Genomic DNA, 72,089 nt, shown 5'->3' on the forward strand with positions numbered 1-72,089 from the left:
GTAATAGTATATTTCTTATTTTCATATTTCTTTCGTTCAAAAGACTTGGGAGAAGTTTATTTGTGATTTTGTGATGTTTTGATTGCTTTTACTTCTTAAGTTGGGCTTGCAACCGCGGTTGAGGTTAACATTGTATGCTATCAATTATAATACAACATCCCTTTATGTTTCTCTGGTTGGTGGGCACTACTTGTTTACCTTGTTGGATCATTTTAAATAATAAATTGATTTTCTTACTCTTAGTTTGCAACTTTGCACATTAGCATGATAATTGCATTCTTTTTGTAGCCAAATTGCATTATACTAGCAATATCTCCAGCCAATCAAGACATAGCAACTTCTGATGCTATTAACCTTTCCAGGGAAGTGGATCCCAGGTATTTTTCCTTCTCTTGTTCACATGTAGCCTTTACTTGTGTCACTGTCTGTTACTGAGAATTTTTTTGCACTCTGCTAGGTGAACAAACATTTGAGGTGTTGACAAAATTGGACATAATGGATAAAGGAACCAATGCATTGGAAGTAATCTCTCTCTTTCTCTCTTAACGTTTTCTTCCCCTAACGATTTATATCCTGTACGTGTTTTAGTTAGAAGCATGCCTCTCATTGGATAGTTGCTTAGTCCTATATTGCATTTATTTCTTCAAGGTCTTAGAAGGAAGATCTTACCGCTTGCAACATCCTTGGGTTGGTATTGTGAATCGATCCCAAGCAGATATCAATAAAAACGTTGATATGATTGTGGCTAGACGCAAGGAGCGTGAGTGCTTTGCCAACAGTGCTGACTATGGGCACTTAGCCAATAAAATGAGTTCAGAGTACCTTGCAAAACTTCAATCACAGGCTGGCCTTTGCAGAAAATATTTTCTTTTCTGTCTTTAAAAAGAGTATTGTTTTAATTATAAGCTTCTTTGTAGCACTTGGAGTCAGTAATCAGGGCACGGATACCTAGTATAACATCTTTGATAAACAAAACCATTGACAAACTTGAATCAGAGATGGATCATCTTGGGAGACCTATTGCTTCTGATGCTGGGGTGAGCAGTTTCCTTTTGTTATGATTGAAAAGTGCACAGTTCCTTTTTAAAAATGTATTTTCCTTTGAATTTCTATTGAAGCACAACTTTTGCTTTAGGCTCAATTATACACCATACTGGAACTTTGCCGAGCAATTGATCGGATATTCAAGGGGCATTTAGACGGCGGGTAATCTACGAACTTTGTTTTCTTTTACACTTCTACTTGGATATTGCTTACTAAATATTGTTTGATTTTTTGAGATTATATCTTAAGATTGTAATTTAACTATCTCTACCCCTGCTTTTTATCCCTTTAATGAGTAAATTCATTTGAGAATGTTAGTTGAGGGATAAGCATGTTAGCATCGAACTAGTTCTATCCTACAAAACTACTGTATACAGCTGTATGGGACTGTGAATTAGTAGTGTACTTCCAGATGGTTAATCATTTTGAAATGATTGTTTTGAAGCCAATCAGTCTCCTTGGTTACTTAATGTGCTTCTCCTTTAATCATCTTTGGCGATCAGGAGGAGACAGGACATATAATGCCTTTGACAATCAGCTGCCTGCTGCTTTACGGAAGCTCCCATTTGACCGGCATCTTGCTATTCAGAATGTAAGGAGAGTGGCATATCAGAGGCTGATGGTTTTCAGCCTCGCTTAATTGCCCTGGAGCAAGGTTATCAGCGATTGATCGAGGGGTCTCTTAATTACTTTAGAGGCCCTGCTGAAGCTTCAGTTGATGCTGTAAGCAGTCCTGGTTGTAATTTTTGTCTAGTTGCCATCAATTAAAAGACTAATGCTTTCTCTTTATGTTTTTGATGCAGGTTCACTCTGTCTTGAAAGAACTTGTGAGAAAATCAATGGCTGAAACTCAAGTAAATATTAGGGATTACTTTTTCACCAAGCTAAAACAGTCTATAATAATACTAATACTTTTGGGATAATTTAAAACAGGAACTGAAGCGTTTTCCAGCTCTCCAATCTGAAATAGCTGCAGCTGCAAATGAGGCATTAGAAAGTTTCCGTGAAGAGAGTCAGAAGTGTACTATTCGGCTTATCGACATGGAAGCTTCTTACCTTACTGTAGATTTCTTCCGGAGACTTCCACAAGATATTGAGAAAACTGGAAATGGAAATACTGCTCCTCCACCTGTGGATCGTTATTCAGAGGGCCACTTCAGGAGGACTGCTTCAAACGTGTCATCCTACATAGGATTGGTGGCAGATACTCTCAGGAACACCATTCCTAATGCTGTTGTTTATTGTCAGGTCAGAGAAGCAAAGCATTCGTTGCTAAACCATTTCTATGTGCAAATAGGGAAGAAAGAGGTAATTTCTCCCTCTCTCCCCCACCTTCCCTCCTATTTATTTACCTATCTGTTAATATTGTGTGTGGTTTGACATTATTGGTAACTAAGACACAAAACTGAACCAGTGGGAAATTTCTAGTAAGGGTTGAGCCAGTTGTGCAAGAGCAGAAAATTACGAAGTACATTTTTTTTCCTTTCTTTACATATTCTTGGGGATTGAATCCCAAGTATGAGATTGACTTTGTTTTTTGGCTGTCTTCTGTGCAATATTGGTTCTGGCTGACCAAGCTGAATTTCCATACTGTTTTTTTCCCCTTCTGTCCTGAATGACAAACCAAACCAAACCAAACCATACTAATCAATGGGATGTATTTTCAGGGTAAGTAGCTATTAGAATTGTTAGATGAGGACCCTGCATTAATGGAGAGGAGACAGCAATGTTTCAAAAAGCTTGAACTGTACAAAGCCGCGAGAGATGAAATTGATTTTGTTTCATGGGCACGATGAGCTTGGTGCCCTTTATCTTTAATCTCCTTGTATTATAGCTAAATAGAGATTCATTACGTTATTTTATTTTCTTACTTTAGTAATTGTTTAGTGATTTTGTTTTTTATATTATTAATTGTAGGATACTGTTGGTCTTGATCATTTGTTTGTTTGGAGGTTGATTGTATGTAAATCTACGTAAACATTTTCTACGGTGATTTTTGTGTATGATTTTTCATTTTGTACCCTCAAACTCGCCGCGTGTCACCTGTAACTGACACTCTGGTTTCTTGTTCTTTTGGTCAAAATTTTGGCTGCTTAGTACTGGAACAGAGCAAGAGAGCGAGGGAAAATATTTATTGTCTTTTTTTTTAATTATGCTCACGTATATTCCTATTAAACGATGTTTGGCACATGGTCAAATATTAGATATTGGCATTTTTTTTGTGGGAATTTAAATTTTGATGTAACAAAGGGTCTAGCTTTTTCTGTTTTATCCAACCCAAGTTGACAATGTTTATACATCATAAATCATTATTGTTGACTTTTCTCTGTTTTTGTAAAAAAATTTCTATATTTATTTATTAAATTTTGACGGGGTATTTTAAAAATTACAATGTAAAGAAAAACAAGAGAAAATGACAAAAAAATATTCCTAAAATATTCAAAGGACAATTAAGTTTTGTAAACTGTGAGGGTTATTTTTTTGTCCGTGGACACTTGACATTTTTGTGTTTTTTTTTGTGTTTTTGTTTTTTTGAAATGAAATTATGCTCTTGTTAAGCTTTTTTAAGGAATGACTTGGTTTTTGAGAAAATGATTAGAATGGAATAATAAATTACAAGTTGCTTATTATACATATTATATTATGGATGTTTATAACTTATACATCTTATGATTTTTTTTTTATCCTTAATGTCTTGAACCAACAACCTTCCTAAGTGTTATGTCCTAATAAATGATTTAGAAGGAGTTTCTTATAATTAATATGTTATAACATTTAAAAGGTATATAATGTACCATTATATGCTCCTTTCGTTTCTATTTGTTGGAGAAAAAAACTATATAACGCAGTTTAAGAAAATCGATTAACTATATTGTGTTTGAAAACTAAATAATTATATTACAATACCCTTTATTAATTATGTTAATCAAACCTTCATTAATTATTTCTTATGACTAGGAATGATAAAATTATTAGTGATAATTTAAGAAGTTTGTGATAAATTTTTATTGAAAAATATGATTTTGTTTATATGAAAAAAAAAGCTAAAAGTGATAATTTTTTCTATAAATAAAAACAGAGGTAGTACCTTTTTTTTTTTGGTAAAATTAGAGTAAGACTTTAATGGTTGAAGACTTGAAGGCCTAGACATAGGGGTCATGTTCAAAGCGCCACATGCCAAAAGAGAAAGAGCTATACTAATCCAAGCTCCTCAGTTCAAGGTAATGTCTTCTTTTCCTTTGCCTTTATTGGAGCCTTCACCTGTAAAATATAACTATAAGGGTGAGTTGATGACTCAGTAACCAAATAATTTAATCTATTCACAAATATATTGGAATAACATATGAATGTGTAAAGTGGAAAGTAAAAACATTTATTGGATGCATACAAACACATGATTATTATATATCAATCCATTCAAGGCATAATCAACATTCTCCACCTTATATCCTCTTTATTTCCTCTAACTGAATCTATGGTCTAATAACACAATATGACTAAGTCCATGTGACTGGACTGGCCTAAGCTTACCAATCATGGGAGGCAAACTCGTCCAAAGGCACCTTCACCCATTTTGGACCATAGATTATGGCCCCTTTCTCAAATATTTGGGGTTTTGTATACCCAACCTATCTCTAAGATAGTACTAGGACTTCCAAATGATAAAGATTGAGCACCAAGGCTTCCACGGAGTCAGTGTATCATATGAAATTCATATAATATCCCTTAACAACTCTAGGGTGAACTCTCACACTCTCACAATGATCATGCTCATACAATGTCAACAATACAAATCATTCACAAGAAATGATCATGCAATACATATTAGCATTTCATATTCTTATTTGATTTCATAATTGTACAATTACACATAAAAAGGGTTTTATGCATAGAATAATACTTTAATTCAATACCACTTCACATGAGTTTTCTAAAACATCAAGTCATGCATAGTTCAAAATTTCCATAATAGAATATAAATATATTTTCACAAACCCATAACCACTCAAATACACAAGTAAAAAGATTAAATTATCTAGTTATTTTAAACCTTTTGTCCACAATAGCTTCTAGCTCAATAGGGCTTGATTAATATTTAATCTATAAGATTAAACACTAAGAATCAATTATAACTCTAATTCAACCCCATTTTTGCCTAATTTAGGTACTTACTATACTCAAATTCTCTCTTTAGTAAAATTAACATTACTAACACACTCTAATAATTTCATTTATCACCCAAACACTTAGATAATATTAAGTCTTCACCCACGTTACCCTCAATACTCTAATTTTCACTTAAAGTTTTTCCAAACCCTAACCAAAAATCCCAAATCACTACAAATTCTTAAAACTAGGTTTAAAAACTTAATTTAATTCTCCAAGGCCTTAACAAAGCTAGCGAGTACAGCCAAACCCAAGAGAAAACCAAAATCAATACCCATTCTACCCAAATTAATAGAAATTTGCATAGGAAGGAGGGAGGACGAATAGGAAGCTTACCTAAGTGTTAAACTAATATAGATTGCTTCCAATATGGTCATAAAATGAAGCCTTAGCTACTTAAGAGCTCTCCCTTATCGCCTCTCTCATGTTCTCTTGTCTTCCTCTTTAAGATTAGATGCAACTCACATCTGATTTAACACATAAATTGATTGTGCACCGCGACCCATAGCATAGCAAGCCTATATGCTATTTGAGCCACCCTCTCAAGCTCGATTGGCTAGAATTCCATCCTAGCTCATTTTCAAAACTGTCCAGAGGTCTAATATCCTCATTAGAAATTTGAAAAGTAGCATTAATTTATTAATCACTTAAATTTTTACCAATTTACCCTTTTTAATACTTAAAATTCACAATTTGAAATTAAGGATATTACATTTTTCCTTCCTTTACATGAATGCATGACATAATGTCTATAAATTCTCAACATATCTTGTAATGTACAATTGGTCTAATGGAAATGGTTTAACTTAAAATGTACAAGTTGCGTATGATGAAAGAACAACAAATATCTATGAATGCATAACATAATGTCCATAAATTATCAAGACAATGTCTTGTAAGGTTAAATGAAAATGGTTTAACTTGAAATGTACAAGTTTCACAGAATGAAAGAAAAACAAATGTCCATGAATGTATCATATAATGTCCATAAATTCTCAACAAAATGTCCAAGGACAAATTTGTATTTTTTTTATTAAAACATATTTCCATTAAAGGCTGTAAGGCTTGTGTAAGGTCACCCTTTCTTAGCTGCTTTTAACTCTAAAATTCAAGGTAATCATGAGAATAATTCAAAAAAATTACCAATTTTATAAAATTTACAAAAATGAGATCTCAAGTTTTCACAATTTTAAACACTCCAATATACTTATATTTTTTAAAAATTAGAGTCATACAACTTTACTGAAGCATAGGAATCTAATTTGCATTGTAGCATTTTCAAAGAAAGTTGGAAAAACATTATTTTAGCAAAACAGCATAGGTGTGTCGCGGCATGTTATAGACACACCCTGGTTCATCTACCTCTATGACATGTGCCGTGGTGCATTGCACAAATTTGACAGCAACTTGTTATCAAATGATAACTCTTGGGGCAAACTTCCAACCTGCCCTCTTTCTTTATCCAATGTCCAATTGAGGTGAATTAGATGTCTATGGAAAGCTTTCTTTGAGATCTAGCTAGTGGCACTAGTCTCACAATCAAATTGTTTTTCAATCAAAAGTTAGGCACTCATTTTTAAACTCACTTCTTTTCACAATAATACACAATGTGGGTGTCCATCACACAATTCAAGTGCAAGAGCTCACATTAACCCTTAAACTATACTCATAGATTCGTGCAACACACCACAATCAATCATTCACATGTATATCATATTTTCAATGCTAAATCCCTTGATCACAAAAGCATAAGGGGGAGCCAAATCCTTATTAGCCATCACATAATACATAATGCCCATTCATGTACACATATAGGGCGCAAAATACATATTTAAATCATTTCACAATTAGTGCAAGTAGACAAAATAAATCACATGATAACCTACTTGAAAAATTATCAACAAAATATACATGAGTATAACTTCAAGTCTTACTATTAGGATCACAGCTAAATCTTATGCCTTGGTCATTTCCCTTGATCCTGTTTTGATGAGTTAGTTCTTGTAATATTTTAAAAAGAGAAATAAGTATAACCACTCAGTAAGTAAGGTCAATCTAACCTATACAAAATGCATGACAATTAATTATATATGCAAATAAAAATTTTACTATTTTCATAAGTTTATTAGCCTTTCAAAAGTTGCTACAACTATAATATTAATAACCATATGGCCGAGCACCAACATATAACAAAATTCACATCAATTATAAGTATCAAAACATATATGGGGTCACAATACTAACCAATCATGCACTCTTATCAAATGCAAATGTCACTTAGTTGATAGTTTGGTGACTAATGACTAAGATAATAGAGGATAGTCTAAGATGTTTTATAATAATTGTTTTATGAATTACATTTAGCTATTTTATGGATGGTATGCTTATCCATATCTCTTACAAGCTTTAATATTAATTGACATGTATTTGCATAGAATAGATATACCTTAATTATTAAGTGGTTGTACTCACTCTTCTCTCTTAACATTTTATATGCATTAGCTCGAGACAAGATAAGGAAAAGGCTCCAAAGGCATAAGATAGTGTTATTGGATGTAGGCCTTTAGTCATATTATTTTGATATGTAAAATTAAGTATTGATATTGCCAACTAGGAGTATTGTTTTTTTATTATACTTGCACCATTGCATTAAGTGAGATTTGATAGTATTTTGGGCCCTGAGTTGTATGTATTATGATTGGGTTGACTTAGATAAAGCCAAAATACTGGTGCAAGTATAATAATAGTTATGTGAATGCTTATGCAATGAAAATATTTGATTATCTTGACTATTGAAATGCAATTGGCCCCATTTTTGTTTTTAAAATTAAGGGTTTGATGGTTGAAAATATGATATCTATGTATCTTTGATGTTGTGGTGATGTTTTGGTGTATTGCACAGGTATTATAAAGTCTATTAAACATGATCTATAAGTGGTTGTAAGCTTTTGGCACTTGGTTAAAGTTCTGAACACCGAAGTTGTTGTTGAAAGTGCAATAATGTGTGAAATTGCATTTTGAGTGTCTAATTGTTGATTGAGATATAATTTTGGATTGAAATGGTACCATTAGTTAGAGCTTTGAATGAGCTTTTATAGACACCTAGACCACCTCAATCAGACTTTAGATAGGGAATTGGGGCATGTTAGAAGTTAAGCCCTATGCTGTTAAATGATAGCTCTTGCTATCAAATTTTGTACAATGCATTACGGTATAAGGCACAACAAGGACAAGCAGTGGTGTGTTTCAACATGCTGTGATGTACTCCTTTGTTTTGCCTTTCTTGATATTTTTAACTCACTTTCAATTATTTAAGTATAAATTAGTATCTCATGCTTCCGCTAGACATTTAGACTTTGATTTGTATTTGTTCTTTTTGTCTTAACCTTGTTTTAAGGATTGAAAATCTTGGGATCCTATTTTCATATCTTTTGAGGCTTACTTTTATTTGTAGATAACATTGCTATAATAGAAAGTTTTGATAATTCATTTGAATTGATTTCATGATTATCTTAGTGGTTTTAGCTATGTAATTGAGGAAATAAGGGTGTGATTAGACATATATAAGGGAGAATATTATATATCTAAGGTGTTATTACACATCTAAGGGAAAGTATTATAAATATTATATTGTGGATATTCATAAAGCATACCTTTAGGATTATTTTATCCTTATTTTCTTAAACCAATAATTTTCCTAACATTCATGTTACAATGAATAACTTGGAAGGAGTTTCTTGTAGTTAATATCCTATAACTTTAAAGGTTACATAATACACCGTTAGATGCCTATTTGTTTTTTTTATAATACTAGGATATGACTTTAATGGCTAAAAATTATAAATAAAGGTTATGTCTAAAATATATATACCCAAGTGAATAAGAAATTCCCCTCCACTGTTTTCTTTCCCTCCTTTTATCTTGCATTGTTCTTCTCTACTTTTTATATGTTGGTTATATTTATAGCATTGCTTAATATATATAGTTTCTAACCAATATATATTGGCAAAAATAATTGTCATTTTTACCCAATTTTGTTCTAGGGTATAAAATAATGGAAGTTTGAGGGATTATATAAATCATTTAAATTTGTAATTTAAAATTTACAAACATATTTAGTTACAAATATATTTATTTAAAAATTTAATTGAATTTTTCAATCAAATTTTTATGTCTACTTCAACTAAAAGACACTTAAACATTTGTCCTAATTTGCCAAAAGCATTAAGAAAAATTGAAAAAAAAAAAATAAAAGAAAGAAAATAAAACTCTTTAATTCTTTTATTTTGCTTTACGAAATGAAATTCATTTAAGTTTTAACTGGAAAAATGATAACATAATTTAATAATTTACTAGAGCAAAAGGTAAATTAATAAATAAAATCTATTTTAATATAAATTTAAATTAAAAATGAGTTTTTAAAATATTTTTAGAATATTCTTAATGAATTTAACATATTGGACTAAACGGTATGTTTTCAAAATAGAGAGAGGTCTATATAATTACAACAAACTAATAGGGTGATTAGAATATTTTACTCTTAAATCAAATATAAATAATTCATTACACTGATTTGTCTGTCAACAAGTGTAGAAAAAATAATTTTTATTTAAAAAATAACATACTACACTACTTCTTTTTTCAAAACTAGTGTAATGGATACTTTTTAAACCGGTTTGTTTTTTGAGTGTAAAGGTGACTCATCCAAAAAATTTATTTATTGAATTGTCATTGATCACCTTTCTACAAAGATTAAAAATAGGTGTAAAAATTATATTTTATAATAATGCATTAATTTTGTAAATGCAAAACTAAATGCACATTTAAAAGGTGGCCAGGTCACCAGACTAGAAAAGACACATATCCTAAAATGGAGCTTTAACTATCTAATTTGCAATCAAATTGGCTCCTTTTAGAATCCACACAAATTTGTGATAACGTTTTCTTTCTTTTTTTTTAAAAAAAATTAAGGATGTTTTTAATGTGATTTTTAATTGTTGGCTCCCCACATGCTATGGCTTCTAGGTACCTACATGTGTCCCACAACTTTATCATCAGAATTAAAGATTTACCTCAAAAATTAGGTTTTTCATAACATTATCTGACATCTTCAACCAAATAGTTGTCTCTCCTATTAATAGAAATACATTGCTTTATTCCTTGATTCTGTATGTAAATATTGGAAAAATATTAATTTTAATTTTATTTATAAAACATTTTACTTTTTTATATTTATCTTTTCTTTTATACCTTTATTAAATTTTAAGAAAATTATTAAAAATAATTTTTTTATCCTTATTAGGAGTAAAAGTAGAAACTTATTAAATTTTAAAATAAAGTTACTGAAAATAAAAGTTTTTTTTTTCAATAAAATATATTAAAAATAATTTATAAATAAAATCATAGTACGGTTTAAACATGCTTCATACTTCTCTTGCAGCCAAACATAATATCCTCAATAAATAATGAATATGACATATACCAAATGCACTGGAAGAATTAAGTGTGAGCCTGATGAGCACAAACCACCAGCGTTCTAGCGACCAACGTTCACATTTAGGAACAACATAAATAATATTCTGCATGATGAAAGGTATTTTGAAGGAATCCAAATCAAAATTGGAATTGAGTTATTAAAGTATATTATTATTTGGTATATATATGAAATTTTGATATGAATTTTTTTGTTTTTTTCGTTTTCAATCCAGTATCCCAAGTCTTTAACACAGACTAATACAGTCAACTACTTACGAGCATCGTTTAGCACCCCCTTTCATAAAGCAGCCAAGTAAAGCACACTACCAAAACAAAATCTGAGACAAATAACAATTTAGGAATAAAGAAATAACAGGGTGCGAGAAACTGGGACTATCACGGAAAGGATTTGGATTTTTTATATTTTTTATTATAATATTAGAAAAAATTATTACATTCACTAAAACATTTTAGTTATTTTTTATTATATATGTATGTATGTATGTATATTGGAGGTTTTTTCTTTTTGTTTAAATAAGAAATGAAGTTATGATTGATTGTTGTATCTTTACTTGTACTTTTTTTTTTTAATAAGATTTAGAAGTGTCATGACTTAGTTGTTACTCCTTCGATTTTATATATTAATCATCTTTTAAAAATATAATATGATCTATTTTATAAGTTATTAAATTGATGAGATTGTTTTGTTTTATATTATATTTTTTACTACAGAATTATATTTAAAGTTTTATTTATTTTTATTTCTTATATTTTTATTATATTAATATTAATGATATTAATAGAATAATTTATAAATAAAATTAGAAAATACTTGTAATTCCCACAACACCACCTTCTTCTAAACGAAGTTTACTTATATTGTAAAGTGCATAGGCGATACTGTAGGTAAACAGTTGTTTGAACAGTCTTTTTTTTTTGGTCCTTCGTAAGTGACTACCATATAAATAATTTTAAAAATAAAAATTGAAAATTAAGAAAAAGTAAAAGAAAGAAATAAAAACAAATCATAGCCAAGAAATTAAATTAGATAAATCAAAATCAATATCAAATTGGAATCAGATAAAAAAAAAAAGATCAACCAAATCAAAATACGATCTAGAAACAAACAAAGAAAAAAAAAGGGGGGTAACATATTTCAAAATCAACAGAAAGTATTTTTATAAAAATTAAAATAAAAATAATTTAAAAAGTATTTTTTTGTCTTGAATAAGAAAAATAGATCAACCGGCACTAAAATACAATCAGAAACCAAGAAAAAAAAACGAAAAAAAATAATTTTTTAGATGGGTACTGTGCATCTGATTTTTTCTTTTTATTTATTAATTTTTTAATATGATATAGTAAATAAAAAAGGAAAAGAGTAATGTGGGTCTTGTAGTAAAAGAGATACATGTAAGATCTATAAAAATAAATTGTTAATATTAAGCTTATAATTAAAAATGAGTAAAATATTTTCTTTATTTTTATCTTAATTAATGATACCTCTCTTCTATTTTATGAAACCTATATGAACATTTTTTTAGTATGAATAGTTATAAAATACAAGCCTTATTTTATTTTTAAAATTTTATTTTCATCCACTTAACCATTAGTTGACTATTAAGTCATGTACGTTGGACTAAAATACCATTATTTAAATATAAATGTTGTCTAAAAATTATTTTAATAATTTTTTTAATTTGTTACTGGATCCAACGTTTTCTTTCCTTTTTTTATTTATTTTTAGGATGGTTATTGTACATCTAACTCTATGAGCAAAGTATAAAGATTTTAAAAGAATCTAATACAATAAAAAAATAAAAATGTAAAAATCAATAATAAAATATAAGTAAAGTACAAGAATTTAAAGTTATATTTTTTGTTAAATATATTAATATAAAAATTTTATCATACTCACATAATATCTGTAGATACACATATACTCACGTCACTTTAGGATATTTGCACAATAACTCGTTTTCTTTTTTCGGTCACATTTTCACCTTCCCAAACAGGACTTATTTTTGACTCATTCTCTCAGCTGCGGCATGTCATTTTCGAAAATAACTGATTATTATATATATATATTTTTATTTTTATCCACTTTTTCGGATCATCATCTACGTCCTCATTTTTTAAATTTTTCTTCAGAAACGTGCGCTCTCTCTCTTCACTTTTCATCAACTTCTCTCCTTCGTATCTCCGCGTACACTACTAAAAAAATAAAATTTAATGAATATCGAATCCCTCACTAAATATTATTTTTTATAATTAAATTATATTTTAATTAAAAATTTTGTCTCCCGTTAAATTTATAGTTAAAAAAAGGCTTGCTAAATTTAGTGAGGAATTGTATTTCCCTCATTAATTAATAAAGAATTTAACGAGAGATTTAATCCCTCACTAAAATTAGTTGGGAACTGGATCTCTCGCTAATCCCTCTCTAATACTATTTAAAATTTGATAACTATAGTGAAGAATTAGTCCCTCACTAATCCCTTGCTAAATATGCTTATATTTCAAAATAATTATGCCACCTCACTCGCCATATGTGATGTTAATTTGTGACATATCATCAACAACATCATGTTTTGTTAACCACCATGTCACCTATCACATTGCGCCCTATCACCCACCACATGTGCGACACATGTCATCAACAACCTCATTGTTTTGTTAACTACCATGTCACCTACCACATTGCGCCCTATCACCCACCACATGTGCGACAACTCATGACACGTCATTGTCCACCTTGCATTATGTCACTTGTTCCTTACCATATCATATATTCATCATGATTATGTCAAAGCCAAGGTTTGAACCCTTGACCTCATACCTTCCAAACTTTATGCCTTTCTTTTTTGCCAGTTGAACTGAAAAGCACCTGCAATCATCATATGAGAAATTAAATATGTATATATATTATTTAACTACATAAATATATCAAATAATATATTATTAAAAGACACACATATATATATTAAGTTTTATTTTCAATTATTAATATCTTAAAAATATTTATATTTTATTTAAATTATTCTTTATATTAAATTTTTAATAAAATATTATTTTATTAATGAAAATCAACTTAAAATAAAGAAAATATTAAATAATTTTATTTTGAATATTTTAGTTAATTTTTAAATTTAATTATTATTTTTAAATGAAAATAATTAAATGTATAATTAAAAATCATTATCAAAAGTTATTTTTTTTGTAGTAATTAGCTAGGAATAGAATCCCTTCCTAAATCCGTCACTAATTATCTTATTTTAGAGAGAGATTGACAGTCCCTTACTATTTTGTTCACTAATTCTTTTATTTTAAAGAGGGATTGACAGTCCTTCGCTATTTTACTCTCTAATTCTCTTATTTTAGAAAAGGATTGATAGTCCCTCACTATTTTTATCGCTAATTCTCTTATTTTAGAGAGGGATTGACAAACCCTCATTAATTTTCTCGTTAATTTTAAGTCAAGTTACGAAATCAACATCCCTCACTAATTTCCTCACTAACTTGGTATTTTAGAGAGAAATAGACGATCCCTTATTAAATTTCCTCGCTAATTTGCATTTTTCTAGTAGTGACCTAACCCTCCAAATCAGAATCCAACGTCACCATTTAATTTATGAATTGGGATTAAATTTGTTGAGATATTAATGCTATATCATTGAGTTCATGAATGTATGGCTAATATGACATACTTAATATGTTTGAGATTAATTTTGTATTAGTTTGTTTACGGAACATATTTAATTGTTACATTCCTTTGTTGAATTATTGCTACTTGCCAATTTATATAAGTGAGACACAATTGTGTTTGTTATATTTGTTGGCTAGTGCTCAAAATATCAATTGAATGCATATTGTGTTGTGATTGGGAAAAAGGTTAGGGTCTATCCAAATTACTCAACCAAATAATTGGATAATTTTTATTGCATTGGGTTGTTTATTGTTGGTAACAGGCCACTAATGATAATAAGTAATTTGGTGTTCAACTTTCAAAATTCTAGGGGCTGTTAACCCAATTAATTAGAGAGGAATTGAAATCAAAATTAAGAGCAAGGATTAGGTAGTTAAGTTATCCAATGGAAATCCATATCATTGACTTTACTCACATTTTTATATACTCATTTCACTCTATTCATTTCAATTTAATTCATTAAAATAAATAGGAAAAAATGGAAATAGCTTTTATTGATTTTTTTAGATAGTTTGAACAAACCATTATTTGTTGTTTTAGTAGTGTTTTTAACCATTAAAATTTTAAAATATCAACTCTTTGAGAGACACGATCTTGGTTGATTCTAAATTATACTAGTGTTAACTTTATTGATTTGAGCCTATACAAGTAAGGATTATCAATTGGTTCAGCCAGTATATCTCCCATAATTCTTGATTCATCATCAAGAGGGTCTTCTACAATTGTCTCCGTCTGGGCTTCATTTTGAGCTTGTGTTTGAGGTAAAGGTTGGACCATTACAATTTTTGACAAGTCAACCAAGTGTTCTTCTTCTTCCAACCTATATATTCTATGGAAATTTCAAAAGATATAGTCAAGTTTGTATTCTCTTGATCGGAATAGACTTGGTCAAAAATAGCTTGTCGAATATAAGCAATAATTCTTGAAGATTTTGAGGGATCTTCAATCCCTTTGAGTTTGTCTATTGTTGATGGTGGCTTGAACTTTGGTAGTGAATGAGGAGGTGTTTTAATAGTCAAGGATTTTTCTGGTATTTTTGTGAAAGATAGGGAGGCTTTGATGGAAAGGTGGATTTTCTGAGTAAAATACTGGTGGTTTTGGTTTTTGAGTTGGCTTCTTCTAAGTTTTTTTGAGAACATGATAAGATATCTTGAATACTTTATTGTAATCAGTTTCAGTTGGATAGGTTGGGTGCATAGAGGTATAGGTAAGGAATTGTCTGGACATAATGGGATAGGTTGGATAAGATTTATAAATAATCCTGGACTGATCTTGAACTAAGTCTACTTCTATTTGTTGCAATTATTTTTTTACTTCAAAAATTTCTTTTTCTTTTTTGAAAAATTTTAGTCCAAAGGATCCTTCTTTGATAAACATGTAGAGTTCTGTATTCAATTTATGTTCTTGTTTGCAATGACTTTGTCCTGTCATCTGTTTTGCGCTCAAGGGGAGGAAATTCTTCCTCACAAGGCCTCATCATTGTAATACAAGGAAAAGCTTGTGTAGGCGAGAGAGTTGGAATCAAAGGTTCTGGGAGTGGTGAAATAACTAGTTCTGATTTCTCTAGAGGAAGAAGATCTTAAGCTATTTTTTGTTTTCAAAACACATTACCTTCTTGCTTCTTGCTTCTTCACTCTTTATCCACCGACACTACTCCTTCATATCATTAAATTCACAAGAAGCGAACTTTCCAATAATCATTAGAATGTCATGTCATTTGAGCACATTTTTTTTATGTTCTAATATATTTTGGCTCAATTGTTTATATTTTTTAATCTTATTTTGGATGAATCATTAGGCTTAACTTAAATTACCAATTCTACCAATGAGAGTAAATAACAAGTATCTTTTTTCCTTTCTAAGATTACACTGGGTTTTATTAAAAAGGTTTTTAATGAAGCAACTTTTTTGAGTGTTTAAAATTATTATATACTAACTTTTTTCCTTCACTAGGTTTTTATTCCACTGAGTTTTTCCTAGTAAGATTTTAATGAGGCATAATATTTGTTATGGACATCCAAATGGGAGTATTATAAATATTTTATTGTGGATATCCATATCTCTTAAGATTCTTTTATCCTGAATGTCTTGAAACTATAATCTTCCTAAGAGCTATGTCATAATGAATAGCTTGGAAGGAGTTTATTGTAGTTAATATATCCTATAAACTTCAAAGGCTACATGTACCATTATATACCTCTTTGTTTCTTATAACAATAGGATATGACTTTAATAACTGAATACTTATAAATAGAGGTTATGTTCAAAATATATGTATCTAAGTGAATAAGAAATTTTCCTCCAATGTTTTCTCTCCCACCTTTTGTCTTGCATCATTCTTCTCTACTTTTTATACATCGGTTATATTCATAACATTGCTTAATATATAATGACAAAAATAACCATCATGTTTACCCAATTCTATTCCAAATATAAAATAATGGAAATTTGAGAGATTATAAAAATAATGTAAATTCATAATTTAAAATTTGTAAACACACTTACAAACATATTTAGTTAAAAATATATTTATTTAAAAATTTAATTGAATTTTCAGTCAAATTTTTATGTCTACTTAAACTTTTGTCCTAATTTGCCAAAAGCGTTCAGCAAAAAGAAAAAAAAATATTCATGACATTGCTTAATATATAACAGCAAAAATATATTCATAACATATTTACTTTTTATATATTGATTATATTCATAACATTGCTTAATATATAACAGTAAAAATAACCGTCATGTTTACCCAATTCTATTCTAAGGTATATATAAAATAATGCAAGTTTGAGGGATTATAAAAATGATTTAAATTCATAATTTAAAATTTGTAAACACATTTACAATATATTTAGTTAAAAATATATTTATTTAAAAATTTAATTGAATTTTCAATCAAATTTTTATGTCTACTTAAACTTTTGTCCTAATTTTCCAGAAGCATTCAGCAAAATGAAAAAAAATAAAAGAAAGAAAAGAAAACTCTTTAATTATCTTCTTTTTCTTTACTAAATGAAATTCATTTAACTGGAAAAATAATAATATAATTTAAGAATTTATTAGAGCGAGAACTAAATTAATAAATAAAAACTATTTTAATATAAATTTAAATTAAAAATAAGTTTTACATTTTTTTTAAAATATTCTTAATGAAGTTAACATATTAGACTAAATTGCATGTTTTTAAAGAGAGGGAAGGTCTACATAATTAAAAAAAACTAATAAAGTGATTAGAATATTTTATTCTTAAACTAAATATAAATAACCCGCTACACTGATTTGTCTATCAACAAGTGTAGAAAGAAAAATACTTTTTACTTGAAAAAAAAAAAAACATGCAGCACCAGTTCTTTTTCGAAAGCGGTGTAGTAAATACTTTCCAGACCATTTTGTCTTTTATGTGTAAAAAGTGACTCGTCCAAAAGATTTCTTTATCGAATTGTTATTGGCCACCTTTTTATAAAGATTGAAAATAGGAATAAAAACTACATTTTATAATGGTGCATCAATTTGTAAATGCAAAACCAAATACGCAATTAAAAGGTGGCCAAGTCACCAAACCACCACAACACATGCTTTTTTTTAAAAAAAGAAAAAAATTAAGGATGTTTTTCATGTGATTTTTAATTGTTAGCTCCCCACATGCTATGGCTTCTGGGTACGTCTGTCCCACAACTTCATTATGAGACTCACAGATTACCTCAAAAATTAGCTTTTCCACAGCATTATCTTTCAGCTTCACCATCCAACTGTTTGTCCCGTCAAGGAAGATACATTGCATTATTCCTTGATTCCACAATATAGAGAAAAAAATATTAATTTTAATTATATTTATGAGGTATTTTATTATTTTCAATACATTGCATTATTCCTTGATTCCACATGATAGAGAAAAAATATTAATTTTGATTATATTTATCCACAATATAGAGAAAAAATATTAATTTTAATTATATTTATGAGGTATTTTATTATTTTCAATACATTGCATTATTCCTTGATTCCACATGATAGAGAAAAAATATTAATTTTGATTATATTTATGAGGTATTTTATTATTTTCAATACATTGCATTATTCCTTGATTTCACATGATAGAGAAAAGAATATAAATTTTGATTATATTTATGAGGTATTTTATTATTTTCGATGTTTATCTTTTCTCTTATGCATTTATTGAATGTTAAAAAAATTATTAAAATTTTTTATCTTTATTAATAATAAAAGTAAAAACTTATAAAATTTTAAGAAAGACTTAATACGATTTAAAATTTTTTTTAATTTTAATAAAATATATTAAAAGTAAATTATATAAAAAACTTTATAGTAGTACGGTTTAAACATGCATCATACTTCTCTTCCAGCCAACTAGAAATGTCCTCAGTAAACAAAAAAAAAAAAAGGAAATATCCTCAATAAATAATGAATATGACATATACCAAATGCACCGGAAGAATTAAGTGTGAGCCTGATGAGCACAAACTATCAGCGGTCTAGCCACCAGCGGTCACATTCACGAACAACATGAATGAGGAGGCCTTATTTGATGTGATGAAAGGTATTTTAAAAGAATTTAAATTAAAATTAAAATTAAATTATAAAAGTGTATTTGACATGTATATAAAATTTTGATATTATTTTTATAATATTACAAAAATTTTAATATTCGCTAAAACATTTTTGGTATTTTTTGTATCTTTGATTATAATATTCGAAAAATTATTACTTTCACCAAAACATTTTAGTTATTTTTTATTGTATATATATATATTGGAGGGTTTTTTCACTTAAATAAGAAATGTATTTATGATTGATTGTTATATCTCTGCCCATACTTTTTTAACAAGATTTAGAAGTGCCAACACTTATAGTGGTTACGTGTACTTGCTACAATACCAACCCCTTTTGAAGGAAATCACAGGTTCAAGTTTGGCATTGACATATTTGTGTAAGTATGAATGTGTATTTTTTTTTTTGAAGAATTATATTTAAGGACTTTCTAAAAATATTATTCACAAACAAGGACTAATAAGAAAGAACCATTATAAAAATAATTTTTTATTGACATTTTAATAATAAATAATTCTATATTGATCCTTATTTGTGAATAATTTTGTTGGAAGGTAATATGATTTTTTTTTCTTGTTTTTTTCCCACAAGGAAAGCCCAAGTTAAGTGTGATTTAAAAAAAAAAGATTCAGAAAATTATTGATTTCCTCATTCCCAATTAAAATTCAAATTTTAATATTTACAAGAACTTGGGACTTGTGGGTAATTATTTTTTATTTGGGATCTACATACAATTCTTCCTTTCAAAAATTATAAGCTTAGTTGTAAATACTCAAAGTAAATTGAAGCTGGGTTAAAAGACAATTTTGAAAGCAGTGTAATGTTGTCCTTTCTGTTAAAAAATTTAAGTTTGACCATAATTAGTTCACCTATAAAATTATAAAAAAAAGACCTTGAAAATTACATTAAAAGACCCTTTAAGAAAATTAATATCGATTAATTTATTTAAATTAAAAATAAATTTTAAGAAATTAATATTATTTCTTACTCAAGTAAGAGATCAAAATAGCATTTTAACCACCTACTTTGACCAACTATTGAGTGATTGTTGAATAATCATTAGCAATACTTTTAAAAATTGTTAAATATTAAATTGTTGGTGTTTTATGATATATTATTAAAATATATTAATTTTTTAATTACTTCTTGTTGTTGTTGCCAATGATGTTTATTCAATAATCATCTAGTAGTCTATAAAAGTAGTTAATCAAAATGGTATTATTTTTCTTTTAAATGGTAATAAGAAATAACATTTGTCTTTTGATATTTATTTATGATTTAAGGGACTTAATTAGTGTTACTTTTTAATAGAGTATTTATTTATTGAGTCTTTTTTTAATTTTAAAGTTTTTTTTATAATTTTTAGTTAACTAGAAGTTAAAGTTAATATTTGTTAAGGATAAGAGAAACATTACACTGTTTTTAAATGCTGAAAGGGAAGATGCACCGCAAAAAAAAGCCTATGACATTACACGCTTCTATGCGAGTAGTTGAATGACAAATATGTTCTTTAATCATTTAAAGTTTGGTTGTAAATACTAAAAGTATATTTAAATGTATTTTCAAATTCATGTGTTTTTTCATTTCTAAAATTTAGAAAGCATATTTGAAGAGATCATGAAAAATGTACTTGTAGAATGATGAAAGCCTAATTATTTACAAGTTTTGGTTTTTATAACTAAATTTCCAGTTTTTCAACTGAGATTACTGGTTTAGAAGTTAAGAATGCTATTATTAATTGTGATTTTTACAAGTTTAGAACGAGTTTGCATAAGAATCCTTATTAAGTGTTTACAAGTTTAGAAGTTAAGAGAGAAGGACCTTGGTTCTTAAATGCAGCATTGAATAATATGGTTTACAGATGAATAAAGCACACTATATATGTGTGTGTGTAAGGAAGCCATGCATAATGATTGGTGCCATTAGAAATTGTGATAGTTTTATAGATATGGCTTCTCAACCAGGCATTCTTACAGATTGGCCTTGGAAGCCTTTTGGGAACTTTAAGGTTTTATCTCGTTGCTCTTCTAAGCACTTATTGTTTTCATTCTCTTTAGTCTTTTATTTTTTTTTTCTTTTGGCATTGTCCTTTTAGCTGTTTTATCTTTATTTGTTTGAGGAAGAATGATAAGAATGTCTCAAAATATATAATTTATGACAGCTAGATCTTGACAAAATTTTTTTAAAAATAAATTACAAATATTGATTTAAACAATTTCAAACAGAATCCTAATTGCAAACTACGAGTTATATTTAAAATTTAAATGTATTATTTACAAATAGAACTTTTAAATTTGTAACTATCTAAGTCAATATATACAATTTATTTTTCTAAAATTTTATCAAGGATATATAACTTAAACTAGTGAACCAATAAATTATCCAGTCTCCCTGCCCGGTTTAGAGTTTTAGACAAGTCAACTTGTTAAATTTTTATATTTTTTCTTCCATCTATTGAGCTTGAAGCAAAACATCATTTTGAGTTAATCATAACTAAGTTGACTTCGGTGCAACCGCAACTTGAACTATTAGTCCTTGAATCACTATTTTCGATTGCTTGAATCACTTGTTCGGATTTTAGTAATTTGCTTATACCTCCCTTTGTATTATGTCTTTTGTTTAAAAATTCTAATGTAAAGGATAATGAAAAGCTTCTAAAAATAATGTCTTATGAATATATTAATTAATTAATTACGTTGATGTTGAACAATTTGTTTTTGTCTTGTCTCATGATGATGATGGTGGAAATTAATGAAGTACATGACGTTAGCCCCATGGGTGATTCATACCATTTACTCTCTTACGACGTCGTATAAGAGGGACTTGGCTTACTGTCTTATACTTCCAATGTTAATAGCGAGGATAGTGCACGGCCAGATCTGGATTTCTGTTTCTCGACATCGAACAGCTCAAGGCAAAAATAGGATCGTTGATAGAGGCCTTGAATTCTCACAAGTTGACAGAGAAACCAACTGGTTCGTTTCCTATCACAATTACTCTCATGTTGCAATTTTTACGAGGTTAAGTCCCAAAATATTAAATTACTGATAGGCTTATGATAAAAAAAAAATTTAAATAATGAATTTTGAATCATATCAATTACAATAGTTATAAATTAAATATAAATCATTGAGAGTTACATTTGCAATTTATATGTCTACTCTGCAATTGAAACTTGGCTAAAATATAAAAAATTTCCCTCAATTATAAAACGGTTGTATATAACAAGTTCTTTTTTAAAAGTTTAAAATTAACTTTTTTAACCTTTTATTTTTTTTTATTTTTTATCATAAACTCTCTAACTGTTATTTCTTAGTTATTATATTAGCAAAAGTTGTCATGTCATATATATATATATATATATATAACACTCATAGCAATTATGTGGCATCCGTTTAAGTTAATAATACATTTATAAAAATTTTATTCATATTTTTCTATTATTATTAGCTTAAATTGGGTGTCTTTTAATATGATATGTCAACTTTTAATATCGTATAAGCTACTATGTGTCTTTTAATATGACATGGAAACTTTCATTGGGAAGATAACTAAAATAATAGTAGAGGAACTATGGCAAAAAAAAAAAAAAATAGGAATATTAATTTTAAACTTTTAAAGGTGAAAGGAGTTTTGCGCAATTGTTTCAAAATTTAGGGATATTTTGTATATTTTAGCCTCAAAACTTATAAATTTATACTTGCTTATGAATCAATATCTGCAACTCATTTCATCATAAAACTTTGTCAATAATTTAACTATCATTAATTTAAAGTTTTCAAATTTAACTGTCATTGTTCCATTTTTTTTTGTAAGGACAAAGAAACATAATAAAAGATTAATTAATATCATCAACATATAAATATATAAACCATCTATTATGGAGCCATAATATTAAATCAAAATTTCATTCCTAAGTAACACATATATCATCCCCATTTAAGGATTTTTATTTTTGAAAAATATATAATTATTGATCTCTAAAAGTTTAGCGTGTTTTGGTATTAATCCCTATACTCCTTTGTTTGTTGGTCCTAACTTGTTAAGTTTCATCCATTTACAATATTAGTCCTTTTATTTTTAAATTTGACCATAAAGACTTGATGGAGGCTTAACATGCATTTAAACTCTATTACTTCTCATGCTGACTTGTTATATTACAACGAGCTGTATAAAAACTGAGTACAAGTCAAAAGGAAATTGGGCAGGGTAGAAAGGCAAAAAGATTAGTAACCATTTTATAACTTATACAATATCCAACTCATCATAATTTTACCACATTAGTAATAGCAACAGAGTTATGTACACATTAGCATATATTTAACTCTATCAATGATGATATAAGAATTAACGCTGTAGGCAGATAAAATGTAATGGACTATAAGAGCAATAAAAAATGTATAGGGATTGATATCAAAACATATTAAAAATTTAGAGACCAACACATTTTTCTTTTATCTTTCAACGTATTCCATTGGAGATGAGATTCAAATCTGTGACCAAATGCTGATATTGTATGTCAAACCTAATTTATTCATTGGCTTATTATTAGATCCAGAGTTGAAGTTGTTAGTACGTAGTTAGTAAGCAACTAGCTACCACCTTTTTCGTCTTTATTGTTGACAAATCATCTAGCAATGTATATTACCAACTAATTCAACAAGGTGAAACTCTTACCAAAATGGTTCTTTCAGGCACACAAACTCAATTTTGTGACCATTTTAAATATTCTCCATTCATATTATAGTTTCAATTAGTATAAAAAGTTTATACCACTTGTTTTTGCACCGGTGTAAATTTTCAATTTTAATTAATATAAAAAGTCATTTTTATAGTAGTATATATTTATTCATATTTTGTTTTTAAGATGTTTCTTGTAAAACTACAGTAGTCAAGTTAAAACTTGATCTGATGTAGTTTTGATTTGGAATACATATGGTTTGCAGGGATGACAGTATTTTGCTGACAGGACATATAATGTACATAGCGTACATAATACTTCCTGAGATTTCTCATCGCTTACCCTTGTGGAGAACCAATGGTGTGATTCTCACGATTTTATTGCATGCTGGTCCTGTTGAGTTTCTTTATTATTGGCTTCATAGAGCTCTTCACCATCACTTTCTCTATTCTCGCTACCATTCTCATCATCATTCTTCCATTGTCACCCAACCTATTACTGGTATGATACTCTTCATTCATATATGATTTTCAATTTTCCCTCCTCATTTGCTTCATTGTTGGGGTAGTTTTAGAGTCAAGAATTTAGGCCAACCTATCTTTTTTCACTTTTTTTTGGTAGAGAATTTGGCTTGCGAATTTGCTGGAAAAATAAATAAGAGTGTTCTTTGCACAAGCCTAAAAGCCTTGCAAAAAATAGATTGAGTTTAGGCTAGCATGGAAATCCTTTTTTATTTTTTTTAAAAACCCTCTCACTTCTTTTTTATCATCTAAAATATTCCTTACTCAAATTTTAGCCTCAAACAATGACTACTAATGTATTGAATTATCAAAAAACTAATCAAACAGTCAAATATTTTATTTATAGATAATGATAGTAGTGATCTAAACATTTAGTGATCTTTAAGAATATGTTTTAAAAAATTTATGTGGCCTTTATTTTTATTTGTACTTTAAATGTAAAATTTGAACTTACAATTTCATTTGTTGAATATTTCATAATTAAACTGAATTTTGTAAAAACCAAAAAATAAAAAATATGGGTTTTAGGGATAAGCTCTAAGCCTTAGTAATTTGAGCTGGGTTTTGAAAAAAAGGACATATTTAAGAGTAACAGGGAAGGGTTGATCCATTTTCCAGCATTAGAAATTTCAACTTGATTACGTTAACGAGCTCATCAAGATTAAATCTCACCAAAAGTGAATGAGTGTTTTCACTATAGCCTCTCTCACGCACACCCTTCTTGTGAAAACAGCTCCCCTCCAATAATTTAAAATAAACGAATTTTTTACTGTAGCAAAACCTGCTCTTTATGCTTGCTAAAAAAATAAAGAGAAATATTGCACAGAATGACCCGGGCATTATGAATATTCAAATAAGCCCCCATTCCACAAAGGAGCTTAGGTTTGGGCTTGATCTGCTAAGAATGGATATAAGGCCAATAGATTAGTTTAGAGAAACGTTAAATCCCAAAAAAATTGTTGCAAGATAATATCTAAGTAGTTGGATACATACAAACAAGTAGATGTCTCGTTTGCAAATGGGATGTTTAAATTTTATAAGTCACTCCCAATTATTTGCAACTGAAACTCTCTTATTTACAATTATATAAATCAATAATTGCAATTCATCTTTCAACAAAATTACATATGATGACCTAGACCATGACTAAATTAATTTTTTGGGATAAGGTATCATTTTACCTTTGTCGTATTTATCATATTGTATGTTGATATTATTACTGTTTTATTTTACAGCTGTTGCTCATCCATTTGCTGAGGTCTTAGCATATATGACTCTATTCGCAATACCACAATTTGTAACGTTGTTCACAAAGACTGCTTCCTTTGCTTCTCTTTTCGGTTACTTGTTTTATATCGATTTCATGAACTACTTGGGTCACTGCAACTTTGAGTTCTTCCCAAAAAAGCTCTTCTCTCTCTTTCCCTTTTTGAAGTATCTCACCTACACTCCATCGTAAGTCTCCTCATTTACTTGTGGTTTCGTTACTGGATTATACTTACAAGTCACGCATCTAATAATTAAAAAATAAATTAAGGTATATAAGTCTGAGGTGAATTTGTCCTATTAATTTAGACTAAGTTTCAATGCTTGAGGATTTGAATTTGAACAAAATCATATGAATGAATACATAAAAAAGACTTTGGATTTGGATATTATAATTTTTTTTTGTAATTTCAATTTTTTTTAAATCTTAGTTATTTAAAATTTCAACCACTTCAATCCTCTTGTTTTTCTTCACGTTTTCATCCATTGATGCTTCTATTACTATTGCCGCTACATACTCTCATATATATATATATATATATATAACTCATTTTTGTAATGAACAATAAAGATAAATCTGTCACTTTAAATCTTTTTGTTTCTGTTTTGAATTTGGACTCATCTCTTTTTTGTCTTTTAGAATTTTTTGCACTATCTAAATAAAAGATTTCAAATACATGAATTTTAAATATGAGATTTGATATCTAAAATTTAAATTCAAATCCATTAATCTAAACTATAGCTTAATTTATTTGTTATATGTAAAAGGCAAGCCTCAATTGGACTTTTCAAGGTCGTCTTCCATAATTTCCTTGTTTTGAAGGATTGAAGAACTACACTTTTTGGGAATATTACAACAAATATGGAATGCAATTCAACAATTTTACTTGAGGCAAAGTTAAACATAATTTTAAATCCCAAATTAAGAGAATAATTCATAGAGAAATTTTTTTTTCTTATTGCATATGGTATTCTATGCCTATTCAACTTGAGATAAAAGAGACTTAACGAGATTTAGACTAATCTAAATCTAGTACTTGTTGGACCCTTTCAAGTAATTTTAAGGAGAACTACCCCTTTCAAGTACTTGTATGGGGCAATTTGAGCTAGATCAATTCAAAAAAGTGGTCAAGACAAGCCCAACTTTCCAATGGATTTTCTAGACTTATGGCCAGTTATGTAGCAACACAAGTTAGTAAAATTAAAGAAAAGTGGATATCGATTTTGAAAATGAAAATGAAGGTATATGTATAATTTAATGAAATTGAGGAAAGTTGGTATGTCTGAAGACTATGCAATTATTATATAGTGAATCAATACTTGAATAGTCAATCATGAATAACAAACTTAAGCTTGACTTATGGACCACATGCAGGTTTCACTCACTACATCACACCAGATTCAGGACAAATTATTGTCTGTTCATACCAATCTATGACTACATCTATGGCACTGTGGATGAGTCCACAGATGAAACTTATGAAACATCTTTGAAGAAACCAAATGACTCACCAGATGTGATTCACTTGACTCACCTCACAACGTTGGATTCCATCTATCATCTTCCATTAGGGTTTGCTTCCTTGGCCTCCAAACCTCAAACATCAAATTGGTATCTTCGTTTCATGTGGCCTTTGACTTTTGGTTTTATTCCAATGGCTTGGATCTTTGGTCGGACATTTGTTTCAGAAAGGAACACTTTCAAAAAACTCAATTTGCAGTCATGGGTTGTGCCACGATTTACAAAACATGTAAGAATAATTTCCTATGTTGCCGTTTGCTTCATTAATATAGCTCAATTTTGGAAATGGTTCAAAATTAGAAAGGTATTTCCATTTCAAAAGAATTATAAATTTAGCTCTGATGAAGGGTTTTTAAATTTTCTTGTTCAAGAAACTCCATTGTCCCTAAAAGAATGAGGCAATTACATTTTCATGACAAGAATGACTACGATTTTAACAAGACAAAATTGAAACTTATTTCTTGTGTATTATGCAGTATTTGAAGGGAAAGATCACATCACTGAACAAATTAATTGAAGAGGCAATATTAGAGGCTGAATCATCTGGAGCTAAAGTATTGAGTCTTGGGCTTCTTAATCAGGTAATTAGAAATTGAAAAAAAAAAAAAAAGAACGACACAAACCTTCATGAGTTTTTATATGCAAAACATCCAAAAAAAAAAGGAAAAGGAAAAATCACGATCAGGTCCCATTCAAGCAATCTAACTACAAAATATATATATATATATATATATGAAATTATAAAATTACTCTGAATCCCCATCTCTTTTACTGAAATTCTCAATTATTGCTAGACAGGTGTTAGTAGAATTGTTCAGCTAACAACTAAACAGCAATAAATTGTTCAGTTAACAATAGGTGTTAGCAATAAGTGATAACGTCAGTAAAAGCACATAGGACTTCAAAATAATTTTGCAAAGTTACAGGTAATTACACACACACACACACACACACACACACACGAATTGTTTGGCCCAAAAAAAAAAAAAAAACAACACAAATTGGCAGGAGGAAGAGCTGAATGAATATGGGCAACTTTATATCCACAAGTTTCCAGAGTTGAAGATTAAAGTTGTGGATGGAAGTAGTTTAGCTGCAGCAATTGTTGTGAACAGCATTCCCGAAAGCACAAGTCAAGTGCTTCTGCGAGGCAACTTTAATAAGGTTTCTCTTGCTATATCCAATGCTCTAAGGAAAAGAAATGTTCAGGTAAGTTTTATAGACACACTACTATGCTAAGTTATATCATATTTTCTTTAACTTTATACAAGATTACACTGTTAATTTCATCACAAAAAATGTATACATTATACTTTTCAATATTGACAAAATATTTTTAAATGTTGACATGTTAAGTTTTATTTTCTAAAAAAACAATAGCAATGATAAACATAAAAAATAATTAATTAAAATTAATATTATTAGATTTAAAGGACTAAAAATATACTTTTAAAATTAAATAATTAAATTAAAACATTATATAAAATTAGAAAACTAAAAATAAAGTTTGCTTATTCATACACACATATTTGGGGACGGACCCACGTTCGTTGTAAAACTATATTTTTATAATAAATTAAAGATAATCTTGTTGTAGCAGATGTTGTTGCATACCAGAAAAAAAAAAATACTACCATAATAGGTTTTATGATAGATACACACACAAAATTAAAAATCAATAGATATTATTTTAATGCACAATATATATTAAAATCAATGGAAGTTACTTTGATGAGAGTCAGGGCCGTTCCCTGTCACAAATGGCACTAATAAAGAAATGAAATGGGTTCTGGAGTCAGCAACTCTTGGGCTAGAATCTAGTGGGCTCAGAGATATGGATCCAATACAAGGAAGTGGGGTATACAGATTAGCAAGCAAGACGGATGAAGGGTGTGAAGAATTTTGTGAGCAATCTCTTTATAAATAGAAATAAATTATATGATTATACTTATATTGGTTTATAAAAATATTTTTATAATTTCCATTTTTTCCAAAAAAATAAAAATATTTTTATCATCAATACATGATGAATATTAAAAACAGTGGAACTTAATATTATATTGTACATTTTAGTTTTTTTAGTAGATTGTTTTAAAATTTTTTTTGAATAAATTATACTTTGCCTTTTATACTTAAAGGACTTGTTTTCAATTAAATCAAGACATCAAGACATATGTATCATTTATAGATTATTTATTCTATAATAAATTTTTGTTGTTAATATTACATTAACACATTAAAATTTACTTGTTTTGATTTGATTGGATAAAATTATATTAAGTATATAATGTTAAGTATCTAAGTATTTCCCCATTAAATTGAATAATAATTTAAATAAATATATTTTTACTATTTAATTTGTAAATAATATTGGTTAATGTGAGTTTTAGCAGGTCAAGTACATAGTTTATTATATTTTATATCATGTGTATAAAAAAAATATTTCATTTAACTATATTTCTAATTTATTAAAATATTAAATAATTTCAAATTATTCTTATGATATTTTTCATATGATTTAAGTATTTAATAAAATTTTATTTTAAATATTTTAAAAAATTATCAGTAGTATGTAAAATCTTTTATTTAAATCTCACCCTCCTAACCTATTCCACCATTGATGAGGGTTCTTATGATGTATTAAAATATAAGTCATATTATAAAGAATATATGGATCATGAAATATTTTATACCTAAATACCTACTCTTAGGCTTTTAAATATTTTTAAAGTTTAAATGTCATCAAACTATATATAATATCAAATTTTGGATTGAAAACTTTAGGGAGATAAAATATTATTGTTTCCTATTTTGAATATAATTCACAACTAGCTGCCTTAGTAAAGTTAAAAAAGTTGTTAATTAAAAGTAGTTTAACTTCTTGAATATTTCCCAAATTGCAATAATTTTTTAAATTTGTCCCTAATTAAATAGTTCAACCTCTTAAACTTCGGGAAGATTTCTATAAATATAGGGAGAAGTGTGTAAAATAATGTAAAAATTAACAATTTTCTTAATTTTTAAAATTTTTTTGTTTTTGTTTACTTTTTTTCAAGTCGTATGACATTATACAAGCAGGTAGCAATACTACACAAGGATAAGTTGACGAAGCTTCATTCAAGAGTTCTCGAGTCCAAAGTGGGCCTTACTCTTATGACTAACTATGATGCCAAGGTAAATATGGTTATTGTTGAGAATGAATGATTGTTTTATATATCTATATTTTTATGGGTTAACGAGCCATGAGTAAAGTCCAAAAGGAAAGCTCATGTCAAAGATAAATTCATTCAACAGGAGAGTCTTTTAAATTTATAAATACTACATCACTAGTGAGACTCATTATAAACATATCAAATCTCATGAGTACAAGTTCAAAGAAAGAACTCATGTTAAAAGGCTATCATATTAGGAGGAAAGCCTCTCATACTTATAAATATCATTTCACTTGTAAGACTTCCTAAAATATGACTCACGACATAATAGCTTGTATTCACTTATGTTAAATAAGTCTATAAACATGTTTAAAATCACTTTCCACTTCACTTAAAAAACACCTCATTTTGAACTAGTAGTTGTTGAGTTTAGTAAAAAGAGATAGTTCTTCATATCTTGATGAACTAAAGTTTTAATTTTTATTAAAAGAAGTGCTTGCATTTTATATTCGATCAAGTCTCAAATAAGATTACTTTCAATAGAAAGATGCATGTGTCCAACTATTAAAAAAAAAAACAACCTATTTTTCATGCTTTTTCATGCGTTTTCAAACACACATCCTATGTCTATATCCATATTAAAATTTGAGAAAGTTTTAAACTTGACAGACATTTATATGTTGATTTGAACTTTGATTTAGCATGGCTTTGTAGATCAAAGTGTGTTTGAAATTAATATATCAATCTAAAATCTAATATAAAATTAAAATACTAAAGATACACTTTTGCCTTTTGTAGATATGGTTGGTGGGAGATGGATGGGATGAAGATGAACAGATGAAAGCATCAAAAGGAACATTGTTCATACCATATTCTCAATTTCCTCCAAAGAAAATGAGAAAGGATTGCTTCTACCACTGTACTCCTGCCATGATGGCTCCTCTCTCATTCACCAATACACATGCTTGTGAGGTTAGAATATAGAGTTACCACTATAGTTTGATATTTTAAATGAGGATATAATTACAATGGTCTTTTGTAATAATTAATAGTTAGCTACGTTCGTGTTAAAAAATAATTAAAGGTCTGAACTTTAATTAAGAAACTTACACAAATCTCTCCTAAACTTACAATTTACATTATATAAACTTCTTTTTTATTTTCAAGATTCCATTTTTCTACAGTCAACCTCTGATAAGTCGATTGCTAATTAACTAAATTTTACCTTTTTTGCCAAGATATCCTACCTTATTATGAGTAATCACGTTTTCTCAACATTTTGATTTTCAATTCGGTATATATTTTTATTTTATTATTTTTTAATTTAATATTTTATAAAAAATTTAGTTAAATATTACTATAATTAATTATTAAAAATATTTTTTTTCTAAAGAGAGTAAGCAATAAAAAAAATATTATGGGGGAATATTAATAATTTTAATTTTTAACATAAATTTCAATTAATAAAAAAATCTGGAATCATTTGAACAGTGTTAAAAATTAGAATAAAATGGATTTTGATTTTTAAGCACACTCACTCAATAAGTTTCTTAATTATAGTCATGGGATTTAATCAATATTTTAAAATTATCTAATTACATTTTTCTCCAAAAATTTAAAACATTCCTTTTGATCAAAGCACTCATCGTTTCATATGTTGTCTTCTCAAAAAATTTGAGATTTAGTACATACTTTTTAAATATTATATAACAAAATTTCTTACAACCACTTGATTAAATTAAACGATTATTATCGTGTCACATGAAATACTCAATATTTTCCAAAAATTATCTAATTACATTTTTCTCCAAAAATTCAAAACAATCCTCATGATCAAAATACTCCTTTTATAAGTTGTCCTCTTTAAAAATTTTAGATTCAGTGCTTTTTGAGTATTGTATAACAAAATCTCTTACAACCACTCGATTAAATCAAACGGTTGTTATTATGCCACATGAAATGCTCATTGTTCTCCAAAAATTATCTAATTACATTTTTCTCCAAAAATTCAAAATCTCATGATCAAAGCACTCTTTTCATATGTTGTTCTCTCTAAAAATTTGAGATTTAATATTTTTTGAGTATTATATAACAAAATCTCTTATAATTACTCAATTAAATTGAACAGTTGTTATCATATCACGTGAAACACTGATTGAATGAGTGATCCAAATATGAATAAAATATACATTTTAAAAAATAGATAAAAGGTCTCTAAAATATTAGAAAAATTTAAGGGAGTCTAATGTATTTTACTCTTAGAAGCCTTTATTTAATGTGAAATTTTTTCCCTTTTTTTTTTTTTTTACCTTTGGGATGACAGAATTGGTTACCAAGGAGAGCAATGAGTGCTTGGCGAATAGCAGGAATAGTACACGCCTTAGAAGAATGGAATGTTCACGAGTGTGGCTCTACCATTTTCAATATCAATCAAATATGGCGTGCAAGCATTCGTCATGGTTTCCAACCTTTGGACATTCCCTTTTGATCAAATCATGTTAATTTAAATATGCATGAATAAATTTGTCTGTCTGTTTTTCTCTATTTAATTGATCTCTATTTCTGGTTTAGATTTTTTGTTATAGGTTGATATCATGTGAATGTGTAGGGGCCAAAACTTCCTCTGTCTTGTTTGAATAAAACCACTTGGCTATAGTATCTATCTGCCCCCCCTCTCTCTCTCTCTCTATATATATATATATATATCATTGTTGGTCCTCTTTAATTTGCTTCCTAATTTTAAGGATGTGAACCTCATGTTTAATTACATTTTTCATATTAATTATTCTTTTTTCTGAATTTATAGATATCTAGATGTATTAAAATTATAAGTTGCTTCGGCCAGATTGTCATGAAGTTTGCAAATTTATTATTTTACACATATATGGACCTACTGTAGATGCATGTAACTTGATTCAATATCTTTAACATTTTGAAAAATCAAGAGATTAAGAGTTCAAACCCCCATAGACCCTTTCTTGAATTAACCAACCATTAACTACTTATCGGCATTAGAACTTTGGCAGTTGGTGATGAAGGTTTGGCCTTCGACTCAATAGTGGTATGTCCTCCAGCAATGGTGGGGATTTTTGTTTTTTTATATAGACTAAGGATATTTTAGTAATTGGACCAAAAAATATAATTGAATTTGAGGCCCTTGGATATGTATAAAAGTTTCAAAATTTATTGCACCTTGCAAATGATTAATCTCCTTGGAAGGGCCCTAATTGATATTCTCCCTTTTTTTTTTTGCTACACAATATTCTCCCTTTTAATTTATTTTGAAAAACAAGTCTAAAACCTATATTACAAAACAGAATTTAAAATACAAGAAAAGGGGGAGAGAGCTTAATAATTACTACCTTAAGTTCAAAATATAAGTAATTTTTAAGAAAAATTTACATATCAATAAAGTCTTCATTCTCATACAAATATATATTATTTTTCTTTTTGATCCCTGATTTCAATTATCAATGTATTTTATGATAAGTAGAGAATATATTTACACAATAATCTAGGTTAATAAATACAAAAGGTAAAATGGGGAGGAAAATTTTCACATGTACGATGTTGCTTATATTTTAAACCAATATTAACTGAGAAAAAATATTTATATTTTGAATCCTGGGGAGTATTTTGGATTTAATTATTTTTAAAACTGTTATTTTTTTTATTTTAAAAACAAAAAATGAGAACATCTTGAAGCTATTTTTGTTTGATTTTTCTTGTTTTCAAAACACATTACACTTTCTTAAATTCCAAAGCATCCTACACTTTATTATTAAAAACTACTGCCACCTTAATTAATCACTATCATAACACCATCATTAACCACCAGCGATTATCACTATTGGCCAATTTTTTAATCATAAAACTGTTTTTAAATTAACACATTAAGAAAAATAATTCCAAAAACTATATTACAAAATAACTTTTTATTAGAATTTGGAGAAGGAATGCATACATGTAGTGTAGTGGTTGAGTTCCACAGGTAGATATCTAAGCGAGGGCAGCGACAAATCTAGGAAATTTTGTTGTTGTGGGCAAAACATAAATAAATAAATATTAATATATTTTAAATATATATAAATATTTATTTAAATAATAAAAATAAATTCATTAAAATTAAATACATAAGAAACAATAAAAAACTATAAAATTATACTAACTTAAAAAATAAAATTATCTTAATATAAACAAAATTTGTGTTGAAAATAATAGAATAAGTAGTAAATATTAATATCATTTGCTAACACTCTTTTTTTATGAAAATAATCATACTCTTTTGAAATAAATATTTTCAATATAAACAATTAAAGAACCTGACATTATTATTATTTACAAAATAAAAATTAATATTTTGTTTGAGAAGTTGAAAAATATTTTATTTGGTTAAAATATATAAAATTTTTCTAAATTTTGAGATAGGAGAACTCACCTTTAAAAATTTAGAAATTAACTACCATAAATTTTTATTTTTTAATCACAAACTCCCTACTAATATTTTTAACTATTTTACTAATAAAAGTTGTCATTTATATTAAGAAAAGATATATAGCACCTTATGTGACATCCTCTATAAGCTAATAATAACTTTATAAAAGTTTTATCTATATTTTTCTATTATTATGGGTGCATACTTGTCTCATTTCAAAGGAAGGATAAATTTTTATTGACATGATTCTTTCTTGAGTTGTATTAAAAATAATTAAATATTTTTTCAATGTTAGGTGCCATATTTATATCTTGTTAATTTGATGTGTCAAATTCTGTTAATAAGATAATAAAGTTATTAATAGTATGGGGCTTTGAAAAAAAATCAAAGAGGTTAATTTTAAAAGTTTAAAGAAGGAAAGAGTTATATATAACTATATTAAAATTCAAAAAATTTTATAGATTTTACCCTAATTTTATATATTTATATAAATAATATGAACAAGACAATTTCTTATATGAATCAATCTACCACCTAAAAGTTAACAATACAAATAACATTAATTTCATTGATTAAATGACTAAGAAAATGTTTACGAGTAAAGATTGAATTAAAAAAAAAAACTTAAACGATGCTTGAGCAATACTTTAGGGGTAGGAGTGGTCATTTTTGAAAGGGACAAGTGATAATTTCCCCACCCTATAATTAAGAGGTACTAATAATGTTAGCAGGGGCAATTGCCCCCAATTCCCTTCAATGTAAATCCATCCTTGTGCAGGGAACAAAGCCACAAGATCGGATTTAGATTGTAATGCTCACATCAAATTCACTCTTTCTAGAAGAAAGTAGAGAGGGAGAATCATTGAGAGTTTTCCATCTATAGCAGTCTCATATATTGGAGTAAAGAACGCATGCAGTTTCAAAACTAAAACTTGTTATCACCAATTCTCAAATTGAAAAATAAAAAAATATTACAATTTAAGCCCTTGTTATTATTGCGCACAAGGGCCCAAATCTCTCCAATATTATTATAAAGCCCCTACTCTTATTAGGCCATATATATTGGCTTTGATCTACTAAAGGTGGATAACCTAATACTTTTAAAAAACAAAAATGGAGATATATATCTCTCTCTTTCTCACACACACTAAATGATAGGGCATGGCAGCAAGCTCATCATCAGGATAATAGTGCACATGTAATTGATTTCTCATGGTAGCTAACCCTTTCTCTAATTAGCTAGCAACACGAGTATGATTATAAGTTGAAAAATAAATACCAAACTACTGCCATAGATCAAGGTTTAAGTTAACATCAAACAATTAATTATTTTGGTTAGGGGTTTACCTTCTAGCTCTTGTGTATGCAATAATTTAATTGGGACAGGTCTACTATTTGTTCTTAGTATTTTGGGAGATATAATATCTACAATCGACAGAGTGCCTATACTCTCCTTATGCTTAAAAAAAAAAAAGTTTTATATTTCTTGGGCTCGCCTCATATGCACTTATGTAGATTTTACATTGTTTTATGCAGCTACCTAAAACTAAGTACCCACGCTCACAGCCTAGAAAGAGAACAATCCCAATATTGAAAAAGACATCTCTAGATATGCTTTTGAACATTTGAAATTAAGCTCTTAAGAATACAAACATATTTTTCTTTGAGCACAATTAATGTATCTTTTCTCCATGTATCGCATATTGAACATTTGAACTTCAACTCTTTATCTGTGTTTTTGATATTAGGAGTTTTGAAAAGGCTTCTCTCCTTGATTTTGCAAATCAGCTTACTTTTGATCACTTTCCTTTAGCAGTTTCCAGCAATTATATTACAATAATTTTTTTGAGTAATATTGCAGAGAGATTTATAGTTCATAGTTATATATCATTAGGGCTAGGACATGTCGAATATGCTTTGTATCATGAGTTTATGATCCTCTTGAATTTCTTAAGTCAAATGCATCGTATTCCAAATTGAGGAAATAGAGATTTTTCTTTAAAACAGCTTAAAGATTTCCATACCAAAATACTTATATATTCCTCAATAAAATAATGAATATGACAGAAAACCAAACACGTTAAAAATTTATCTGAGACAGGGACTTTCCATTATATTACCCATTAACGTTCACTTGATTATTATTGGTTGCCAATTTAAGAAGAACAATAACTAAAATTTATTTTCTTTATTTCGTAAAATCCAAATATAATTTATTATAAAATAAAATTATATTACTTATAGGAAACTTCAATCACTCTTGATTCAGCTTGCAATTGTTTCTAGTCCCAAAAAAAAATATATATATATAAAAGATTACTCCTCCCGTTCAAAAATATAAGATATTTTTAACCGAATCTCACTCCCAATAAAGTCGTTACTTAATTTCAAACTAATCTTATCTTTCTATATTTACTCCTATTAAATATTCTACAACAAATATGAAGTCATTATCAATAGAAGAACTTAAAAAAAAAAGACAATGATTACACCTCGAAAGATTAAAATGATTTATATTTTTAAACATCTAACTTCTTAAAAAATATCTTATATTTTTAAATGAAAGGAGTATGACATTAACCATTTTAATTATTAAATATTTTTATTACAAATATAGCAATAGGAAATTTAAAACAATTATTCTCTCTATTAAAAATATAAGATATTTTTAATTAAATTATACTTCCCAATAAGTTAGTTGATTATCTTTAAATTAATATCATCTTTTTATGTCTATCTTTATTTAATAAGGTGTTTCACTTAATTAAAGATGAAAGTTTAGGTGGTTTATTTGTTAAGGGCATTTTTTGAAAAAAAAACTTTATTACTCATACATTAAAAAAATTTATTAATTATACATTAAAAAAACTAAAAATGTCTGATTGTTATTGATTATTTTTTATTTCCATTAAATCATTTAATATCTATTCTTATGCAAAATTTTTTTGAATATATATATATATATATATATTATGCTTGTTTTGTATGCCAACACGTATGCCTTTTCCTTGGCGAGAAAATTATATTGGAGGACCCAAAAGGGATGATAATTATTTTAAAAAATTTTGAAAAAGAATTCAATTATAGGAGCATAAAAGTCATAATAATTGTATGTAATGTTTGAATATCCATTGGATAAAATTAATTATTATAATTGATTTTGAATATAATTAATTATGTTATATGGTGTAATTTATTTATAAAATTGATTGATAAGAATGGTTTTAAGAATAATTGAAAATCAAGTAAAACTATGATTTTTTGAAAATATATCCAAATGTGCATATTTGGATATTTTTTTAAAAATATGATTTTGAATTCATAATTAATTTGATATATATTAAAATAGCAAAATCTATACTATTTATTTGTAATTTTTTTTAATTGATATGCACCCCCTCCGAATATATGTGGCTTTGCCACGGTATATGCACCCCCTCCAAATATATGTGGCTTTGCCACGGTACACCATGCATCCTCATTTAAGGATTTTTATTTTTGAAAAAATACAATTGGTGATCCCCAAACTTTAGCATGTTTTGGCACTAATCCTTATATTCTTTTTATGTTGGCCATAGCTTCTTAAGTTTTATTTATTTGCACCGTTAGTCTTTTTATTTTTAAATTTGACCATAAAGACTTAACGCGGTGGCTAACATGCAGTTAAACTCTATTACTTCTCAACTTGTTATATTATGATGAACGAGTTGTATAAAAAAAAAAAAAGAGTAAAAAGCAAAAAGAAACCAAGTAGGGAAAAAAGGCAGAAGTATTAGTAACCATTTTATAACTCATACAATATCTAACTCATCATAATTTTACCAACTTAGTAATAGTAACAGAGTTATGTATATAGTAGCATATATTTAACTCTGTCAATGATGATATAAGGACTAACATTATAGGCAGATAAAATGTAATGGACTATAAGAGCAATAAAAAATGTATAGGGATTGATATCAAAACATATTAAAAATATAGAGGTCAACAATTATATTTTTCTTTCATCTCTCAACCTATTATTCCATTGGAGATGAGATTCAAATCTATGGCCAAATTTTGATATCGTATGTCAAACCTAATTTATTCATTGCCTTATTATCAGATCCAAAACGCTGAAGTTGTTAGCACGTACTAGCTCCTACCTTTTTCCTCTTTATTGTTGATAAATCATCTAGCATTGTATACCACCAATTATTTCAACAAGGTGAAACTCTTCCAAAATAGTTTTTTTTTTCATGCAATATAAACTCGAAATTGGAACCATTTTTTTTTTTGGTAAAAGAAATTGGGACCCTTTTAAACCTTCTCCATTCATATATTTAAATCATATCCATTCATGTTCTAGTTGCAACTAGTATAAAAGTTTACTTATCACACCAGTTCAAAAACGGGTGTACGCTGCCTATTTTCTACATCAATTATAGAATAAGTGTAAAAAGATTGTAGTAGTGTATGTATATTCATATTTTTTGTTTTTTAAATCCACTCTCTAAAAAAATAATGGAGTTAAAATTTGATTTGATTTAATCTTGATTTGGAATGCATATGATTTGTAGAGATGACAATATTTTACTGATCGGACATATAATATACACAACATGCATAATACCTCAATATTTCTCATCACTTACCCTTATGGAGAACAGATGGTGTGATTTTCACAGCTTTATAGCATGCTGGTTCTGTCGAGTTCTTTATTATTGGCTTCACAAAGCTCTTCACCATCACTTCCTCTATTCTCACCATCATTCTTCCACTATCACCCAGCCTATTACTAGTGTGATACTCTTCATTCATTTATGATTTTCTTTTCTTCCCCTCATTTGTTTTGTTGTTAGGGAAAACTTAGAGTTAGGAATTTGCACCAGCTTGTGTTTTTCCATATTTTTGTAGGGGGTTGGGCTTGACAATTTGCCGGAAAAATGAGTAAGAGGGTTTTTTAGCTCATACCTAAAAGCCTTGTGAAAAAAGGCTGAGTTCAGTCTAGCTCAAAGATTTTTTTTTTAAAAAAAACCCTTACTTTCTTTTTTTATCATCTAAAAATTTTTTTACTCAATTTTAACCTCAAAGAATCAAACAACAACTAATAACATATTGAATTATCATAAAACTAGTCAAACAGTCAAATATTTTATTTATAAATGGTGGTGTTGGTAGTGGTGATAACCTTTCATTTTTGTTTCTACTTTAAATGTAAAATTGTACCCAAAATTTAATTTTTTGAATATTTCATAATTAAATTGAATTTTGTAAAAACAAAATATAAAAAATACATGCCTTGAGCCTTAATAAATTGGGCTGGGTTTTGACAAAATGATAGATTTAAGAGAAACGGGATTTTTAGGCTCAAATTTCTAATGAGCTAAGCCTATAAAGGAAAGGCCAACCCATTTTCTAGCTCTAGACGTTTGTACTTGATTACATTGATGAGCTCATCAAGTAGCCTCTTGTATATATCCTTACACATGCATTGGTTCCAGGATCTAATTATCATTGATCATCATCACAACTTTCTTTCTTTCTTTTTGATTGGGGGAATGACGCTTGCGGTTTCAAAAGACCATAGAAATTTTTATTTAGACAAACAGAGTCACTTGAATTCAGTTTCTAGTTGACAACAAATAGACAAAATAGAATGGAAGAGAAAAAGAAATTTTGTCCTTCTAGATTCAAAGTTAATGAGTGTTTTCACTACAGCCTCCTTCTTGCATATAACTTCCACACACACCCTCCTTGTGAAAACGTCTCTCCTCCAATAATTTAAAAATAAATAGGTTTTTTATTGTCGGCAGAGCCTATTATTTTTACTCGGCAAAAAAAAAAAAATAAAGAGAAATATTATACGCAAGGACCCGAGTATTATGAATATACAGATAAACCCCCATTCCACAAAGGAAGCTTAGGTTTGGGATTGATCCACTAAAGATGGATAAGGCCAACAGATTAATTTAGAGATAAGTCAAATCTCAAAAAAAATATTGTTGAAAGACAATATCTAAATAGTTGGATACATACAAATATATAGATGTCTCATGTGCAAATGGGATGTTTAAATTTTATAAATCACTCCCAATTATTTGCAATCGAGACTCTTTTATTCACAATTATATAAATCAATATTTGCAATTTATCTTTCAATAAATATTACTTATGATGACCTAAGCCAAGCCATGATTAAATTAATTTCTTTGGGATATAAGTATCATTTTCCCTTTTTTGTATTTATCATTTTGTATATTGATATTATTACTGTTTTTATTTTACAGCTGTGGCTCACCCATTTGCTGAGGTCTTAGCATGTATTACTCTATTCGCAATACCACAATTTGTAACGTTGTTCACAAAGACTGCTTCCGTTGCTTCTGTTTATGGTTAGTTGTTTTATATCGATTTCATGAACAACTTGGGTCACTGCAACTTTGAATTCTTCCCAAAGAAGCTCTTCACTCCATCGTAAGTCTCCTCATTTACTTATACTTTCATTATTAGAATATATGTTTAAGTTCCACATCTAGTAATTAGAAGATAAATCATTGTATATGAGTTCCAGGCAAATCTGCTTTTCCAATTAACTTAATTTATTTGTTATATGTAACCAAAAGGCAAGCCTTAATCAGACTACATAAAGTTTTCGACATCCTCCACATTTTCCCCAATTTGAAGGATTGAATGGAAGAACTGTGATCTTTTGGGAAAATTACAACAAATATTCAACATTTTTTCTCGAGGAGAAGTTAAACATAATTTTAAACCACAAATTAAGATAATATTCTGTGTTTAAATTAAAATCCCCATCAAAAGTATGGAGATTTTTTTCCCTTCTTCATATTGCCTTTGATATCTTGGGCTTGCCTGACTCGAGCTAAAGAGACTTAATGGGACCTAGACTAGTTCAAATTGAGTACTTGTGAGACTCTTTCAAGTAATTTTAAGGAAAATCCTTCCAGAGCATACAAGGCAATTGGAGCCAGATCAACTTCAAAAAGGTGTTAAGATAAGCCCAACTTTCGAATGGATGTTCCAGACTTATGCCTATATACATGTGCAACACACAAGTTTAACAAAATTCAAGAAAAATGCATGTCAATTTTGAAAATAAAAAAGAAAGCACATGTAATTTAGAGAAACTGAGGAAAGTTGGTATACTCCTCCAAAATGTAAACTGCTTTTTAATTTCCAGCTAATTTGAATCCAAAATATAAAAAATTTGGTACTTCTTCATCCCAAATTATAACACAGTTTTGGTAGAAATTCAGTGTTTTAAAATATAAGAGACTTTAAAAAAATAAGGTTTATTACAAGATTCCACATGAAAAAATTAATTACTACAAGGTTTAGTGACAACTGAACTAAGGAGATTGATAATAGTTATTAATCTCCTTAGGTTAGTTGTCACTGGACCTTATAGTAATTGATTTTCTTGTGTGAGATTTCAATGTAATTCTCCCTTAAGTGTTCGAGCAAATTTTTTGTTATTGAATCACATAATAACAAGGGAGAATCTCAATGAGGGTCCTCAAAATTAAATTAATAGCATGTAGGATCCAAAATATTCTGAAACTCTTCTATAAACCCAAAGGCTATAATAGCAATTAATTTTTTTTGTTTCAATTACAAAAATACTCTTGATTTTTCTAAACAAAAGAAAAAACCTATTGTCACCAGCGGACAAACCACATCCACACTGAAGGCCGAGCCTTCGGCACTGAACAGTGGGTCAATTCAATAAAGGGGCTAAGGGGTGATTTGATCCCTTGATCACTTGGGTGTCAAAAAAAAAAAGTTGCCACTGAACTATTTGATAGCTCTAATTATATATAGCAAAAAATAATATATATTATAACTTATTTTTAAGCGTTTATATGATTTATTATTCATCATAAACATGTTGTTGTTCATATTCGAATAATAACTTGTACATATACGAACATGATTTCTTCATATATATCCGGCGGCGGTGGGTTTTTCTTTCTTTTTTTTTTTTATAAAAATGAAGGGTATTTTTGTAATTGGACCAAAAAATTACTTGCCATTGAGGCTCTTGGGCATGCATAAGAGTTTCAAAATATTTTGAACGTTGCATGCTATTAATTTGATTTTGAGAGCCCTTATTAAAGATTTTCCCTGTTAATAATTATTATTGGTACTTTGGATAATGCTTGTATATAGTTAAAAACAATATTATTGATTATAAGTTGAAGTTGACCCTCATGTTTTTTTGTTTGATGATCATAATAGAAATGAACAAAGTACATGATATTGTCCCCATGGGTTGATGATAGCATTCATTCTGTGGAGGGGTACTTTCTTTACTATCTTATATTTCCAAAATTTTATTGGCGAGGATTCTGCACAACTCGATTTGGATTTTTGTTTCTTGCCATAGAACTGCTCGAGGCAAAAACAGGATCCTTCATCGAGACTTTGTATTCCCACAAATTAACCGAGAAAACAACTGGTTCTTAATTAATTTCTTTTAAATACTCTCAATAATTTTCCAATTCTTTTTACTATTTCATGCTTAGTAACAAGTAGATATTCCTTCCATTCAAAAATATAATGCATTTAGTTGAATTACACCATCCAATAAGTTAGTTGACTATATTTAAACTAATATTACTTTTTTCAGTCCCTATTATAAAACATCTCCAACTATCTCACCAAAATCAAAGAGAGGTAGTTAAGTTATTAACTTAATATAAAAATAGAATAAACTTTTAATTTTACCCCTTTTTAAATGAAGAATTTTCAAATTTGCATTACAAACTTTGCCATGGTTAATGAGTTTAAATAGGGATAATATTAGAACATGTAATTAATACTCCCATTAAGTGTTTAATATTAAGGATCAATAAATTCTTCTAGAAGATGCTATATAATAAGGATTGGAGTGGGTATATTTTTATGTTTACCCTTATTTAATAGGGTGTCTCACTTAAAAGTGAATGATTTAATTATTTATTTAATAAGGATATTTTTTTTAAAACAATCAATTATACATTAAAAAACTAAAAATAATACCTTTTTTGTATCTAATCTTAAAAAATATGTCTTATATTTTTTTCATTAAAAAATGTAAGGCATTTTTTAAGGAGTTGGGTATTAAAAAATGTAAGGCATTTTTAGTCTTTCAAGGTATAATCATTGAATTTTTTTTCAAAAGCACCCCTGTTGATAATAGCTTTATATTCATTGTAGGATATTTAATAAGGGTAAATATGAAAATATAGGGTTAGTTTGAAAGCAGGTAAGTACTTCACTGGGGGTGAAATTTGATTAAAAATGCCTACATTTTTAAATGGAGGGAGTATCTTTTTAACAAAGAGGGTATTAATAGAGACATTTTGATGCAAAGAAGTTTGTTGCAGGAGAGGTAACTTTAACATATCTTATGTAAGCATGATTTTTAAAAATAGAAAAAAGAGGGTAATATGAAAAAAATCATTTGAACATATCTCAAAAAATAAAAAATTGATTCATCCTATATGTTTGGCCTATTTTTTACCATCATGGAATCATAGCTGCTACACCTTCCTTCCCATTTTATAAGATATTTTTTACGTGATTTGTTGTCCTAAGTTATAAGATGTTTTGAAAAAAAAAAACATTCATTAATGATGGTTATTTCAATATTATCTTTTATTATTTTACTTCCTAAATAAGTTACAATCCCCCCTCTTATTAATAAAAGATATTTTTGGAAGTTTATAGGAAAATTAAGATTGTGAATTATATGTCACGCTCCAAAAATTAAACATGACTGATATAGGATATATATGCAAATATAGATCTCTCAAGCCGTGAACAAGGAAGTCTCTAATTTAATATCTTAATGCATTTGAAATATGATTAGAAATCACTACAACACTTTCATATATATATATATATATATATATAAATCTCAAATTTTTTATAGAAATTTCGACAAAATCTCCCCAATTAATAAGACTTTCTGAAATCTCTATAATAGCCATTTACAAAACCAAATCAGTAATAGGGAGCTCTGATCTTCCATAATAGACAGATGATATAAATCACAAATCAAGATCCTATCTATAGTTAATGTGAAGCACGTGAATTAGACTATAAAAAATAATACATAAGCTCACATTTATATTAAGTTGAGAATTGTCCAAAAAAATTCTTCTAGTTCAGGTCAGCGATAAATCCCCTAAATGATCAATAGGAGATATAAATCTAGATATTACTTGAGGCTAGAATATTATCCAGATGAATAAAGTTCCCATTTAAAATTAAAGGAAATAAAGAAAATATCCATTTGAAAAATTAGAAATTCATACCTTATAGGCCACATGATTCTATGTAAATATATGGATCATATATATGTAAGAATCCAATTAATGATGACATAACATTAGAATTTCACTTTCATACTATAATGTATGTTATAAAAAATTAAGAAATATATAAGTCTTTTCAAAATCTAAATGTGAAAAATACAACTCATTCAACAAATATCATTTTGAATAAACAGAAACTTTTTAAAAATCAATTTTTTTGATAGGACTTATTAGAATGATTGCCAAGCATGGACATAAAGTCCATGAGAGTAACCAACTAACAAGCGTGGACACATAATACATAAGGGTAACTAATCGACAAATGTAGACATATAATCCATGAGGTTAACGCCACAAAATGATCAAGTGTGGTTAGAAGCCACAAAACAAGCATAGGCACAAAGCCCACAGATAACAAGTATGAGTACTAAGCTCACGAATAACAAATATGAGTACTATGCTCACGAATACTGTAACATCATCCCTGAAGTTACCAAACACACAGAACACCAGACACGAAGCATTGTTATGATAACCGGGATTAGACTAATCCCAAGAAAATGGTCATCATAACACACGGGTTAAAAGAAATATTTAAGGAAATTAGATCCTAAGAAAACCCCTTTTTATAATTATTTAAGCTTAAATTATGGTTTAAAAACAAATAAATTAGACAACGAAAGCATGGGAATTAATCACATGAAAATATTAAGCACGGCAGAAGGTTTTTTCAGCAACAGGGGCACAGTGCGCTACGGTGTAGTGTGTTGTTTGTCACAACGAACTACACAGAGGGAAATGTCCCTTTCTATGCCTCACGCTGTGGCATAATAGACAATGCACCACGTCGCACATCCCCTATCATGATATTGCACCATTTCACTATCTGACGTCTGATTTGAGTGATTCAAGTATCCACACGTAGCTCTTAGAGCCACCTAGCCATTAACACCAGTCTCATACTTAAACACTAAGTCAAATGAGATTTAGACACCTAAATCCAAAATGGTACATTTTCTTTCCAAACTACTACCAAGGTGTCCAAACTCCCAAATCAAGTGCCAATAATCATGAAACCACTTGAACTAACTCAAAAGGGCCATAAACAACCTGTACAAGTAGTTAAATCACTACAACAATAGTCCATACAATATTTGGCCACCAAAATCCCAATTTCAACATAAATTCCACAAGGGGTAATAACTTCTCATAAATAATCCAATAGCCAATCTAAAACATGAATCAAAATAAAACTAACACTTGCACTAGTGTCTTAACCTCTCACAACCAATACAACACAATTAACACATCCCAGGCCAAGATACCCATAATTAACAACAGTAATCACATAAGTGTGTACAAAATGACATATATATCCTAAGTTGGCATATGTGTACAACATTCATTACAAACTAAAATAGATGAAAGGGACTATACAATCATTAGCTAATCTCCTTGATGTCGATCGTTCCTTCCTTTGCCTTATCCCTATCAAAGCCTTCACCTATAAAATATAACTATAGGGTAAGTCAAGGACTTAGTAACCAAATAGTCTAATCAATTACTCATGTGTAAAAACAGTTTATGTATATGTGAAGTGGCATTACAAAACATGTATCAAGTCATATATATATACTTATGATTCTAGCATGATATGCATGATCAACATACCACTTTATATCCTCCTTATATTTTTCAATTGAATCTGTAGGCCAATAACTCAATAAGACTAAGTCTATATGATTAGACTGGCTCAAATTCATCATTAGTAGGAGGCAGCCTTAGCCAAGAGCATCTTTACCCACTATAGACCATAGATTCCCCCTGTCTGTGAATACTAAGGGTGTCAATGCCCAATCTACCTCACGTAGTATTGGGACTTCCAAATAATATAATACTGAGCATCGGCCGAGGCCTCCATGGTGCCAATATACTATATAGATTTTCAAATAATTTCCCAACAACATACTAAGGTGAACTCCCACCCTCTCATAATGATCATGCCAAACATGCTTAAAGATTCCAACACATAGTCATAACATATAAATTATCACAAATTCTCATTTCTGCTTCAACCATAAAATTTCGCAAGTAGCTATACATAAAATAACATTTAACTTTTCAAATATTAAAACATTAAGACAACTTTTCATTCTACTTCACATAACTTCAAAATCATAATTCCATATTATTACTATGCTAGTACCCAAACCAAAGCAATAACTTGGAAATCTAACACACTACCATTCAAACACACAAAAAAGGACATTAAACAATCCAATTGCCTCAACCCTTTTATTAGAAAAATAGTTATTATGGTCAACCAATAGCTCCACTCACGTCCACTAGCACCACAATGCTCGATCAAAGGCTAATATATAAGATTAAACCCTTAATTATCGATTCACACACTATTACCCCATTTATAACACAATTTTGGGTACCCATAATACTCAAAACCTTTATTTAGCCCCAATAATTCTTCCAACACACTCCATTAATCCTATATAACACTCAACCATATAAATAACACCATTGCATTACCCACATTGTTCTTAGTCCCCCAATTTCTACCTAAGGTTTGTCCAAACCCTTACTAAAAACTCCAAACCATTATATAATCCATAAATATAGATTTAGAGGCTTGATTTATCTCCCCAAGACCTTATCTAAGGGAATGAGTACAACCATTACCAAAGAATAATCAAATCAAAGCCCTGTAATACCCCAAACCTTAGAAAATTCGAATATAGAGAGAGGGAGAGGTGTAGGAAGCTTACCCAAAGCTAAATCTTGCTCCAAATGCATCTAAAGTGATCCTAAGCTTGAGCCCTAGCACCTATTGATCATATCCAGTCACCTCCTCGTGTTCTTTCTATCCTACTTCTTATTTTCTATCTGATTTTGTGAATTAAAAAATGTAGAAATTAGCACATGCACCACGGTGCATTGGCATGCCCGCCGTGGCACATGGCACAAAGAGATCCACACATGTTTTGAATCTCTCTTCATGCCACAGCTTACTCATACTCCGATCTAACCTTCTTTTAAGGCTATCCAATGATCCATTAGGTACATTAGTCTCCCAAAAACATCATTAACCAAAAATTTACTTAATTGACTAAATAACCTTATAAACATTGGAAATTTCTAAGGTTAAAATTCAAGATGTTACAAATACCAAGGTAGATAGGATTTAATCATGGCATGCCAAGGGCTAACAAAACTGTCGTTAGCAACCAACATTCTAAAATCAATCTCTTAATTTAAATCAAGCATGTATGGGTAAAAAAAAAAGGTTAAAGGATAAATTTGCTCTGGAACTTTTTCTCTAGGAGCATATGCTAACCTTATACCCTCTTGTTACCTCCGACACAAAATCGATATCTATCACATGACTACATCCTTTACAAACTAACCTAGCCTTTCACTTATGAGGAGCTACTAGGCCAAGGCAAACTCACTCACTTATGTAATCTAGTTTCCCCCAATATTAACAACCATAGGGTGTCGTACCCCTAATTTAGCCTCCTTATAAACCGGTAAAGACTAATTAGGTTCAAGTCCCTCGTATAACAAGTGAGACAGTCCTGAATCAACTATAAGACAAAGGCTACCTCTTGATTCTAACGATTAGTGCCAAGGCAAGTTCTTGATTCTAATGATCATAGCCAGTACCATATAAATTTTAACTAATCTACTCCTCTCCCTAGGTGAACTCCTGCGAATGATCATGCTATGTACATTTATCACATCATATGTATTTTAAATAATAAATTTATGGCAAACAATCTCACATACTTATTTTCAATCACTCCACACATTCAACATATCATACTTTTGCAACAACATGCCATAAGTAAATTTATAAATCATATGTAGGTGGCATAATTTTCCTTTTCAAAATCATTTCACAATTAAACATATTGCCTATATGCATCTTTGGTTTAAATCATCAAACACATTTTACAAACACAATTAACGTTTAACTATAAAAGTTAGGTTTCTCTCGATTACCTCAAACCTTTGAGAGGTCAAAGGTTTACCCCTCATTATACTAACTTTCAAAGCTTTAACATGCTTGAATGGTGCTAAATGATTCACACTACAATCATAAGCAAGAATATCATTACAATTTCACTCTTAGGGAAATATTAATATTGATTTCACCTTTCCTCTATTCTATAAATGCCATAAATCTCTACCTATTCATATCTAAAAGGCTCTGAAGGTTTCATTAATGTACATTATCATTAATAACACTTTAATCCATTATTAATGCATATAAACCTCTCCCAACTACCACACTTTTGTCAATTTTTGGATATTAAATGCTCCTATAGACTAACCACTTCCAAAATCATCAACATGGTGTTCTAATATCTTAAACAACTCTCATTATACTCATTTTAACTAATGGAATTGGACCCATAATCCTATGGATCAAAAATCCATCTTTCAACTTAAACCCTACCATAAATCATCATAAATGAGGGAGAGAAAGGAAGAATAAGGCATAATAAACTTATCTTGGGTGTTTGAGAGCTTTAATCTAGCCTCAATGTGATCCCACAATGTGCCCTAGTAAAGTAAAAGTAGCTCTTCAATTTCCTTCCTTTCCTCTCTTCTGTTTCCTCATGCAGATACGAACCAGGTATATCTGATTTTTGGTCATGCACCATGGCGCACATTGCTCTCGGCCGTAGCGCATAGCATAGAAGAGCCCATTACTTTCAAATTTATCTCTATGCACCGTGGCAGACTGACCACATACCGTGGCATGTGGCATAGAGAGCATATATTCACATTTTCTTCCTCTTTCCTTGCCCGGGTGGCCCGCTATCAATCTGGACCCATTTCTAGGGCTAAAATCATAACAATTACGCCAAGTTAAGCCCCTTTAGGCACACACCTCATTAACTCACTAATCACCCCCATTAGGTTAATAAACCAAGATTAAATTTTTCTGGATGTTACAACTCTCCCCTCCCGTTAAGAATTTTGTCCTAAAATTTGGCAAATCAAGTAAATCTTACCTTATTGGAAAAGATAGGGTTACTGTTGTCTCATTTTATCCTTCATTTCCTAAGTGGCATCTCCGAGAGTTATTCCCTTCCATATTACCTTAACCAGGCGAATAGTTTGGTAAGTCAAATTCTCTTATAGCTCCACGTTTTCTGGTTTAGTAACGTGAGATGGATCGAGTTGATACTTCTTGAGTTGTGAGATATGAAACATGTCATATACACCTAATAAATGTAGAGGTAATGCAATCTAATTTGCCAAAGATCTAATTCTCTCTAGAATCTCAAACAGACTAATATATCTGGGAGTCAACTTCTTGGCTCAAATAGACCTTCTAATACCAATCACAGGTGATACCTTCAAAAATACGTGGTCTCTGACTATAAACTCTAGCGGTCTCCTTCTTTTATCCACATAATTCTTTTGCTAACTCTGGGCATTCAATAACTTTTGTTGAATTACCTCTATCTTCTCTATGGTTTGTCCACCAAATTCAAACCCAAAATACTCCTCTCACTTAACTCAGTCCAGTAAAGAGGTAACTTACATGAAAGCTATTGTTATAGGCAAACTTTGCAAGTGGTAAGTGTTTATCCTAACTTCCACTAAACTCAATAGCACATACCCGCAACATATCCTCAAGAGTTTGAATTGTCTTCTTAGTTTGACCACCGATCTGAGGCTGATAGGCCATACTAAACTTCAACTTAGTACTTATAGCTTGGTGCAAAGCTCTCCAGAAATTCGATGTGAACCTTAAATCGTGATTTGACACAATTTCTTTTGGTACCCCATGCAATCTCACAATCTCTTGAATATAGACCTCTGCAAACTTCTCTAGAGTATAATCAGCTCTAACAACTAGGAAATGAGCTGACTTAGTCAGTCTGTCCATGATCACCCATATAGCATCATGACTTGCCTGAGTATGTGACAATCCCATTATGAAGTCTATAAACACACTGTCCCATTTCCATATTAGGATTTCTAAAGGTTGTAGCAACCCAGATGGCTTTTGATGTTCTATCTTGACTTTCTGACATGTCTAACACCTAGAAGCGAACTCAATCACATCTCGCTTCATTCCGTGCCACCACCACTGCTCTTAATATCTTAGTACATTTTAGTGGCACCAGGGTGGATTGTTAGCTTACTCCTGTGAGCTTCTAATAAAATGATCTCTTTAATCTCCTTATCATCAAGAACACACATACGGTCATGATATAACATGAAACCATCATCATTGAAGCCAAAAGCCATTATTCAGCTTTCCTTAATGTCTTCTCAAGTTTTTAACAAGTACTCATCTTCCAACTGTGCTTTTCTTAGCTCTCTCCAGAACTCACATGTAATTATCATGACATTCAAGTTGTATGACATGAAGTCAGGAACATTCTTGTGCTCATTAGAGAAATCCTCTAGCATCTTTTGCTCTTGCATAATCAAGAATGTTATACGTAGCGTCTTTTAGCTCAACGTGTCAACAACTACGTTAGCCTTACCAGGATGGTACTTCAACTCGAAATTGTGGTCCTTCAAGAACTCCATCCATCTCTATTATCTCATATTCAATTCTTTGTGATCAACCAGGTACTTAAGACTCTTGTGGTCACTGTATACCTCAAACTGTGCAGCATACAGGTAATGTCTCCATTCTTTAAGCATAAGCAAAACTGCTGTAAGTTCAAGATCACGGGTAAGACAATTCTCCTCGTGTGGCCTTAACTATCTCAAAGCATATGCCACAACTTTGTCATCTTGCATTAGGATGCATCCAAGACCCTTAAGTAAAGCATTTGCATACACCACAGATGGCCATTTCGAATCTGGAACAGTCAACAGAAGTGTAACCATCAATCTCTACTTTAACTCTTGGAAAACCTCTTCATACTTGTCAGTCCATATGAAATGCTGATCTTTCTTAGTCAGTTTGGTCAAAGAAAAATAATCTGGGAAAATCCCTGAATAAATCTTCTATAATATCCTACTAGACCCAAGAAACTTTAAATCTCTGTTATAGAAGTTGGTCTTTCCTATTCTAATACTGTATCTACCTTATGAAGATCAACTACGATACCACTAGCTGACACCACATGACTAAGAAACTTCACCTCACGCAACCAGAATTTACATTTGCTCAACTTTGCATTAAGCTTCTTCTCTTTCAGGATTTACAACACAATCCTCAAGTGCTTAGCATGTTCTTCCTTATCCATCGAACATATCATAATATCATCTATGAAGACCACTACAAACTTGTCCAAGTATGGCCTAAAAATTCAATTCATGTAGTCCATAAAGATTACGGGTGCATTCGTCAGTTTAAAGGGCATAACCAAGAACTCATAGTGTCCGTATCTTATTCTAAAAGCAGTCTTCGACACATCATCCATTTTCACTCTCAACTGGTGATAGCCAGATCTTAAGTCAATCTTAGATAATACTGCTGCTCTAGGCAACTGATCCAACAAGTCATCGATTCAGGGTAGTAGATACTTATTCTTAATTATCACCTTGTTTAGCTGTCAGTAATCTATATACAATCTCATTCTACCATCTTTCTTCCTTACAAACAGAACAAGCAAACCCCAAGGTGAAACACTAGGTCTAATCAACAATTGAGAAGTCAATCTCTCTCTCTAGTGGCAATCTTGACATTTTGTTTGCAAATACCTCAGGAAACTCATTGATAACTCCAATCTTATTTAATACACCATCATACACTCCGTGTATTAAGCAAAAAACCATAAAGGCTTGACATCCTTCTTTCACTAATTTCTCTACTTGTACCACTGATAGGAATTTAGGAGTCTCTAGAGTAGTCATAAGTACAAGCTGTGTCATTTCATCATTTGTTGTAGTTGCCACGTACACTAGTAATGAAACTGTCTTTCTATTACAATCTAAAGTTGCTCCATTAGCAGACAACTAATCCATGCCAATTATCACATCAATTCCTATCATGAGCAAACAAATCAAGTCAACAATTATGACTATTTTACTAAATTTCAACTTTACTTTCAAATAAGCCCGACTGGTTTTCATTAAAGTACCAGCTAGTGTAGACACATTCATCATGAAAGGCATTTCAACAATATGCAAACCCACTCTTTTTGCACACTCATTAGAAACAAATGAGTGAGTGGTACTAGAATCAGACAAAGTAGAAATTTATTGATTGCTTAAAGAAATCATATCTCAGATAAGCTTCGGAGAAGCTTCAACCTCTTCTCTCGTTATAGCAAACACATGACCAAGAATAGCTAATATTTAATCAGTGTTAGGAGCATTCTTTGGGCAATACCAAGCGATATGCCCAACCTTGTGGTACTTAAAATATGTCCAGTACTCCCCAATATGGTGTCTCCCATACTTGTTGCACTGTGGGGTTCCAATTGGTCCAGCTACCATAGGAGCACAATCCTGTCTTGGGACTTGACTCCACCCACCCATACTCTTGGGGGCATTACTCCTCAGCTGGAAACCTCCAGAATGTGAAACCCTTTAGAAGCTCCTCTTCTTACTACCATTACTACCTAGTTCAAATGGTCTAGAGCTATACACAGCTCTCTTCCTAACACCTCCAATAGGACCTATATATGTAGAGAAATGGCCCCTACTATCTCTCCTCTAGCTGTCCTTAGCCTCATGGCCATATCTGGCCACTGATCTCAACTTACTGCGCATATCACTATAGGAGATGATATTGAAGGGTACTAACTGCTGTCTATAATTAGGTCATATCTTCTTAAGTAACTGCTCGACCTTTTAATACTCATCATCATGGTTCCTTAAGTGTGTCGAGTATTTGGACAACTCATTGAACTTAGTAATGAATTCATCTTCATTTATATTCCTTTGCTACAGTCGGTGGAACTTAGCCTCTTTCTCAGCTCTAAATGAGGCAGGAAAGTAGTAGGAGAAAAACCTCCTCTTGAACTCACTCCATGTCAACTAAGACCCATTTATTAGTATCATGCTTTCCCACCACTGCTTGGTAGCATCCTCAAGTAGGAATGTAGCAAGCAATACTCTCTACTCAAATATGTAGGTCAAAATGAAAAAGATCATCTCCAACCGATCTATCCAGTTCTTAGCCACTCTATTCTCTATTGAGCCCTCAAATGATGGAGGATTCAACCTTGTAAACTTCTTTAAAGCTAAGTCAATAAAGCTTTGTTGCTTTTTTCCTCTAGGCCTCACTAGTTCTGGCCTTTTCAGTCCACTCTCTTTATAGTAATCCTCCCCTTATTAGCCAAGTATTTCCTTCTCGAGTCTAACTTTACCTTGACCACCAACTCTTTCTACAATCTTGCTTGACTCTTCTGGTTGTTTCTTTAAAATCTCATCATGCTTATCTATTTTTTGTTCAATTCTTTCCATCATGCTTCTCAGCTCTAGCAATATACTCTCACTGCCCATTGTAAGTCTTGGTTTCTCTTTAGCTTGACCCGAACCTTGTCCTATCTTAACATACTTACTAGGGATAACATTTTCCTCTTGTACCAAGACTTCCCATACTTATCTTGATATATTTGCCAGAATTTTATTGGCAGTATTTCTTATTTGCACCATTCTCCCCTCCTAAGGATGGAAGTTATCCTACAAAAGAGAAATAATTAGCACTAGCTCAATGGAGAAAAGAAAATGTGTATAATGTTAATTGCCAACTTTCTACATGCAAATGCACCGTTCACAAGCAAACTCAAACTTGATTCACAAATCCACAATTCAATTTTCATAACCAAAGAAACTAATACCAAACTATAATGTCTTCCTTACTAATCCATATTTAACTCCAAGTCATGGCAATTAAGGAATTAACCCTTAAAGGATTACCAAAGTACAAAATTTCATAAAGGGAATTTCTCAAATCCTTTTTAAAAGGAATCCTAATTTCAAAAATTCAAATCTCAAGCATTATTTAATAAGTTCAAATCAGAGTTTTGAAAGTAATGTGGAAGTTTGAAATTATTTGAGACCCAAAACCATGAGTTTTAAAACTTGAAAATAGATTTTATACAAAAAATGACACGTGTGTCGCGGCTCGTGACATTTGCACGCGGCTTGTCTTCTTTATGCCATGTACCACGCATGAGGCGCCATACACCATAGCACATTGCATGAATTCACATTCATACTATCATTTGACAACATCGAGAGAGAACTTTTGACGCATCCTAAATCTCTATTCGACATCCAATTGAGTGGTTTTCGTGTCTACACAGAGCTTTTTCCTAACTCTAACTAATGGCACTAGTTTCACACTTTAACTCTCACTCTATAAAAAGTTAGACACCAAAACCTAATTTGACCACTTTTTCACAAAATTTCACAAATGGGTGTCCCAACTCATCCACACGTGCCAATAGCTCACATCAACTATCCGACCATACTCAATAAACTCTAACGGACCTGTGCAATACACCATACACAATCAAAAACACTTATATCATAAAATCACCACTCAACCCCATTTTCACAAATCAGAAAAAGGGAGCAAAAGTTGCACAAATTCATCAATTTTATCCTAAATCTTTCAAAATGCATATGTCTCTACTTGCACAAGTATTTTGGCCCTAACCACGAGTTTACAACTAAAACTCATTAACTCAAGGCACAAAATACACAAGTTATACACAAAAATCATGCAAGTGGTGCATAAAATATATCAAATGATCCTAATTGGCAATTACATTAACAAATACATATTGAACAACTGAAAAGAGGTATAAAGGGGATTACTCCACAATCCTAGGCTTCAATATAATTTTCCCCAATTCAGATTTGATATGCTAGGTCCTAAAAATATTGAAAATTGAGGGGTGAGTACAACCACCTAGTAACCAAGTTTCACCTAACTCATACAGTTACATATCAATTGTAAATAGATGCAAGTAGGCAAATAAGCATAGATATCATGAATAAACACTCGGTCATAGTTCACAAAAATAACAACCATGTGACCAGGCTTACCACAACACACTTTGTCATGATATTTTACAAAACATAACACGGGGTTATAATAATAACAACCATGCACCATTAACACTTGTTGGACCGCAAAACTAATAACCATATGGCCAGACTTATATGCATGATCATATGCCAACCATATACTTTCTTGTTACCTCTGATATGAAACCGGTGGCTATCACATGACTACATCCTTCATGGACTAACCCGGCCTTCCACTTATGAGGAGTTATCGAGCCAGGGTGAATTCACTCACTCATGTAATCTGGTTTTCCCCAATACTGACAATCATAGGGTGACATATCCCTAATCTAGCCTCCTCATGAACTGGTGGAGACTAGTTATGTAATGTCCGCCTTGACATTATCAAAATTTACTACACAATTACAACAAACAATCATAATTAAGAGCAAAGATTGCTCCTAAGCTCACATTATATATATAAAGGCTAAAATTTATAATCTGTTAGAAATAATTGTGGAATATTTAGGATCTCATAAAAACATTTCAAATAAGTAGTTTGAGCTCAAACTTAATGATTTATAAAGATATTGGAAGCATGAAAAAGTTTTAAGAAGTAAAATACTTGAAAACAGGGCTAAAAATGTCATTTTTAAGTATTTTGGTACATGCGTTGTAGCTCGTGGTCTATGCACTATAGCTTGTGGCATAGAGAAGCAAATTTGGCTGCTGTAACGTGCACCGCAGTACACGTGTCCATGACAGCAAATGATAGCTTTTTAGGACGAACTTTGAACGCAAGCCATTTTTGCATTCGATATCCGATTGGAGTGATTTAAGTGACCACACGAAGCTCATTCAATAAGCTAACTAATGGTACAAGTTTCATTACGATCCAACACCGTATGAGAATTTTAGACACTCAGATGCAAAAGTCAATTTTTAAAGCAATTTTCAAGCATCCAAGTACCAAAAACTCAAAACTTATACCATTAACCCATTTTGAGGCTTATACTAAGTCCAATGGACAAAAATATACCTAACTAAACATTCAAAAAATACAAAAACATACCAAACATAAAATCCAGCCACTTAATGCCAATTTCACCCAATATGACCAAAATACATAATTAACACCACATATACTATTTGGCCTCTATTGCCATATAATACACCATATATACATTATCACCATGTGTATATAACATTCCTTGCACTTGTATTAGTATTTTAGCCCATCACTACAAAAATCACCACATATACACATCATATATAATGTTGGCCTAAAATATAAAATATCATAGTATAACACAAGTGCAATAAATCAAAATGACGTGCATTTATAGTTGGCAACTCATGTTATCATCCATATAAGTTTATGTACACAACTTAAAATAAAATTAGACTTTACAATGGTAATGTATCAAGTATGCTAGCCCTTTCCCATTCCTTCCTTTGCTCAGACTCAATGGTAAATCCTGTAAAATGATAACCACGGGGTAAAATAAAAATCTTAGTAACTAAGATAATCTACATTATTGATTAACATATTAAGTTATAAACAAGCCTTAAAATAAGCATAATAAACACACCATATACAATCACCATAATTTAAATGCATGATTACTAATCATTCGGTCCTCCAGTACTCCCAACCAAACTGGTAGGCTATTTCATAGAACCAAATCACATGTATGGTCCTCAAGCTCACCATCCATGGTAGAACTATCGGGTCAAGGTGTCTTAAGTCACTTTTGAACTACAGATTCCCCCTATTACAAGTAATTGGAGTGTCGTTACTCCACCGCATCCTATGGATGCTAAGGAGCATAGTCTCCAACTCTATACCCTTTTGGGTAATAAAGAGAGTAAGTCTCCAACACTGCACTCTTTTTTGGGCGCTAAGGAGAAATATGAGCTGCACCTGGCATCCCGAGGTGCTAGTTGTGTTATATGGATTTAATCATCATTAACTCCATTAAGGTGACCACCCACCCTCTAATATGCGACATTTCATTGCATATCTCTACTTGACCATGCATAAACCACTTTTTAAATCAATATAACAAATCTTACCACTTACTTCAAAAACATGAAATTTTACAAATCAATACTCCACTTATTTTCTAAAATAATTAAATTTTACTAAAGTTATACATATATACATAACAAATTATAGAAAAATAACTTATACAACACAATAAATAATACAAATTATCTAGTTACTTCAACTCTTTTGTTACTAAAAGGGTTACCCGTGGTACTAAATCTCTTCTTGTGTCAAGACAAGTTTTTCCACACCACAATCTACATCAACAAGTATTATATGTTAATTTTCAATTAACACAAGCACTATTAGCTAGCAATAACATCCTAATTCTCCCACTTCTCACTCATATCCTCAACAAAGAGGCTGTCAAGCTTACAATTTGCTCACACAATCCCCTTAAGCCTCCCTCTCACTCTATCATAATACAACACTTAATATCTTAACTTATCACACTTTAAAACCCCATGATCAAGTTAAGCCTTGATCTAACTTTCACCAAATAACAAAGTAACTTCATATTACTACTTATCCAACGTTAAGAAACTTAAATCAAACCTTTAAAATCAATTTAAATATTTAAAACATAGACCTATAGCTTAATCTATTCAAAACAAATTCTCCTACTTCTAAATTCCATGAAAAATGAGATGAAAAGGTAGAGGAGAAGGGTAGGAAATTTATTCCAGAGTTTGAAGGCCTAATTTATCTTCAAAATCCTCTTAAAATGATGCTCTAACAGTGCCCAAAGCTTTTACCTTCATGTTCTAGGTTTTCCCCTACAAAAATTGCCTTTTTTATGATTTTTGAAATTTATGCTATCTGTGCTATGTTGTGTGCCATAAAGCATGATGCATAAGCCACGGCTCATGACGCAGTAAGTAAAATGTCATTTGTGCTCCCCCCAATGCCACTCAACTTGATCCAACTTCTATCCTAACTCAATTTAGAGCCAAATATGACCCAAAAAGCCAATTAGCAACCTAAAAACATAATTAAATTAATTAATCATCTTTTTAACTAATTTATCCCTTAATTAGTCAATTTATTCTAGATTTGAAGTTTTCAAATGTTACAAGTTAGGTTTGAGTTCCTCATATAATAAGTAGGACAATTTCAAATCAATCATGAGACAAAGACTACCTCCCGATTCTAATGGTTGGTGCTAAGACAAGTTTCTGATTCCAACAGTCACTACTACTACCACATGGATTTAAACCAATCTACTCCTCTCCCTAAGCGAACTCTCGTCAATGATCATGTTATGCACATTTCTCACATAATATGCATTTCAAACAATAAATTCATGGCAATCAATCTCACATACTCATTTGCAATCACTCTACACATTCAATATATCACATATCACACTCTTACAACAACATGCCACAAGTAAATTTATAAATCACATATAGGTGGCATAATTTTCCTTTCCAAAATCATTTTACAATTAAACACATTGCCGATATACATCATTGATTTAAATCATCAAACACATTTTATAAACACAATTAATATTCAACTATAAAAGTCAAGTTTCATTCGGTTATCTCAAACCTTTAAGAGCTCAAAGGTTTATCCCGTACTATACTAACTTTTAAAGCTTTAACAAACTTTAATGGTGCCAAATGATTCATACTACAATCATAAGAAAGAATATCATCACAATCTCATTCTTAAGAAAATATCAACATTGATTCCACCTTTCCTCTATTCTACCAATCCTATAAATCTCTGCCCATTCATACTCAATGGGCTCTTTAGGTTCTATTAATGCACATTATCATTAATAACACTTTAAACCATCATTAATGCATATAAGTCTCTCCCAACTACTATACTTATGTTAATTTTTGGATATTAAATGCTCCCATAGACCAACCATTTCTAAAATCATCAATGTGGTGTTTCAATACCTTAAACAACTCTCAATATACTCATTTTAACTAATGGAATCAAACCCATAATCTTATGGACCGAAATCCATCTTCCAACTTAAACCCTACCATAAATCATCATAAATGAGGGAGAGAAAGGAAGAATAAGACACAATAAACTTACCTTGGGTGTTTAGGAGCTTCAATCTGGCCTCAATATGATCCCACAACATGCCCTAGCAAAGCAAAAGTAGAGTTGTTCGTTTCCTCCTTTTCCTCTCTTTTGTTTCCTCTCGCAAATATGAACCACATATATTTCATTTTTGGCTGTGCATGATGGGGAACGCTGTCCTCCACCATGGTGCATAGCACAGAGGAGCCTGTTACTTTTAAATTTGTCTCTATGCACTGCAGCATGTGGCACAAAAAGCATATATTCACTTTTTCTTCCTCTTTCCTTGTCCGAGTGGCCTATTATCAATCTAGACCCATTTTTGGGGTTGAAATCACAATAATTATCCAAGTTAAGCCCCTCTAGCCACACACTTCATTCACTCACTGATCACCCTCATTAGGTTAATGAACTAAGATTAAATTTTCTTGAATGTTACATGATACGACTATCATGTATCGTGACGTATATCTGCTATCATAACAGCACTTAGAACTAACTTTTAGAGTGTGCCATTTTTCCATCCGATGCCCGAATTGAGAAATTCAAGTATCCATATGTAGCTCTTTGAGCCTTCTAGCTATTGGCACTGGTCTCACATCTAAACTTTCAACCATCAAAGAGATGGACAACCAAACTTAAAATGGTTTGTTTTCAACCCATAACACATACATAGATGTTCAAAACTCACAATAACCTAATACTAATAACCTTAAGACCACTTAGACCTACTCAAATAGACCACATGCCACTTAACAAACCAATTATATCATAACAACAATAGCCTTTACACAAATCGATCAACAAAACTCTATTTCATAGCAATATTAAAGGGGAGACTAAAATGCATCATAACTGTTGTTGGCTAATCCAATATAATTAGCATAAACATATTACTTCTGCTAGTATCTAGACCTATCACAACCATTTAAGCACAGATACATCAATAAAAGGTTGAGATACACACATTACACAATTTCCCATACAAATGACTCAAAACAAGCATGAAATCCTAAGTTGGCATCAACTACATATCATATTCATTACAAAACCAAATTAAGAAGGGAAAGAGCTATACAAACAAAGATCTCACTCCTCAGTAGTCCCTTCCTTTCCCTTACCCCTATCAGAGCCCTTACTTATAAAATATAACTATAGAGTGAGATAAACATCTCAATAACAGAATAATTCATTATTATCGATTAACATGCACAACTATAAGCAAGTAAAGCTCATATAGGTATAAACACTCATTTATCATATTCAAACATAGAAATTTCTATCGTCATAAGCCATTTACACCCTAACATAATCACTCTACCATTTGAGCCTCCATATCACTCTGATGAAACTAAATGCTCTATTTAGCCAAGTACACATACATAATGGCCTGAGCTCACCTTCAATGGTAGGATCGCCCAGCCAAATGTGTTATATTCCACTTTTGGACTATGTTTTTCCATATCATACATGAATCAAGGTGTCATTGCTCTAACACTACATCATACTGATGCTAAGGAGCATCAATCTCTAATATCGTACCCCATATAGGTACTAAGGAGAAATATTCAACACTGTACCTTACTAGGCACTAATGAAATATATGCCATATGGACTTTTATTACTCCTTCCTATAGGTGAATTCTTACCCCTATCATGATCATGCTCACACTTTCATACACATCACATATATACTAAAACTATAAATTACTCATAGAAGAACTTTCATAAATTCCTTGTTTTAAAAAGAATAATTTCAAATACAAAAAATCTTTCTTTTGCAACATGCTGCTTTCAAAACACACGTAAGCAAATTACATATCTACTCACGAAAAGTTAAATATTTAATCAAATAGAGTAAACTCTATTACCTTAACCCTTTTGTCACAAAAAGGGTTATCGTGGTTCAAAATTTGCTTCACACATCCCTCACATGCAACAACACTCAAGAAATTCTTAATTTGCATGATTAAGTGATGATTGTTAATTATTACTTCAATTACACTTCTAAACTACTAAATTTCAGGGTATCCACTACACCCAAAGATCTCACTCATCAATCTCAACCATTCTAACACACTTTATTAATCTTATTTAACATCCAAACACTCTAATATCCTTACTCATTCACTCACATTGTTCCACAACTCTCAATTTTCATATTAGGTTCATTCAAACCCTAACCAAAAATCTTAAATAACTACAAGACCCCTAAACCTAGGTTTAAAGACTTGATTTAATTCCTCAAGACCTTAACTAAGGCAATGAGTTCGGTTTAAACCTAAGAAAACTAATATCAAAGATTACATTACCTTAAATTTATAGGAATTTACATAATGAGGAAGGAGAGGTGAAATGAAACTTATCTAATGATGGTTCAAGCTCTAAATCTTCTAAACCACTCACAATGTCAAGAACTAGAGTAACATCTCAATTTTTAATTCTCTAATTTACTAAACTTAATTAGGGTAATTAAGAAAATTATATTGGTGTGTGGCTAGGGAGTTCTAATGACCATATTGTTTGTGTTTCAGCCTAAATTATGGGTCCGGTATTAAGTCAGACCACCCGAGCATCGAAAGGAAAAGAAAATAAAGAGTTGATGTTTTTGTGCTATAATGCATCCACCACGGTGCATGGATACTTCTAATTCTGATTGAGGACCTCTTTATGTCATAAGTCATGGCGTATTGTGCATCCATCGCAGTGTATGGTCATTTTTTGTAGTTATCAATCACAAAAATGAGACAGAAATAGAGAGAAAGAAAGAAAAAAATAAAAGGGACACGCCAAGCTCTATTAGGGTTTTTTATTAGATGACATTGAGAGTATTTTAGAGGCTACAAATACCTAAGGTAAGTACCACACTCACTAATCTCTCCATCTCCCACATTTCTGAGTTTATGATTAGGGTTTGATAGCGAAAGTGAATTTTTAGTCCTAGTAGGTTATGGGTCCAAATCTATTGACTCAAATAGAGTTAATAGGAATAGATTAGAGTATCTAAATCTAAGAATAATGAATTTTAGTGTCTTAGGTTGTTGGGCACTAGACATATCCAAATTTTACAGTTAATATGGGTGGTTGGAAAAGTGTGATGCCATTAATGAGAGTTTAATAGCTCATTAATGTTATTGAGGACTATAGATAATTAATAAACTCAATGGATAGGCTCAAACTCATGTAGAATGGATATTAGGCAATTTAGAAGTGGAGATGAGAGTTCAAGGCTTGAGGTTAGCTATATTAATGGAAATCAACTTGATAGATTGTAAATTTAGCCCTTGGACACCTATCTTGACTTGAAAATTCAAGCTTGAAAGCTATAACATTAAGGGGTAAATTTTTAACCTTTTAAAATTTTGAGGTAACCAAGGAGACCTTAGTTTGAGTATTTATATGTTAATCGATTGAAAATTGATGTCTAATTGTGAATGTTGCATGAATGGATTAATTTTCAATGTGAAAGCATGTATTAGCTTTGATAAATATATGAAAATTTGAATGTGCATAATGTTATTTCTGGCTTGAAATGCAAGATGTGAAAATAAGATGGTTTTGGACTATGAACATACATATGTCTTTGGGAAGATGAATGTGGTATTGTGTTGAGGTAAATGTGTGTTAATGAAAAAATTGATTAGTGTGATAAATGAGGAGAATGTGATCAAATGTTAATGGATACTCATTTGGGTAGCACATGATTGTGAACCCAATATATGAATATGATAAATAATAAATGAAAATGTGGAAATGAGTGAGCATCATTTATGGACGGGAGTTCAACTAGAGATTCAGAGTAAGGAAAAATCTACATGGTATTTAGGCTGCCTTCTAATGCACGGGGGTATAGCCTTGTCCCACAATTTATCGAGGGACTAAAACCTAGCTTTCTCTACTACTTCAATAAGGAGAATAGCCAAAGGTATGAGACACCCCAGAGATTTGAGAATGAGGGAAGCCGTGGTCTGAGAGTGAGTTATATGATCTTTGGCTAGGTCACACCTCATGATTGGTGAGCTTGGGTAGTCCAATCATATGGCCAAAGCCCTATTCATTATTATAACCCATGATTTTGATCTAAGAAAATAAGGAGGATATAAGATTGATTGATCATTGCCTATGTAAATATACGACATGTCACACGTGTTGAGTTGTAGCAAAGTCACGTGGATAATAGGTCATGATCATATAACTAAAAGTAATGTGACAATGTACCTAGTGTATGTGAGATAAAGATATTATAAAATGAGTAATAATGAGTTATGATGCGCGTAAGCATATTTTAAGTATTTAGTTTCATATGCATGTGCTTGATTTATAATTGATATATAACTGCATAGGGTAGGTTTTACCTTAGTTACTGAGTGGCTAGACTCACCCCTTCTATTTAACACTTTTCAAGCTTTAGCTCTAGTGTTAAAAGGGAGAAGACTCAAGAGGTTAGGAATTAGCACATTCCTATTGTATGCCTCTAGTTTAGATTTATTTTGTGTAATAGTATATGATTGCTAATTCTAAGTTGCATGCCATCACACTTACACTAATATGTTGTTGCAAATGGCTATTTTGTATTTTGGGCCCTAAGTAGTTGTGTATGGTGAGATATATATGTATATAGGACCAAAATATTAGTGCAAGTGTTTGATTGTTGTTTTAAACATGTTACAATGATTTTTCATGCAATGTAATAGAAGTTGCCTCCCCTTCTATTTTTGATAAAAAGGGGTTGAGGAGTGAATTTATGTTATAGTATTGTCTAATACTAGTGCAAGTGTCTGATTGTTGTTTTAAACATGTCACAATGATTTTTGATGCAATGCAATAGAATTTGCCTCCCCCTTCTGTTTTTGATAAAAAGGGGTTAAGGAGTGAATTTATATTATACTATTGTCTAAGTACATATGACATGTTGTTCTAATAGTCTTAGATCTAATAGATATGGTCCAAGTATTAGAAAAGGCTTTTGGTACTTGTTGTGAGTTTTGGACACCCTTTTTGTGTGAAAGTTATGAAAAGTGGTCAAAATGTGTTTGGGTGTCCAACTTCCTAGTGTGACTTGTTTTAGAAGTGAATCCCATGCCATTAGCTAGTTCATGTAAAGAGATTTTTGTAAATACCTAGATCACATCATTCAGACGTCGAATAGAGAATCAGGATACTTTAGAAGTTTCCTAATTCTGCTATCAAATAATAGCAGAATTTGCTGATATTTGTGCAACATGCCATGACACATGGCACCTGAGCTACGATGTGTGAAACAAAGAGAGCATAGAAAGAGCAACACACAGCAGCGCACGAGCCACGGCATATTGCCCTGTCACATAGTGAAAGAGTTGTTTTTCACTTGTTTTCGATTTCTTTGACTCCTCTGAGTTATCCCATACTTCCATGACTTGCCTTTACTCTAATATAAGAGATCTTTATTGTTTTAAACTCATTGTGATTATGAAAACTTGGGATCCATTGATTTTGAAGCAAAACTTAGTAATCACTCTTTGAGATAGTCCTTTAATTATCATGAATTATATTGGCTAATTGTGGTTAGTGGAGTAAGATGTTTTAACTAGCAGCCATACTCCTTTCCTCGGTCACTCCTATTATTTTTTCTCTTTCTCCTTTCTAAAATTAGATGCATTTTGTGTCTTATAGATGCCAGATTTTGGTAATGTACTATGAAATATGGCACAGCAAGTACCACATGCCATTTTGGCTAGCCACTCAAACCCAGTTGACCCATATACCATCTTAGCTCATTTTCAAAGTTGTTCAAAGGTTGAATAACTTTATTAGTGTCCCAAAAATACTATTAATTTACAAATCACATATTTTGACCAATTTATCCTTCTTAAACACCCAAAGTTTAAATTTAAAATCTTAGGATGTTACAACAATTAGCTCATATAAGTAAAATTAAAAAATGCAAACATGTTCTTAGTTGGCAACTATATACTTATAATGATATTCCCATATAAAACCAAAATACAAAAGCATTACAAGTAGATAACTGCTACTCAATGCCTGGCTCTTTTCCTCGGCCTTTATCCTTATTCAAACTTAAAAATGAGTAATCATAGTGAGAGAAAGTCCCAATAACCAAGATAATTCATAGCTATCTACTAATAAGTAAAATAATAAACACGAATGTAAAGTAGGATAATAAAACACATGCTTATTATATACTATTACAATATTGCATGCATGAACTAAATATCCATATGAATCTCCGCATCTACTTCCAACTGAATTCGTAGGCTATTATACTGGACCAACCTAAATAGGTTGATTCAAGCTCACCTTTCACAGGAGAACTACCCAACTAAAGGTATTTTATCTCACTTTCGGACTATGAGCTCCCCTATTACTCACATAATTGGGGTGTCATTTACTCCAACTTTGCACCTTTTCAAGCATTAAGAAGTGCATATTATGATTGCTTGGATTTACCACAGTAACAATTCATAATGTTTTTGCTGCACAAGATGACCCATAGTATTAGTCTAACCATATGAATTTCATATACTACTTCATCTAGGGTAAACTCCCACCCTTTAATGATCATGACTTCTATACACAACACAATGTAATTATATACTTTACCATAGTAAAATTCTTTCAATTAACATTTAGTTAGAAATATACTTTATAAATGCACATTACTTTATCAAAATCATTATTTTCCCATTTTACAAGTGCTAAATCTTATAAACACATAATAATATTTAATTTCACTTATAATAGTTAAACAAGCTAATAAATAGTATGAGTCATCCGATTACTTCAACTCTTTTATTATTAAAAGGGTTTCCTGTGGCATTTCCTAAAGTTTCAATAGTGCCTTTAACCCCCCCAGAGCTTTTAAATGATTGAACTATACAATATTAAGCACTTTATGTCAATTATCTAACTTAACATAAGTATTTCATAGCACAATTTAAACTAATTTAAAATTCTCACTTGTCTTGTTGGACACTTTAAGCCCTAATTTGTAATATCCACCTTGATATTACTAGAACATGGAATATGAGACACATAACACCGTTATGGTAACTATGATTAATTAAATTTTTTATATAAGGTTATTTTTAAGAATGTTTCGAAAGATTAGGATCCTAAAAAAATCCTTTGTGAAAAGGCTTTTGAGCTTTAATCATAGTTAAAAATAAGTTAAACAATGTAACGGAAGCACAAAATTTACCCAAATGATATGCAAAGAAAGGCAATCTAAATACTTTCTAGACTGCACTGTCCGTCATGATGCAAGTGTCATTCACCACGACTAATGAACTATCATGATAGCACCTTCTGCCAACTTGTAGAGTACATCTTTTCACCATCCAACATCTGATTCTTGCAATTTAAGTGTCCACATGTCGCTCTTAGAGCCATCTAGCTATTAGCATTGGTTTCACAACCAGACACTTAACCATTCAAAAGCTGGATACTCGAACACAATCTGGTCCATTTTCCTTTTAAAACATATGGGCAGGTGTCTAAACCCACTAACCTTGTGCCAATAACCTTAAAACCACTTGAACCAACTCAACCAAACTCAACCAAATTAATCAATTATACAATAACAATTATATCCCATACATAAATTTGCCATTGAAACCCCACTTTCATAATAGTTTAAGGGAAGGGCAATAACCATATGCATTAATCCTCTTGACCATTCAAGCACACAAACAACACAATAATATTACTTCTTTGATATCTCAACCCCTTACAATAATTTCATCTCATTTACATCATCACAGGCTAAGATACTTACAATTACACAACAATCTCCATGTAAGTGACCTCAAAACATGTCATAATCCTAAGTTGGCATAAATATCATATAATATTTGTTACAAGACCACAATAAAGAGAGTGAGAGAGAAGACTATACAAACACAAGCCTTTTAATTCTCTGTAGTACTTTCCTTTGCCTTTATTAGAGCATTTACTTGTAAAATATAACTATGGGATGAGTCGATCACTCAGTAGCCAAATAATCTAATCAAACTACTCATGCATAAAAATAGTTAGTGAGTATGTGAAGTGATAATAAAATATGTTATTTAGATATCAAGTTGACATATACACATGGCTATGCAATGATGATATGCATGATCAACACACTATCTTATACGCTCTTTATTTCTTCTAATTGAATCTGTGGGCTAATAATTGGATAGAACCAAGTCCATATGATACTCGAGCTCACCAATATGGGAAGCAACCCTGGCCAAAGGCACCTTCACCTATTATGGACCACAAATAATTTCCCCTTTCTCTAAATAATCAGGGTGTTGTACACACAATCTATCTCAAATAGTATTAGAACTTTCAAACAAGAATAGGACTGTGCACTAAGGTCTCTACATTGTTGATATACTATATGAATTTCATACAATATCCCCTGATAACATTAAGGTGAACTCCCACCCTCTCACAATGATCATGCTTAACATTATGCTCAAACATTTCCACACTTGGCCATACATATATAATTTATTCTTGAACAATAATTTCCATAATAAATCATATATTTTTGCAAGTTTATACACACACATATAGGATTAAACATAAAATCTTTCAAAAACTTATATATGCAAACATATAAGCATATTCCATTTTATATAGGATTTTTAAATTTTCAATCATTTTAAACTATTAGTATACTAATTCAAAATAAATATGGAGTAATTTTTACAATTCCACACAACCATCTAAATGCACAAAAAAAAGTTTAGATAATTTGGTTATCGTAACCTTTCTGTCACTAAAAGTTTATCGTGATCAAATACTAGCTTTACAAGTATCCACTAGCATAATCACGCTTGATCAATATTTAATCTACAAGATTAAACATTTAATCATCAATTCTCACTCTAATTAACCCCTAATTAATCTAATTTTAGGTGCCTACTATACCTAAAATGTCACTTTAACACCATCAACATTTCTAATACATTCCATTAATTCGCAACCAAACACTTAGATAAACATAAATTTCCTCCCACATTGCTCCCAAACTCTCAAATTAAATTTCACTAAAGGTTAGTCCAAACCCTAATCAAAAATTTTAATTCACTACAAAATCCATAATCCTAGATTTAAAAGCTTGATTTAACTTCTTAACACCCTAACTAAGCTAATAGGTTTGGTTACAACCTAAGAAAAATCAAAATTAAACCCCAACAATAACCAAAACTATACAAACTTTTGCATAGAGGGAGAAGGGAGAAAGAGGAGCTTACCAAACATGTAGCAAGCTCCAAATGCCTCTAAGTTACCCTAAAAGTCGAGCCTTAATATCCCATAAGTCTTCCACTATCACCTTTTTACATTTTCTTTCTTTTCTCCTCTTCCGTTTCAGCTTGTATGCATATTTAATATATTTAGATATTTGCCTATCTACCATGGCGCATGATGCGTCCACCACGACAAATGGCACAAAAAGGCTCATTAATTTTTAGGCCTTTCTTTGTGCTCCGATCTGCTCAAACTCATATAATGTCCTCCTTGACATTACTAGGACAAGACTCTTGCACATCATTGTGATAACCTGGATTAGACAAAATCCCAAGTAAAAGTTAACACAACGTAAGGGTTTAAAAGAATGAGTTAAAATAATGGGATCTAAAAAAATTATTTTTAAAATAATGTTTGAGCTCAAACCATAGTTGAAAATCAATTAAATACAAATATGAAAGCATGAAAAAAAAACAGCGCTTCAAAACAAGCTAAAACAAGCCATTTTTTAAAAATCTGATCTATCTATTGTAGTAGATGGCATAGAGGGATGAGTCTCTCGAAAGGCACTTGCGTTGCAGCACGCACCTACTGTCATGACAGTAGATTGCTATCATGATAGCACTTTGAACTTTTGAAGCAGTTCGTTTTGCCATCCGACATCCGATTTGAGCAATTCAAGTGTCCACATAAAGCTTTTTAAGCTCTTTAGCTAATGGCACCAGTCTCACACTCAAATAATCATCCGTTAAAAAGATAGATACCTAAATCTAAAATGGTTTGTTTTTACTCCAAAATACTTTTAAAGGTGTCTAACTCATAATACCAAATGCCATTAGCCCCGGGAACACTTTGCCCACCTCAAATGGACCACACACAACATGATAAAACAATCATATCACATAAATAAGCACTCGTACTCAAAATGACCACCAAACCTCTAATTCACAACAATGTAAAGGGGTGGATAGAACTTAACACACATATCAATTTGGTCATTTTGATACATAAATCAATTTAAATATATCACTTGTAATTGCATCTTGGCCAAGTACACACATGTAATCACAACAATATTAACCTTGGGCCAAGGCATGCACACTCCACATATTCTTATACAAGTAATAATAAAATAATGTCATGTTCCTAGGTTGGCATAATAACATTGGATATTTGTTACAAACTTAAAAAGAAAAAGGAAGAGCTGTACAATTATCGCTCTTCACTCTTCAATCAACCCTTCCTTCCCCTTGCCCCTACCGAAGCCCTTACCTATAAAATATAACCATAGGGTGAAATAAACATATTAGTAATAGAATAATTCACTGCTATTAATTAATATGCATGTCCATAAGGGAGTAAAGCTATTAAGCACCAAAATATATTTTTAACACATTATAATATACTCTTTTCATAAACACAAGTCATTTTTTACTAGCATGATCATTCTACTATTTGAGCCTCCATATCAACCCAACTAAAACCATAGGCTCTTGGATCATGTGCACATTCACAATGGGTTGAGCTCACCTTGAATGGTAGGATCACTCAGCCAAAAGTGTCCTATCCCACTTTCGGACTATGGTCTCTCCCTATCACACATAAATTGGGGTGTCATTACTCCAACACCGTATCACTAATGCTAAGGAGCGTCACTATCTAACACCGTATCCTGCATGAATACTAAAGAGAAATTCTCTAACACCATACCTCACTAGACACTAAGGAGATGCATGCCATATGGACTTCTACTATTTTCCTACGGGTGAACTTCCACCCCCTAATATGATCATACTTATACTCATTATATATATAACACATATACATTTTAAATTTCTTGACCAGTTCATATAAAACTTTCATCATTTCAATTACTGCAACTCATTTAACATGCATAAAAATCACATCTATGTAAGGTTATCAAATCTCAAGTTCAAATTAACATATCTACTTACAAACAGTTAAGTAATATAATTAAATAGTGTAAATTATTCCGTTACCTTAACCCTTTGTCACGCAAAAGGGTTATTGTAGCTCAATGTTAGCTCCATACATTCTATACACACAATAAGGCTCAAGCAACATTCAATCTACATAATTAAGTGATAATTATCAATTATCACGGCGAATAAACCCTAAATTCACTAGGTTCTAAGTACCTATAATACTAAAATTCTTTATCTAACCACACCAACCATTTTCAAATACTCTAACCATCCCATTAAACATCCCAACAATATAAAAATCAATAGCCAATTCTCCACATTGTCTTAAAACCTTTAGATTATGCTTAAGGTTCATCCAGACAATCAAAAAAACTCTAAATTACCATAAAACTCATAAACCTTGGATTAGAGGCTTGATTTAACTCCACAAGATCTTAAACAAGCCAATGAGTTTGGTTTAAACCTAAGAAAACCAAGATTAAAGCCTCTATTGCCCCAAAAGTTAGAAATTTTTGCATAAAGGGAAAGAAAAGGGAATGCGGGACTTACCTAATGATGATTCAAGCTCCAAATGCTCCTAATATGGTTAAAGGATCATGCCCTATCAAATACCATTCGTTTCCTATCACTTCCTTATGATATCTCTCTTTCTTTCTCTAACTTTGGTCTATTTTTCATGAACTAATAAATGCTAATTTTGCACATGCATCACGATGTATTGGCATGCCCACCACAACGTATGGCACAGAGAGTCCCACTAAAATTTAAACTCTTTTTCATGTCATAGCTCAATTAAACATTGACCTTGCCTTCTTCTAAGGCCATCTAAGGATCTAAAAACTATATTGATCTCCCATAAACATCATTAGTCACTAATCTATCTAAATTGATCAAAATGGCCTTGGAAAAACTAATAATTCCTAATTTAAAAACTTAAGATGTTACAACTCCAACTTAGCTCTCTTCCAAGGCTATCCATTGAACCATAAACCTCATTAAT

The 72,089-nt window shown here is 30.5% G+C and overlaps 1 protein-coding gene and 1 pseudogene across 2 annotated transcripts; both read left to right on the top strand.

Moving 5' to 3' along the window:
* The window catches only part of LOC129289572 (phragmoplastin DRP1E-like), a 3,342-nt pseudogene extending 271 nt beyond the window's left edge, over positions 1-3,071 (top strand).
* A 17,813-nt stretch (positions 3,072-20,884) lies between these two features.
* On the top strand, positions 20,885-32,765 carry LOC129287775 (very-long-chain aldehyde decarbonylase CER1-like). Of its 2 annotated transcripts, XM_054924014.1 has the most exons (10): positions 20,885-20,969; positions 21,719-21,936; positions 23,908-24,143; positions 25,399-25,618; positions 26,805-27,180; positions 27,428-27,532; positions 27,960-28,160; positions 30,030-30,125; positions 30,902-31,075; positions 32,427-32,765. In XM_054924014.1, the coding sequence occupies exons 1-10, from the start codon at positions 20,910-20,912 to the stop codon at positions 32,589-32,591; spliced, it is 1,851 nt and encodes a 616-aa protein (XP_054779989.1). In that variant the 5' UTR covers positions 20,885-20,909; the 3' UTR covers positions 32,592-32,765. The 2 variants fall into 2 exon arrangements, with proteins under 2 accessions (XP_054779989.1, XP_054779990.1); XM_054924015.1 differs by lacking the exon at positions 27,960-28,160.
* The last annotated feature ends 39,324 nt before the right edge of the window (positions 32,766-72,089 follow it).

Source organism: Prosopis cineraria, unplaced genomic scaffold, assembly GCF_029017545.1.
Source record: "Prosopis cineraria cultivar Desert tree isolate PC_DT_omini unplaced genomic scaffold, ASM2901754v1 PC12, whole genome shotgun sequence".
NCBI classification, from domain to species: domain Eukaryota; kingdom Viridiplantae; phylum Streptophyta; class Magnoliopsida; order Fabales; family Fabaceae; genus Prosopis; species Prosopis cineraria.

Bases quoted from the DNA above. Each gene is read 5' to 3' on its own strand.
- LOC129287775 (XM_054924014.1), top strand. From the start codon at position 20,910: ATGGCTTCTCAACCAGGCATTCTTACAGATTGGCCTTGGAAGCCTTTT. The intron at 20,970-21,718 runs GTTTTATCTCGT...AAATTAATGAAG, and splicing joins AGCCTTTTGGGAACTTTAAG to TACATGACGTTAGCCCCATG. The intron at 30,126-30,901 runs GTAAATATGGTT...TGCCTTTTGTAG, and splicing joins TGACTAACTATGATGCCAAG to ATATGGTTGGTGGGAGATGG.